Raw genomic sequence first — 55682 nt, 5'->3', positions numbered from 1 at the left:
TTCCTAAGTCATGTGGAAAGGGCCTTTCAGCACTCGACAGCTTGACCGAACTGCCTGCAGTCTCTTGCGGAAAAGTATCACTTTCCACACTTGTTAAGAAAATAACTATTAAATATTCTGTCTCGACAATGAATCTTGTTTTTGTATTTTGATTCTGCTATGATTTTTTCTGTTAGAAAATCTGAAATGGGAATGAGTGCTTCAGAAAAAAACGTTTAAGTTGATCCCAAATTTAGATCTATAGGGAGTGATTGAAGGATTAATCGGATAGCGAATATTTCGGGAAGGATAGGGCATAAAACAAGTTCAATTTTCATGAATTTCTTAGGTGCAAAAAGTTTACAGTTTTTTACATGAGCTCAGAACTAACCCAATGGATTGTTGTTACACAATTCATATCTACACTTACTGCATTCTTCTAAGGACTTTCCGTACATATCCTCAAGATCAGTACATGAATTGCTGTCACCACAATCTCTTTTATATATGTCTCTTCTGGTTGTTGAAACATGATAACGTAAGCACATAGAACCTTTTTCACATCTAACGGTTGTGCTGACTGTGCCTTTCTTGCAGTCGCCGTTGAATTCTTCACTCTCACAACTTCTACACAGGAAGGATGAAGCTATGAAAGTAAAATGGGTATATTTCAATTGAAAATGTCAAAGAATTATTTTGATAGAAATAAAAAAATAAATACTGACTGGGTAGTAGCCTCTAAAAAGCGACTACCTGAGTCTTGTTTTCATTTAAAACCGCCTATTTGACATGGTCAATATTTCTGTTCACACGCCATACTTGACGTCTCATCAATGGTCCGCTCTTGTTGCAGTCACACTTTTTAATTATGGAGTTCTAGTTGAAAAATATCCTCATCATCTACAGCTTTCTTTAAAATGAAAGAAGCTGTCATAACTGTATAAACGTGAAATGCAGAAAGAACTGATTCGTTTAAAAAATCACTGGAGCAGCTTTACACGCCTTTAAAAAGATTTGATAATCTGAAGGATTCTAGTATCTGATTCATTCTAGTATCTGACTGTGACAGGCGTCCAGCATCGCAGATTTCATGTATGGAACTTTTTGAGCTTTACAAAATCGTAGTTGATGAACAAACAGTAATTGATGGAAAAATACTCACAATCTTCAGATCCAATAGTGTCATTATTACATTTGGAACCTTGACAAGTATTGCAGAATTTCAGTGCGGTACCATGGTTTATAACCTGCTGGTTACACCAGTCGCCAGGGGCACATCCTCTACGGTATAAAGGCTTTTGTCCTTTATTTAAGATATATTCTACGTAGCAGTGATCCTCTCCTGCAATGGTGCATGTCTTGACATCCTTTACGTTTCCTTTGCGGCAGTCAGAATCATAATCTGAGCTACTGCAGTATCGACATTCCAAAGAATCGACAAATGAAAAGATTATGTTATTGAAGCTCAAAAAAAAGAATATAAGTGATGCGTATGTCTTCATGGTTGGAAAATTTGTGGTTTCAATGCAAAGGTGGCTCATATTTAAATAGGAAATGATTAGAAAATTAAACAATCGATTTGCATTTATATCTCCGGAGAGATAAACTTGATTTATTGCTTATGGATAATGCTAATTATACATAATTTTTATTCGCGACATTGACTTGAATGAAATGTGTAGGTATTAGATTCTTTTCATGAACGAGAAGAGAAGGTTTATTTTTATTTTGGGGGGATGGTCAAATGAATATTTCTTGTCATTTTGACGAGGTTTTTCAGGCATAATAATAATAATAATAATTTTATTTAATCCTTTGAGACATGGTTCATGTATAGGACAAGTCATTTTACAACAAAAAAAAAAAAGAAAAACAATATATTTCATTCAATAACAGAGCTCAAAAATTCACTTTTGCTGTAGATACATTTCTTCAGCAGAAGCTCCTTGAGTTCCCTCTTAAATCTATAGTATTCTAAATTTTTTAGCCTATTTGGCAGATTATTATAAAGTTTAATTCCACTATACATAGGTGAATTCTCAAATTTTGATGTTCTATGCACAGGAATTGAGATAGTGTTCTTATGCCTTGTATTATATTCATGATATTGAGAGCATTTCATGAGAGACTGAGTATTGTTGTGAATATGTAATAAAGATCTTGAGATATAAATACATGGAAAGCTCATTATTCTATGTTCCAAAAACATTGGCTCGCAGGACTCCTGGGGTTTGAGACCGAAGATCAGTCGAATTATTCTCTTCTAAGCAATAAAAACCTCCCTACCGCCTGCTGATCCTCCCCATAGATTGACGTTGTAATTCATATGTGAGAATGCCATTGAGTAATAAATACTAATCAACACACCTGGCGGAAATATATTTTTTAAACGTTTCAGTGCAAAAAAGGCACTGATGAGCTTTTTGCAGACAGACTCGGTATGACTCTGCCAATTTAAATTTTTGTCAACCTTCAGGCCCAAAAACTTCACACACTCAGAAGATTCTAATCTTTCCAGAGGAAGATCAAGAACCAACTTTTCAACAGATTCGCGTATCTGAAAGTGAACTAGATTTGTTTTATCAACGTTTAGTATCAGAGAATTTTTCCGGCACCAGTCCGAAAAATACTCTACCAACATCTCGCATCTACTCTTTAGTTCCCGTAAGCTTGATGCTGTTATCAAGAAGGACGTGTCATCCGCAAACAATAAGATTCTAAAATCAAACAGGATGATGAAATAAATTTTAATAGAGTCCGGTAAATCATTTACAAATAAAATAAACAAAAGTGGCCCCAACACAGATCCCTGTGGTACACCCATTTGAATAGGATAATCTTTCGAACTTTTTTGATTACTGTAAACAAACATTATTCTATCCGCAAGATAACTTTTAACCCATTCGAGAAAAATTCCCCTGAATCCTAGATGGTATAGTTTTTCCAAGATGAATTCAAAATTCAGACAATCGAACGCCCGGGATTCGTCGAAAAACAACCCTGCCACAAAAAGTCCACTATCCAGGCAGCCATGTACATAGTCCACAAGTTGAATGCCGTGGTCTCAGTTGACCTACCAACTCGAAATCCATGCTGGCAACTTGTTATTGTTGAGAACTTATTGAGGTAATTCATCATTCTTTCCTACACTAGCCTCTCCATCACCTTCGCCAAAGAGCTCAATATAGATATCGGAAGATAATTAGCTACATCGTCAATTGCATTATTCTTTTTATAAATGGGGATAACCTTAGCCGTCTTAAGAACAGAAGAAAACCTTCCGGATGTTATTGAAACATTGATGAGCTGGGCAAGATGCTCTGAGATCTGAGGAGCTATCGCCTTTAAGGCTCACATTGAAATTATATCTCTCGCACAACTAACTTTGTTCTTTAAGTTTCTGATGACGCTCACAACATCATCGGGCAAAACTGGTAAGAAAAAAAAGATTAGCATGGAAAATGGCTCTCGGCTAAATTCATTGAAACTGTCCGAAAAGACAGTATTCGGTATGCTGATCAGTTTCAGAGCATCTTTGCAGCGTTTCCTTTTACATACTATTTAGCCCCCGTCACCGCACCCCCACTTCATTGACGCCTCATTGCACACTTTCGAGGTTAAAAATTCTTCAATTATTTTATTTCAATCTTTTGAAGCAGTCATTTTATTTATTGAATATACATGGTGGGTCTTTGACTCGTATAAATATTTCAACAGTAGATTCTTGAGGTCAGAAGAAACACTTTTTTTACCATTTGTTCCAAATCGGCTCGGTTTGGAAGATACAGGCTGTTGAAAGACCTTAAAAAATGTCATTTTCAGTATCGGTTTTATCGAATGAAATGAATTTCGGGATATAGTTTTCCATTTGTTTGATGAATTTTCTTCGAACAGAAGATATCTCCCATTATGATCATTAAGTAGGTACTATAAAAATACCAAAAATTTGAAAAACCAAACTCTTTTGAAACGAAGTTGGATGCTATCTGATGAATACTTAAAAGTATTATTCATTTTAATCGTATAATGCGCCGTTTCCGTCAAAATTAAAAAGTATTTCTTGTGAAATTTGAGAAATTGGGTACTTTGAAAGATCCACAGATGTCTAGTGTCACAGATTTAGCTAGTTATTCCGAAGGTAATTTTGTTTTTATAGCAGTGGCACAGCTCATTATGAGAACTTTAAATGTCAATATCTTTTCATCAGGGCCGAATCAGAAAAAATGGTATGAGAAAAAAGCATTTCTCTTGAACTCAAAAAAACTACTGACAATATTTGTGTGAGTCTGCGGGCTCCGCGGCTTCCTCAAAGCAAGCGCAATTTTGTCGTAAATCACATGTGTCTAGACTATAGAATAGAGAGAAAGCCGACAAGTGTTTTTATAAGATCGAAGATGGCCATCTGAGGATATTATTCAAATGCTCTATTTTTCCTATCGATTCTACTCATTTGGATATTGAAAGAAAGGAATTCGGTTTTCACAAAATGCGGAACTCTATTGTCACAAAATGCGAATTTGTTTCATGCTATTTTTATTCACCTGTAAAGCAATCATATTAAAAACAGAATTGAATTATACTTACATTTCACGTGAAATACGAGAATGTAATGATATCTAGTTAGCCTAGACCAGTTCCATGCATAAAAAAAATATTGCGTTACCATAGCAACGAACAATAAGAAGTATATGTGTTAAGTTTGAGGCCAAGTAAACGAGATTTACACAATAAATTAAAAGAAGGAAGATGTCCGCCGATATTGCGAAAATCGAAAAATTGGAGTATCGAGCCATCATCAAGTACTTGTATTTAAAAGGGTTAAGAGGTAAGCAGGTTTACGAAGATATGCTTAATACCCTTGGTGATCAATGTCCCTCGTATGAGACCGTGAAAAATTGGACTGCATGCTTCAAAAGGTGTAAATTTTCGATTGAAGATGATGACCGATCGGGAAGGCCAGTTTCTGTGTTAGTCCCCGAAAATATCGATGCAGTTCATGACATGATTTTATCAGACCGTCGAATTGGGCTAAAACGGATATCTGAAAGCACTGAATATTCCATACGAACGCGTTCATCATATAGTTCACGTAAATTTTGACATAAGAAAAATTGCTTCAAAATGGATCCCCAAATGTTTGAATGTTGACCAAAAGCGTGCAAGGGTAGAAGCATCGCGTTCGATCTGTGCTCGATTTGAAAACGATGTAGACTTCTTAAACCGAATTGTTACTATGGATGAGGCTTGGGTACATTTCTACGATCCAGAAACAAAGCAACAATCCATGGAATGGCGACACTCTGGTTCTCCAAGACCTAAGAAGTTTCGTGTCCAAAAATCTGCTGGAAAAGTTCTTGCTTCAGTTTTTTGGGATTGCCATGGAGTATTCATAATTGATTTTTTGGATAATGGTACAACAATAACCGGATGTATTAGACATTTCAGGAAAAAATTGAAGAGAAAAGACGCGGAAAGCTATCCAAAGGTGTTTTGTTTTTGCAGGACAACGCCCCTGCACACAAATCTCATGTTGCCATGCAAAAAATTCGTGATTTAGGATTTGAATTACTAGAACACCCCCCTTATTCTCCAGATTTAATTTCATCCGACTATCATCTCTTTCCCCAACTGAAAAAAGTTTACAAGGTCGTAAATTTTCGACGAGGGGGTAATAAAAGCTGTGGAGGTCTGGTTTGCAGAGCAAGAAGAAACATGTTTTTTTGAAAGGTCTAGAGACGTTGCAGATTCGCTGTAATAAATGTATCCAATTAAGAGGAGAATATGTTGAGTAATAAAATATTTTGACATTGAAATTTTGTTTGGTTCTATAGTAAGCCAAGAATTTTTCAGTTTATCCTCAATACATATATTCAATTTAAGACCCATATTTTTTGTTAATGTGTATTTGAGTATTGTTGCGAATCCATAAACGGTTCACGAAAAATTGAAATTATTCATCAAAACATCGAATTCAAGTCGAATCAATTCAGAAACATAACATCCGTTGATTGATTTGATTTTGAAAGTTTTTGCAGAATTTGTGCGTCATCTGACAAACGGCTACCGACGATTTTCTCATATTTTCTAATTGAACGATTGTCACAAAATTCTACGCAAGTCGGTACTTTACAACTATTTATTTTTTCAATTCATTTGTGTCAGTATTTTTAAAATATCAGAAAAAAAATCTGTCATAATCAAATCATATGAGGAAAATGCAAAATGGGACCTTAACCTACGTCTAGGTACTCTATCTCTCTTCCATTTTAACGGACGTAATTGATTTGAATCACTTATTCTTCATCAAATAGTCCAACCCTAATATCTGTGGTATACTATATGCTCATAAGGTGAGAACGCGTCGATCGCTTATTCGTGTTTCTGCAAGATCTCCGAAGGGCTTAGTGCTTAGTAATTCGAGCACTTTATCGAAAGGCATAGTGCTTAGTAATCCCTAGAAGTAATCTCGAGCACTTTAGTTCTCGGGAGCTCCTTAGGGATTACTAAGCACTATGCCTTTCGATAAAGTGCTAGAATCACTAAGCACTAAGCACTGGTTTCAAAAAGTGCTCGGAAGCACAAAAATACTTCAAGTGCTTTCACAAGCACTAAGCACAATGCTTTGGCAGAACTCTAGCGCAAGCTAACGGCCAGTATCATAATCAAACTATAACCCAGTCAACCAGTTTCAGTCAGGGAAGTTGTTGGGAATTACCACTGTGGAAATGCGACTTCACAATGTTGATTTAAAAAAAGGCCACCAGTACTTACTGGAGAGAGCTTAATGTCCGCAACATCGCATATCGCGTGTAATTACCCAGTACATCACATAGTAGGTGTAAAAAAAGCACCCTAGACAGCAACTTTGCGACTTCTCATTTTGGAGGTTTTTGGAACGATTATTTTGACAGAATAAACTACCAAAGTGTATCCTCTATTGGACTTATATTCATGTTCAATTTGATAATTACCATCGTGGCAATCAATTTGCACTCTATATTCGAGGCGTTCCGAGGAAAAGTTACCCAAGCTACAATTTTTCTGAAATTGAATTAACGGTAAGAACTGCCTGAAAATGAATCAAAATTTTATATACTCGTAAACTCAATTTCAGAGAAAATGTAGCTTGGGCCTCTTCAGCTCTGAACGCCTCATTTGTACCCTGTGTTTACTCTTTACTCTTACCTACATATATTTCGCATTCTGCTCTCATCCTCAAAAGGGAAATTGAACAACTATATGAATTACTGATATCTTTTTATTCAAGATTAATATGTTTCATACAAATCCAAATATATAAAATAAAGAACATAGGTCTTGTTATAAATCTTCATTCGATCTTCATTCCACTTCAGGAACGGCATGGTCCAGCTGAAGAAGAAAAAATCAGAGCTGTATTGATGGTAATAAATTGAGTGTCATGAAAAATCTAACAACAGTAGAAGGTGATTTTTTTCAGCACAGTATCTAAAATAATATTTGAAGTTCTCTCGATGATTCAAATCAATTCCAAGTTTGATTTTGAAGGTTGTGAATGTTACTTATCACCTAAATTCATATGAGGTATGTTGAAAGTTGAACGTAACAAAGGTGCAAAAATGGGGAGGATAAGAGGGCCAAGAAGTGATCATGATGTAGTCATTATTTCAATAAGTTATATAACTACTCACCTTTTACTGCACGTTAATTAATCAATCAACCTCAAGTAACACTTAACTGAAACGAAATTTAATAATAGAACAGCTCGGTTAAAAGAATTATTCTAAAAATTCATTCATAAAGATTTTGTTTGTTCATTCTCTCAACACAACGCAGTCACAGAACTAAACACGTCACACCACGTTTTGCATAGCGGGATTTAGGTTATGAGTTAACCTCGAGACCACGTGCTGGATAAATAGAACATTTCAGACAGTTACTGAAAATTTTTCTCAGAGAAGTCGCTGGGTAGAGTTCATCGAAATTTATTCACAACACATCATTTCATGTTCTAAAAATATCACAGATTCAATATTTCAAAAATATCAACAGAGAGAAGTCGCATAATAGTAGCTATGTTCACCTCATCGGAACATCTCGATATGATGTTACATGCAACCACTAGGGATCAAAAGTTGAGGAATTCGCAAACTTAACAATATGCGGACGTTAATGTCCACAATGTGAAATCTTAAGTACATCCATGAAACTTCTCAAAGAAGCGCTTCAATGCGATATTTTTGGGAACTCCCTGCGACTTACTGTTACATTTCTGGTTGACTGGGTTTGCATCATCAATTGCCGATTTGTAAGCAATTCCAACTGTGTGACATACCATATGGGATAAAACTCTAAGTTTTATGTGTTATTGGAATTCTTTTGATAAAAATGTTGAAAACGCCGAAGGTCTCAATTTTTGAATGCTAGGGAACGTCCTTTCAAAAATATCGTGGAAGATCAAGATGACCATCGAATTCATCAAAACTCAATATATATTTTCACTTTATAAAACCCATATTTGTCAATGTATATTTGAGTTTTTTTGACATAAATCATCAAGGAAGAATTTTGAAATCGGAGAAAAGTGCAATTTAGAACTGCTTGATTAGTCTTATAGTCTGTGACTTAATTGTTTGTTAGTATTGTTGCGAATCCATAAACGGTTCTCGAAAAATTGAAATTATTTATCAAAACATCGAATTGAAGTCGAATCAATTCAGAAACATAACATCCGTTGATTGATTTGATTTTGAAAGTTTTTGCAGAATTTGTGCGTCATCTGCCAAACGGCTTCTACGGATTTTCTCATATCTTCTAATTGAACGATTGTCACAAAATTCCACGCAAGTCGGTACTTTACAATGATTTGTTTTTTTTCCATTCATTTGTGTCGGTATTTTTAAAATGTCAGAAAAAAATTCAGCTATAATGAAATCATATGAGTAAAATGGGACCTTAACCTACGTCTAGGTACTCTATCTCTCTTCCATTTCAACGGACGTAATTGATTTTAATCACTTATTCTTCATCAAATAGTCCAACCCTATATCTGTGGTATACTACATGCTCATAAAGTGACAACGGGTCGATCGCTTATTCCTGTTTCGGCAAGATTTCCGAAGGGCTTTTAGTGCTTAGTAATTCGAGCACTTTATCGAAAGGCATAATGCTTAGTAATCCCTAGAAGTAATCTTTAGAAGTAATCGCGAGCACTTTAGGTCTCGTGAGCTTTTTAGGGATTACTAAGCACTATGCCTTTCGATAAAGTGCTAGAATCACTAAGCACTAAGCACTGGTTTCAAAAAGTGCTCAAAAGGGCTTCAAGTGCTTTCACAAGCACAATGCTTTGGCACAGCTCTAGCGCAATCTAACGGCCAGTATCATAATCGAACTTTAAGTCCCTTCAATTTCAAAACTTCTTCAAACCTACTGAAAATTGCACTGAAGGATGCTTTAAGATTAAAGTGACTTTGAATTTTATTATGACACTGAACGTTAGGAAACTAAATTAATATAAAATGCTCTAATTGATTCGGTACCTATTCAAAAACTTTCATTGAAAAGGAAACCTTTAACCTTCAACGTTTTGAGATGAAAATAATCTTTATTTTCAGGACACCTATGGCTGTAACAAAAAAAGTGGCAGGACAACCAAGGGTGACTCGAAGAGCCATGGAGAGGACCATGCTGGATGTAAGTTTGAGAGACAAGATTCCCAAGAGTGAAATTCGTTGAAAAACCAGAGTAACCGATATCATGAATGAAATAGCAAAAATCATTTGGCTGTGGTGGGTAGCATCCGTGGCAATGATTTAGAGATTGACTTTTGGGAGATCTCGAGACACAGAAAGCAGCGTGATTTTTATAACAATTTTTTAGACAGACATTGATCGGTAATTTTGGATATAGATAAATAAATTTTTTGGGGGAATATATTGGCGCATTCTCCCAATATTCAAAACGCCTAATTACCAGTTTTATCAAATCTGTAAGAACACCACCAATTAGCAGCTGAAGGCTATGCTGAACTAAAGCATATAATACGTTGGCGAATTCATAAGAGATTGTTTTTCAACCTGTCCAAATTCCTGCGATATTTTACTTATTATAGTACCTTCCTTCACAATTCAATAGCCTACTTGGCGCCAAATTCTTTGCTGCTAGTTATTGAATGCTCCATAGACTGGTAAAACTAGTGCAATACGAGTGCATATTTTGATGTCTTTTCAATAATAACAAAAAATCTAAAGCTAGTTCTGCCAATGGAATGGGCAAGTTTCCTAAAACTCCAAAATCGAATTTAAAATTATTTATGGAAACCCTTTTCCATTAGTTAGCCAACACGTAAAAGATTCGCTTCAAAATTCAGAAATTTCAGAAATATACCCTTCGAAACTTCGAATATGTAAAAGCTTGTGACGTAGAATGCCTTTACTGAAGTCTAGTGATTTTTGTTAATTAGACAACAGTGGAACAGATCAAGAAGATATAGAATCCTATATCCACACATTTCAAAAAATTGTTTCTCTAATCTCTGTCTATATATTCTTAAAAACGATGACATTTTGTGTCATATTTTGATATTTCTATGCACTGTTTGTTTTCCTTGTCAAATGTGATCACCAAACTTGATATTTATTAAGTCTATGATGATCATAAAACTTTCATGACCTTTATTGATTCGACGGGCGTTGCCGGATTGTGAAAATAACGTAGAATATTCATAAGAGAGCACTTCTGAAATCAGAATTTTCGTAAGTGAATGCAGACAATACGCAATATGTTAAAATTCTAAAAAAATATATTTCGATATATTTGAGTTATAAGGATTTCAATGACATATATTTTGAAATTTAGGAAAATACCCCATTCACTGAATTAGAGCAATAATTTCAAGATATCCTAATTCTGATTCTGTGAACCAGTGTAGCACTAGTTTCACCAATAAAAAACCCTATGAGATTAATTAACGCCAAAATGATAAATGATTGATAGAATCCCGAATATGATTTAATTTAATTTAAACATTAGAAGGGAAATGGATGTCAAAAGGTTCCATCACACATCATTGATATTCAAGTTGGATTATGCATTTCAATGAGAAACATAAGATTTGCATGAATTATCCTTGTGTTGATTCCAAAACCAATTATTCGTCCAAAAATAATTTGGATCCTCATTATAAGGAAGTGAATAATGATATTCATTTCATACTAACGAAACTCATTATTCATGACTAGAAAATGTAGATAAGTATTATTTCTATGTGTGCAGAATTTATAATTTGGCAATAAATGAAGTTGACGATTTCTGGTCGATGTCCTTTTTATTCTTATTTCCCCACTTATTGATATGATTCATGAGCCTTTGGCACTAAAGACAACATATTGGATTTATGGGTTAATTCAAACAGCTGAACCTTCAAAATATTTATTCTCTGTCAATCTCAACTCTATGTTCTCTAGATAATGTTTATCACCATATATCTATTATACCAATATTGATAACACGCGTTCTAGACTACGACAAAAAATGAAGCCGAATCGTTGGGAGGAATCCACTTGTACGCATGCGCGAATTAGAAGTTCGAATATTGGTTAGGTTGTTTTCATAATTGACGTTGAATGATTGAATGAATTCGAATGATGATTTATCCATGGAGGTACCTCCATGGATTTATCTCAAATTTTGAGAAGAATTTTATGTGAGTCGAATGTTAATGAACATTAAATTCATCAGATGAATCAACGAAAAGAGATCAAACCAAATAAGTGCATAAAAACTATTCAACCAATATTATTATGATTTGTGAAATAATAATTAATTGCCGAAAAGGAATGGTATTGTCTATACTCAGTAAACTCAAGACTGACATAATAACAAGTGCGTTTTATATTACTGTTTCATACCAGTTTCAATTATTGCGTGTACGTGTAAACATCATACTTATCTTACCTCCTGAATTTCCTCTCTTGTAAATCTACTCAATACTCAATAAAAAATATTTTGGGTCAACATTTAATGTAATATGTATATTACATATAAAAGTACAGAATGCTCATTAACAGAGCCATGCTTCAATAGAATCAATACAATACTCAACTTGGCTATTGCCAATATTTCGAAGATGAGAAACTGGTAGATATTAACTACAGTTGAGCTTTATAGATATAGATGTCGATTTAGATGTTTCACTATTTCAATGCTGAAAAAAACAATCATAAATTGAACTAGAAGTATTACCTCAACTCCCAACTGAATTTCAAGACTATAACAGACTTATCTATATACAATGCAGATAATATGCGATAGTGAACAACCTATAAAAATGTATTCACAGTCCTACAATTTTGTTGATTCAACATCACTTTTGTTAATCTCCGCACTCCGCAGGTTTTCTGTGGAAAACACATAATATTTCACTATTGTTATTAATCCGAGCGTCTAGTGCTGCAAAATGATGAAGTTTCATGATTTTTGACTTCTAATTATTAGAAATCAACGATGAAATACAAATTACTAAGTAATGCAAACCTGATTCACATATTGTTAGGTTATGGTCGAAAATATTCGAATGGTTGTGAAGTAAAATCATTTCATTCCTGTCAGTTCATAAAACGATGTATCAGAAAGAGACAGAACTAATCCGGTATTTTTATTCTTAATATTTCTGCACATGCGCAGAAGTCGATTCCGGCCACGGGCTGGCTTCAATTTTCGAAGTCCCATTATCGATATAGAATATAATAGATATATGGTTTATCACCACACACCCTGACAAGTCGGTGTTCCTTAGGCTTAGTTAAGTACTCCTTTTAAGGGGGATTGGTGCAAACGGGCCTAAACGACTTATAATTCAGCTGAATATTTCCACAATCAGAAAGATTTTGAATGAAGAGGATGACAAAGAATTTCCTTCTATTGAGAGACCCAAAAAAGTGGTGGCTATTTGAGAATTTTATGTTTGAGTGACTTAATGCGAAAAGTTTACTACAGGATTTTCGATGAATGTCATCGTAGAATAAGTTCCCGAAAATTGATTTTTCTAATGAAGAGTGATATCGCCTTTACGGCACTGAATAAATCCCAAATGGAGTACGTTCCACCGAAGAAAAGCAGATGCTGACCATGGTTTCGGCCTCATTTGGCCTCATCAGAGCAACATAGCATTTTCCCACAGTGGAGAGCGTTTGGAATTGATGGAACTTTATTCAATGTAGTCATGTTCTACCGGGTATTTTTTACCCAGAGCGCCATCCAACATGAAACGGTATACGATTCAATCCCCTCCAGATAGAAACCAAGACGAAGACAATAGCATATGTCCCATATTTTCCCTAATTCAGTACGCCGATTCGCCTTTGCGAACGTCGGACGCATGATGAATTGATTTTTCTATTTTTCATTTGACTTGTCCTATACATTGTAAATGTCTCAAGGTACCAATAAATACCTAATTATTATTATATCAATGCGTTAAGATGAACAGCCACAAATACGCGCCAGTTGTCCTGCTAATTGTTTATTCATGTGAAATTTTCGTTCAAAGGTGAAGTTCATCTTGATTGAAACTTCCTTTAATTCCTTTTACTCATACTGATGCAAGATGATTTTTGTTGAAGAATTTAACATTCTTGTAATTATCTGTTACTTCCTTCGGGAGATACCCATTCCCAACCACTGCATCATATGCATTACATCTTCGGGTTAATATTTTTGAATTCTACAACTGATGTAAAAAGTATTCAAACTTTAGCCAAAGAAGATAACAAACATTAACTCTCCTCAAGCTAGTGCATATTATGATATTATACTGATCTCTTGTATTTTCCATGCAAATAACTGGATTTGGTATGCCTTCAATCAGTTTGTATGAACTTCAATTATGTTCGTCACATATTTTCCGAAGAGATTCGACATTGTGATAAAATACGTAATAACAGAAACTTTTACGTAGAACGGGCAACATAGCGTTGATTCAAAACCCAAAAATGTTTTGACAAGCGGCATAACCCCACATTTTCGTACTATACAGAGTGAAATGTGTCAAAGTTCCATGTCTTAATAAACTTTTTAGAGTTTTCACTCCCAATCTCTGAAACAAATTTAATTAAAAATTAAATAAACGATTCGGTCCTGCGTAAATTCTTGCACTAATTTGTCAGGAGCAAATCAACTAGAAAAAATTGTTGCCTGACAATGAACTGAAAATAAAGAACGTTGAAATTATAATTTTATGTTGTAACGTTTCGGAGTCTATATCAGACTCCTTCATCAAACGAAAAATCAATTTTCGAAAATCTTTTGTTTGACATTAAAAAAAGTTTATTAAGAAATGCAGAATCCTCCCAGAATAAATTTCAATCGATATCTCAAAGTTCCATGGCCAACCGACTGCTAAAATAAAAGTGAATGGAGCATACATAGTTGTGAAGCACTGACTTAGGTAGAATTTTGTGATAATCGTTTAATTAGAAAATATGAGAAAATCGTCGGTAGCCGTTTGTCAGATGACGCCCAAAATCTGCAAAAACTTTCAAAATCAAATTACCGAATCAACGTATGTTATGTTTCTGAATTGATTCGACTTGAATTCCATGTTTTGATAAATGATTTTAATTTTTCGTGCACTATTCATGAATTCTCAACAATACCAACAAACAATTAAGTCATAGACTAATCAGGCAGTTCGAAATTGCTTCTTTTCTCCGATTTCAAAATTCTTCCTTGATGATTTACGTAAAATAGACTCAAATACATACTAATTACAAATATAAGTTTTAATTTGAAAATATTGAGTTTTGATTCATAAATAAGTGAATAAATTCGCTGGTATTCTTGGTCTTAGACGATTTTTTTAGAAAGGACCCTCCCTAGCAGAAATATTCAAATTGTGACCTTCCGCACCCCAAGAATATGAATATTTCGTTCTGAGTCAACCTGTTTATGAAGAAAATATTTATTAATGTATTCCAAGTGAAATGTAAATTAAAATTCGATTCGTCTTTCAATATGATTGCTCACAGGTGTATGAAATAGCAAGAAACAAATTCGCACTTTGTGAAAACCGAATCAATATCAAAATATTGGAAGGATGGCAAGTATAGCGTATTTGAATATCTGCAGATGACCACCTGCAAACTTATAAAAACACCTGTTGGCTTGAATCTCTATATTGAATAAAAACTGCCACAAACTGACACACGTAATTTACTACAAAATTGAGTTTGCTTTGAGGAAGCCGCTTCAAACAGTGTCCAAGGGAGCTTTTTATATGCCGGAGTAATCAAGGGTTTTCATATTCAAACATTTTTGGTGAAATGAATACATATATGTATTCATTTCACCAAAAATTTATTAAATACTATATTTAAAATGATTATGAAATATATACATATTATGAAGGTACCATAAGGTTTCAGAATATTGAGCCACTATCTGTTCAATATTCTGATCACAAGATTGTTGTGAGAACAGATCCTAAGAATTTTTTTTCAGTTTTTGGCAATTTCTGGCTACTTTTAATTATGGACGTGAATTTCTTGCACATAATTATTGTATATTCAATATTATGAATCATGTGAAAGTGTTCTTATACTGGGTGGGCTTTTTAAAACGAAACAGACGAGATAACGGGCGGAATATATTTATTTCGAAAAAATGCTCGGACACGTCGATTTTTGTTTTGAGGTGGACAACTTTTAAGGTCAAATTCACAACTATCTCGCTTCAACCCTTAGTGTTAGAACACCAACCCCTAAATTTTGAATAGAAAAGATAGAGTGAGTGATACCTCATTTGAAAGGTCTTTTTATTCTGAATTCATCGTATTAATTTTTTCCTCATTCAATGCGTTTGTTTTTGAGATATTCAATTTTGAATTTCGTACAGTACCAGTCATTCCGCTAAGCATGCTATGTGAAATCATCAATTATTTGACTAATTCATTCTGTGTTTACGATGGTAACCATTAATTGTCATTATTAGACAACGAAATAATTATTATTGGTTATTACTTTCTTCAACAATTAAGGTGGTTGTCTTGTCTGTTTCGTTTTAAAAAGCCCATCCTGTATGACCAAGAATGATTTCAACGAAATATAGGTATATTTATTGGATATTGCCATTGAAGAAAATAAGTAGCTATATGCCCTCTCTCACGAACGATCCTTAAACTATATGTGATAGTCTTGAATTATACCTATTGACTAATTGGCTTCACGCTCCTTTATTTTGCAAAAGATTTTCATTTATTTTCACTACCCATCTTTTCGAAAACTTTATTCTAACAGATTTATATCTTCAAATACATTTCTCTCTTTCTATAAAATAGCCAATTTTATGGTGGCATTGCTCAGTCCATGTCTCTATGTCTATGCAATATACACCCAGAAGATATTATTCTTCCTTTGATATTCCCAATATCTACAGTGTTGTATTTTGAATTGTCACTCCTATATCCGTCACGATGAAGCTACATTCCAAAACATATTTTACAACTCTGGATTTGAAATGAAATAATTCCGTGGCCCTTCTGCGCCTTCGTAGGACGCTCATTCTGGAAGATCATCTACGATTTGGCCCTGAAAAATATTCGAGATTAAATGTATTTGTAATCTATCAGCTATACAAGCTGTTCTACAAGCTCTATGACAAACTTTGACAGATGGTAGCTGAGCTTCTTCTGAACATTTTTTTTTCCTATGAACATATATCCGATTCGTTTTTGTTTAGAAGGTACAAGCATTTGAAAAATCATATTTTTATGTTCAAATCATAATAATCAATGGAAATTTTGGGACTATAAAAAATGTTCAAAGTGTCCACCTTCGGCTCAAATGCAAGCTTCACATCAACGAACCAAAAATGCCGTTTCTCGGCGGATTAGATTTGGGTCGTTTCGTATTTGGTTTGCTGCATCTTGAATTCTATCAAGTAATTGTAAATGAGATTAGATTTCAACATGAAAAACAAGCTGCTTCATATTACCTCAAAAATAAAAATCTAAGGGATTTAAATTAGGTGAACGAGATGCCCGTTGTATTGGTCTTCCTTCACCAATACATTTATTCGGGAGATGTTCATTCAGCCAACTGACTACTTGTCCCCCTTTATGTGGTGGTGCACCATCGTGCTGATATCACATATTTCCAACAATTTTGAGCTCTAAGATATCAATTAAGTCAAAAAGGTTGTGCTCCAAAAAATTCGTATACAAATCTGCATTTACACGATCATTTATAACATGAAAACACTGAAACGCTGCTGACATCGTCTTTGTCTAATGACGTATGGATTTTGCAGTGCCCATACATGTTCTAATGAATATGTTATTGTTGATAACATCCTCAGTGAAAGAGGTGTCAAATGTATAATTGAAATAACGTCAATTATCATATCAACAGATATTTTCTGTCGGCCTACAATCAAAACATTAGAAAAAATTTTCAAATGCTTGTAACTCCTAAACGAAAACGAATCGGAAATAAAATTTTCCTTCTGTCAAAGCTTGTCATAGAGCTTGTAGAACACCCTGTATGAATAGAAGGGAAAATATGGAAACTATGTAAACGCATCACGTTCAAACGACTGCACAAAATTAGATAATTCTTTTTTTGTTGTTTTGGCTATTGTTACAACAACAATGGAACGAAATATTTCAGAAAAAATCATACGGATAATAAAAAAAAGGTTTTCCCTATCCATAAAGATAAACATAAAGTGTTAGTGTTCTTCTTTCTTTCAATATGTCTATTTTGACACTGAGTGAATCGAAAGTGAGAATATTATGGTTCGAAAAATATCAATCAAAATAAACACCGATAATATAGATTTTCAACTATCTCAACAATTATTGTAATGTACCTAACTCTGAGTGATTAGTACATAAATTATTGAGTACTATATGTGTATATCGCGATTGTGCTTCACTGCTTTGCATTTAATAATAATATACAGAGAGATTCATAACTATTGATAGGACCAAATGTGCCTTGAAAAGCTATGGCCCATATTTGAAAGTTAATGAATCACCCTATATTTGGAATTTTCAAAGACTCTGTTTCTTCCACAATATAAGTGATACGGTTCATGTAAATAACAAACAGTTTCAAACTAGAATTAATCTAATACAACTGAACCCATCAACATTCCAGAATAGTATGCACACTTCTTTTCATGAAAAGATAAAATAGGTTGATACTTCGAATTTCGACTTTGATATTCAAAAATATTACTTTGATATTACAACATCAACTTCAGAATAAGCCGAATAGAGCCAAAAATTTGAAAAAATTCGTCGGGAAGCACCCGATTCGTTCACCAAACTTAAAAGAATTATTATCACTAGGTATTTGTTTTTTGATACTGGACGATAGACGGTTTTTGCTTCATTTACTTCTACAGGTCTTGGAACAAGTACGACAATCAATGAATAAAATTTCGTATGATATTATAATTATACTTCCAAAGGTAAATAATTGGAAAAAATTAGCGGGTAGATTAACTGAGGTGTACGTTATAATTATTATGTTGAAATATTCCAATTTCACGAAGCGTTATCAACTACGACAATCCAAGACTTTCACGAGACGTAAAGTCACGTCTCGTTGGTCTCGTGGGCATCACTATCCATTGATTCTTTTGAGAGATACCCATTCCCTACCACTGCATTAGATGCATTTCATGCAACCCCTAAAGGGGTTGATTCTTTTGATTCAACAACTGATCTAACGTCTTCAATCCTTAGCCAAAGGCGATTACCAACATTTTCCCAAGCACCTGTATAGTATTTGTCAATAATTCAATTTCCTTCAAAGCAGAAATAAATTTATTTAAAAACTAATCTCTTGTCGATTCCATGCTAATAACGAGATCTGGAATCCCTTCAATCAGTTTGTATAAACGTCTTCTTCTTCTTCTTCCTCCCTATCCTTAAGACCATGTTTTGTTATTTTCTGTTCATCCAGCCTCCTGCGATGTGGACGTCCAACTCTCATACCATCTCTTTGGTGGTCAGCCGGGAGGGCGCTCTGAGTTTAGCTTTTCGTTCTTTGCCCACTTTGCCCATCGATCATTGCTCATTCTTGCCACGTGGTCTCTCCATTTCCTGCGTCTTGACCGCACAAACCGATCAATATCCTGCACTTCCAGTTCTTCTCGTATAACACTGCTTCTTATTTGGTCCCGCAGTGTTATTCCCTTAATTGTTCTTAGGATTTTCATCTCTGTACTTCTAATCAATCTAATCTTTGTTTTGGAGGTTTCAGCACGAGTTTCTGCTGCTTATGTTAATATTGGTCTCATAGCCGTTTTGTATATACGGACTTTACTTTCCGCTGCCATATTATTTCTCTTAAGCATCCAGATATTATATCTGATATCAATCAAATTCACTAGTTTTCTTGTTAATTTTAACCATCTCTGCACATTCTGCCAGGTCCAAGTTCCGAGTCCTTCAGTGTTAAAAAATATTTCATTCGATCATGGGCATATTAATCTAAATATATAATAAAAAATTTTAGGTTCTCTTAGCTGCTCAACTCTATAAGGACGTCAATTCAAATTTTGGCTTACTGGGGAAAGTGTGCGCGGGTAAGTGTGCGCATAGATTCATTATATGGGCATTAGTTCAGTGAGGAATAAATTATGACATTGTTGATTTTCTTGGTTGAGACCATAGATTAAATAGATGGAACATAAGCTATTTTCCAGACTGTTCATTTTTCAAATAATTCCCACTGCTGGTAACCACCAATGAAATGAATTTTCGCTTGTATTCCCCTCTTGATCGCTTCTAAATTTCTAAGACGGCGTGTGTATTTGTAATTGTCAAAATATTATTTCAATCATTCCCGTCGTAATATTTTGGAGAATAAGCAGCGATGTGCCGTAAAAACGTGTGTTTGAAATAAAAGTGCAATTTATACACGAAAGAGGAAAGCGATTTATTAATTCTGGTAAGTTTTTGATATTTTATTCTTGTTTGAGTTCACGACTTTATGAAATCAGGGGAGGGAGTTAGGGGACGCCAGGGTCGTATTTTGTTTGAATCTCATCTAATGATTTGCACCTACATTGGAATGATTAGTTTATACAATAAAATAATTTATTTCAATTTTAGATTTCCCAGAAATGAAACCAGACGACAGCAGTGGAGAGTTGCACTGGGTCTTGAAAACAATTTACACTTCTCTTGTAATTTACACTCCAGACTTCGGTATAATGAGAGTAATCGGTAATCGACTTTTATCGTAAATTTGAAAAAAGATGCCATCCCGAGTGAGGTAAGATAGATTATTTAACTCGCTTTATTGTTTGAATATCGCTTTGTTTGGAATTTTGATTTCTGACTACTTTTATTTTTATGGTAAACTTGAAATTTATAGTAGATTCTCTTTTTCTCATTATATCATGCGTTTTCGTATAAACATTCTTCCTGGTTTCGAGATGAACAGTAGAACGAGATTTTAATTGCTTTAATAATGTTGTAATTATAGCCAATACTGTGCCAAACCTGTCATCAGTACTGGAGTTTTTGAGGAAAATGGAAGGAAAATGAGAACAATATCAAGAAACACGAATGCCAGTTCAGGATTTGCAGAAATGAAAGCGTCTTGTAGTTCGAAGATAAAACAAGTGAGATTCATACCTACCCAGGGTGGTGTCAAAAATTCCTTATAAACTGCTGTGGAAAATAGAACTCGTCTTAGGAATGAAAATCCATAAAAATGAGCAGAGGTCATGTTTTGAACTTTTTTTGGAAATCAAAAAAATTTTCTTTTTTTCTAAATATATTTCAATGACAATGTAAAAACTATGCTACTACTGTTATTATGATTACAATGACCATTCAAATAATGCTCGGATATTCCCATTATTTTTATGAGTTATTAAATGAAAATGTCTGTCATCAGGATACCTCATATTTCGAAGTGAAATTTCTGTTGAAAAATTGTTGCAGGAGACAAGCGGAGAACAGAAATCAAAAAACAGCTAATTGACGTGAGAAAACCGATTTAAGATTACGAGTGAGTCGTCAGTACTTCAAGAAAAAATTTGCTGCCCTACATGCAGTTCCCAAATTATTGGAAATAAATATTCAATATGAAATCTTGGAAAGCCGAGGCAAATACCTAATGAAAAATTTCTTCGCAGACAGCTGCATGCATAAAATACATAAATATGGCAATGGCCTCGAACAATTTGCTTAAAAGTTACATTATTATTCAGTTAAAGCTTACAGTTTCGTAAAAGAACTCTTGATTATTATGCACTTCAACACCAAAAAGCACTTTCGAGGTGGTATAAAAATTTGAGGGGAGGAAGCAGGTTGTTGAAGTATTTGAGTTGCCGAAAAACACTGCTCATTAGTATTAGTTTATATGCAATATGACTTATTTCAATTTAAAACTGCCCGTAAAAAAAAGATTGATGCTTCATCTAGAATTGAGGGATTCTTTTATGAGTTACTGTATACAATAATAAATCATTTCCTATTTCACAATCATTGGTTCATGTTTACAGTATTACATTACTGTTTCATTCCGCAAAATCTGTACGAAAGACTTGAGGATCTCTCCAATGAACAAACTCTTTCAGATTCTCATTATACAAATTCCATAAAATTCAGCTGCTTCCACTTCTATTGATCTGAGAATTAACCATTTTAAAGGGAATTTTTTTCATGAAAGTAATTTTTGGTTTTCAGTATATACTTAGTGAATAAAATTTCAAATAATCTGTATGTAGGTTAGGGTTATATTGACCATTAGTGTATGGTAACGTTGTATTCAAAATAATTTTTTTTTTACATAAGGTGTTTTGGTATTATTAGTTCTACATCCCTTTGATTAGTTGTCATAAGAAAAATACTCGAAATCTTTGCATTGAAGCATATTTCCATTCGATATAAAATTACTGCCGACTACCTGAAATATTCACAGTGTGACTAGTTCTGAATCCGCCCCTGTCCAGTTCCCCCACCCACGAAATCCAAATTCATATTTATGGCAGTATTTTGGGAACGCGTTTTTGTCGAGATGCTCTATCTCCTGTTTTATTAATCTATGGTTGAGACTCGATCAATATTGTCCTATTTGTTCAGAAAAATATGGAGAGTCACCAACAGGGGAATGTATCAAGTGTTGTGTTCACCAAGAATTGTGGCACGAACAATAATGCACTGCTTGTAAAAAGGCGCTTCTGTATTGACAATAAACATGATTTCTCTAATATTGTAACATTTTGATGACATTATTTTGTAATTTGTTTTGATTGTGTGGTTCACTAAGCACTGCGTTCACTTACCCGCAATGAGGGGCATGTGAACGCACTCCGACTTTCTCTATTAAATTCTTTGTTGCGGAAAGAAAACGTTTTTGTTTGTTTGCTTTTTGATGTTTTCTTATAGATTAGAAAATTCTCTATCTTATGAATATGTTTTAATTTTCCTAGCTTCAACATTTGAAACAGGGTATGGCTTGAAAGGCAAAAGTGCGCACAGTTGCCCCGAATGACTCTAATGTTTCCATGAAATCTTTCCATTTATCCGGTGTAATAGAGTTCACTTGTACCTCTTCGCATAACTTCTGTCTTCTGTTCCGCACCACTCTCCAGATCTTCTTCTGTGCTCCATATAGATCGTTCTCCATCTCTGCAGAAAATCTTTCCCAATATTCCTTTTTCAAGTTCTTTATACTTTCATTCACCCTGTTTCTAACTGCTTTGTAGGCCTCATATGCAGCTCCTGTCATTGTGTTTTTGTATTGGAGAAATGCATCTTTCTTTTGTTTAGCCAGCTGTTTTACGTCATCTGTGAACCAAGGTTTAAACTGCTCTCTTCCATTTAGGTTTACCCTTCTGATTCCAATAGCTTCCCTTGCGCTATCAACTATACTAGCCTTGATTTTGCTCCACATAGTGTTCACATCTTCCGCTTCTTTTACATCCATCAATTTCAGCTTTTCTTCTAGTCATTTCCTATACAGCAGTTTTGTGGACTCGTCTTTAAAACCTTCAAAATTGTATTTTTCTATACAGGGTGTCCCGGAAAATGTGGGAAATCTTTCGGATTCAGACAAAACATAAAAAAATAAGATGACAAGTTTCCATAATTTTTTTTCCTAGCGGCCCTCCCTACGAAGATATACGACCTCCTAAATGACGCCACTGGAATTTTTTTTTTTGTTATTGTTGTATAACACACAATAAAACTTTTTTGATCCTTCAATAACTTTCGTATCACACTTTTTTGCAGACAAAAAACTAGACTTCATGTTATTTTTAATAGGAATTAAAAAATTACTCACTTCTTTCATTATTTTTTTTTCGAAAACGGTTCATTTTATCGACACTGAACAAGAGTACCTTTTTTTAGCTTAATGTTCAAGGTCTCCAAATTTGTTTTTTTTAGCACCTTATCATACAGGGTCTTAAAAATGTAAGCATTAAAATGTACAACCCAGTACGCCCCTGGTAGACTGAACAAGCTAATTGAAATTTGAGTGCGATGATATAAGAAGTCCTTACTACTATTAATCATATCAAATTTTCATCAAATTATATCAAGTAGTTTAAAACTTATTCCACTAAAATGGATTTCCTGTGGAGTCATTTAGGAGGTCGTATCTTCGTAGGGAGGGCCGCTAGTAAAAAAAATTATGGGAACTTGTCATCTTAATTTTTTATGTTCTATCTGAATCCGAGAAATTTCCCACATTTTCAAGGACATCCTGTATACACGGGAGGCTTTTCTTAGGTGTATGTGCCTTGCAACGATATTTGCACAGTACGAGACCATGTTCCGTTCCCACGTTCGCAGATTTTAAGGTTCTTACATCAAGGATTTGGCTCGGGTGAACCAACCTGTTGGAGATAATAAAGTCAATCGAAGATTTGTGTTTCCTCGTGTTACCAAAGGTGCATTTCTGGCTCTGCTTATGCTGAAAAATGTATTAGGTCGTTTTGTGCGCATATTGTCATAAGCAGGTCTCCATTGTCGTTCACGACGTCTTCGTTAAATCTCTGCATGACACCAGGAATGGCTGTATTTCCTATTCTAGAGTTGAGATCACCTATTATGAAAATTTTTTCTTCTTTGGTAGAGTACCTAGTACTTCCTATAATTCATCAAAGAAGTGGCATCTTTCTTCCCTGGGCTTGCTTATGTCGGGTGTGTATACACTTATAATGTATATATCTTCTTGCCCAAAATTCAGGGTGATATAAACGTATAAACGTCAATTACATATTCTCGAATTCATAGTTTTCGAAGAAATTTTACATTGTAATGAAATACGTAATTTCAAAGTTTTAATTAGAACGGACAACATAGCGCTGACTTAAAACCCAAAAATGTTTTGACAAGCGTCATAACCTCACTATACAGCATATATGTACTATATTCTTTAGTTTTTGAGTAAGTTGAAAAATACTTTTTTTTCACTTGATTTCAATTTTTTTTCAAATCAGGCACCTAAGATAAAGTGTTAACTTCTGGAATACCTTGACAGTAATCAAAAGCTGCTAAAAGTGTGAAAGGCGATACTTCTAATTTTGATTCTGGTGGTAATGGTAAAGGTATTTTTCATATTCAAGCTGAAAAATAGCAATATGTACTAAAGTTTGGAATATTTCACTACCGTCAAAATTTGCACACTTTATTTTTGATTAAAAAATTAAAGTCCAATTTTGAAGCGCTTCTCATGTACAAATTTTTCAAATTTGTCTTTGTTTCCGTGCAATTCGACGGTGAACGTTTGAAATTCAACAGTTTGGGATTTCATACTGAACAGATATAAGTGCATGGTGACAAACTAGTTTGTTTTGTATAAGTATGTATACATAAGCTTCAGTTTTGTTTATAACAAGTTTCTAGATTAAACCTTACTAATATTTTCTAAGTTTTACCTAAAAGCCCGGTCAAAAACGTGACCTTTTGTGGTAAAAAAATGTTATTTGAAAATAACTAGAAAACGATTGATTTTACAAAAACTTCATACACTCCCCCTTACTACTATTGGGAATAATAATAAAAAACTACAATTTTTTGGTAAACTTTCTCAAATAAAGTACCACAAATGATTTGACGCAGAAATTTATGTTTTTCCTAGATGTTCCCTGTGGATCCGAGGTGTGAACCTCACTTAAATATCCTGTTTAATTGAAATGAATTATTTCAATCGGAAATCCTAGAGAGGGGAAAAAAGACGTTGCAGTGAGTCGTCAAAAACAAACCGAAAGCTCTTCCAAACGGTTCATGAATTATCAATATTTTCAGGGCAGTACTCAGAATATCATGATTTTTCATTCAAGCTCCAAAATCTATATTTTCCACATCCCTTACAGAAATCTCGTTACTGCCATAAGAACTACATAATAATTCATTCTAAGAAATTCAATTTTCACTTTGCTTGGCACACTTGTCACAAGGGAATAGGAATCGGATGAATTCATATTTTATGTCATTTTTACATCATTTGTACCTTAATTCGATAATTATTTTCAAAAGAATTCACAGCTCGACTTTGCATACTTTTAAACACTTTGAAGAAGAGTGGAACAGAATTTGAAATAATTCAGAATCGCGGCAAAGGACAATAAATATTATCATCGAAAGAATAAAAACATCAACCGCATTTCGAAAAAAATGACATAAAATATGAATTCGTCCGGTTCCTATTCCGTTGTGACAAGTATGCCATGCAAAGTGAAAATTGAATTTCTTAGAATGAGTTATGTAGTTTTTCATGGCAGTAACGAGATTTCTGTAAGGGATGTAAAAAATATAGATTTTGGAGCTTGAATGAAAAATCACGATATTCTGAGTACTGCCCTGAAAATATCAATATTTCATGAACTGTTTGGAAGAGCTTTCGGAAGTGAACAAACCCACAAAATTTGATCGAAATCGGACCTTGCATTCCAGGGTTATGGCTATCGCAAATTTAGGCCAATATTCATGATTCACCCCGTATCTCCGAAACTAAAAGCCTTAGAATAGAAAACAAGCAAGTTTTCTGTAAGGCCTGAACGACCTGCATTCACCATTGGGCTATGGCCAACGACTCATGAAACACCCTGTATAATATGAATGAAAATGAAACAACCTGCATCTAAAACTTGTCTTATAGTCTTATATAAATAGTGAAGCTGTATCGTCCAATGATGCGAAGTTCTTCCTGAGTTCTAAAATACATTTCCCAAATTCGAAATTCATATTTAATCGCTCATATCCTGATGAAAAAGGTTTGACACAGAAAATATCCTCATACGCACATAAACCAAAAAGCTCTACATAAATGAAAAATAGGAAGGATTGAAAGAAAGTTCATTAAACTTCGTAAATGCAAATAGATTTAAGATTGATGACATGATTACATTCCATTAGTTTACACATATGCAATTGTCATTTTATTATTGTTACACAATTCATATTTACAGGTTCTGCATTCTTCTAAAGAGTCGCTATATTGGTTCTTCAGATCGGTACATGAACTTTTTTCACCACATCCCCTTGTATAGTCGTTCCTTATGGTGGTTGCAACATAGTATTCGAGACACAGGGAACCTTCTTCACATTCTTCGTATGTCTTCGTGGTTCCCTCCTTGCACTCACCTTTGAGATCTCCACTCTTGCATGATATACATTGGACCGTGGAAGCTGAAAATATTATATATCAGATATATGTTCATAATAAAAATACTGAAGGCCATTTTCGAGTATGAATTGAGTTTATAGAGTTTTATAGGTTCTAGGAGTAGAATGTATAAGAGTTCAAAATGTACAGAATCATCTGGAAACAACTATTTATTGTACTTCGGAAAATGGTTCTGTTGAAATGTCATGTTAGCATTATTGTTACTCTATATCGTAATCAACAGAAGAACAGATTGAGTAACAGATATTCCCGTGATTTTGCTCATCAGCTATATGAGGAGGCTTAGCCTCCCATGACTCCTCTGACTCCTCTGACGAGCCACCCGTGTCATACATCTATAGTTGGGTTGCGTGAATTCTCGCACTAATTTGTCAGGAGCACATCAGATAGAAAAATGGTTGCCTGACAATGAACGAGAAATGGAACTCTAGAATGAAAACTTCGTGAGTCTATATCAGACTCCTTCATCAGAAAAATTCTCGAAAAATCTTCTGAATTGTGGTTTCTCAATTCACGCTAATTTGTATGAAGGAGTCTGATAGATTTACAAAGTTATCATTTTAGAGATTCATTTTTCGTTCATTGTCAGGCAACAATTTCTCTATCTGATTTACTCCTGACAAATTAGTGCAATAATTCACGCAGGTGTAAATCAATTATTTCAATTTCTTAATTGATTTTGTTGTTGTTGAGATGCAGAGTCCTCCCAGACTGATTTTCAATCGATATAAGTTTTTATTCCTCCTCAAAGTAAAATATGATTATGTTTTTTGTGAATTTGAGAAAGCGCTAGAGTGAATATTCTTTTCCTCAAACTTTCTCAAATCAAGCTAGTTTGAAATTCAAAAGAATTTTCCAGAACCATGATGTTCCTACCCTCAAGAATTATCTGAAACTAGCTGGGTCAAAAAGGTGGAAAATTCCAAAATCTTTTTTTTTCATGATTATCAGCTATTACTTTGATAATCGGTAATTATGCAGAGTAGATAGAACCGTGCTAGGTCGGTGAAAAAAATCGTACTCACAGATTCCGGGTCCCAGATTACGAAAATGAAAACGAGAAGTCTGCAATTCTCTTAGTTTACCCAAAAAAAATGGGAAAGTTTCCTTCTGGAACGTGAGGTTAGTGATAGTTAAAGCTTGTTTTCTCCTTTTTTCTTAATCAATACTCATTGGAAATGTTCGATTTAGGTGATCTCAATCATTTCCAGTCAAAAAAAGGCTTCAATTTAGCCGAAAACGATGATTTTATATATTGTTTACATCCGTATAAGTCGTCATTGCCGCCATGATATTTCAACATACGAACTGTCAAACGCTGCAAATAATGCAACGTTGCCAATAGTACATATGTGTAGTTAAATTGAAGAAATTAGTTCGAATATTGATTGGGGAAATGATAATTCAATTGATTTTTACTATACGATATTTTCACTTTTAGCATTGGCTCATTGGCATATCAAATTATTATGGAGCTGTACAACTCCCATAACCACCTAACCTTTCTATTAGGAAAGGTTGGGTTAGGTTTAAGGGTTTTGTCATGGTGTTTTTTCAAGGATCACTTTTGAAAACGCGGTCAAATTCGTAATGGCAAAATGAATCGAGTCTTTTCAAAGTTTCCTACACCAAAAATGTTTCATTATCGAGATATTAATAACATGAACCATTCAGGAATAACGACCAGTACCTATCATAGTCAAACTTCTAAAGTTCCCTTTAACTCTAGTAAAAAAAGACACTAGAGAAAGCATTAAGCAATGTGCAATTTTATTAGTTAACTGGCAGCTTACCATAGGTTAGCATAGGTTGTCTATGCAGCTAACGCATATGGAATAGTGAACAAAGATATGCTCTTCCATAGCCTACTAGAATTAGAGTTAACTTCTAGTAGGCTATGGCTTTTCCTATCCCAACAAGAAATTTGCTGACCAACCAATTTGAAGCTTGGCAACGTTGCATAGGAACAGTTCGTAGCTCGAAACATCATGGCGGCCATGATGGTTCACAACGGATGTAAACAAAGTATAAAATCGTCGTTTGCGACGAATTAAAGGCATTTTTTTGGCAGGATGAACTTGAATGTTGATGGATTTAACATTTCCAACGAGTATTTATTAAAAAAATAGAAGAAAACTAGCTCTAACTATATATAACCTCACCTTCCAGAGGGAAACTTTCCCATTTTTTTTTGGGAAAACTAAGAGGATTGCAGAATTCTCGTTTTCATTTTCGTAATCTGGGACCCGAAATTAGTGAGTACGATTTTTTTCACCGACCTAGCACAGTTCTCTCTACACTGCATAATTACCCTCCTTCTGACGAAAATGATATTTTTTATGAAATATCTTTGAAACGTCACATTTTGAAATAACCATTTCAACCGTTTCCAAAAAAAATTATTTTAACCATTTCGGTCCTAGTGGTTTCACTATGAAACCACCTCTAATAATATTTATTTCATGACTCCCTATGGTTACATCTCAAAACAGTTGCAACAGTGGTACGTCAAAGGCGGCCTCCCATAGAGGGTTGCAAAAGTTCTGCAAAATGTCGCTGTACAACGTGTAAAGTTGGTCTTTGCTTAAGTGACAAAAAAAACCGTTTTCTTGCCTTCCACAAGAAATAATAATATTACTTGTATTATAAGTTGAGTCCTGGTGGTTACATGTAGAAACAACCATTTGAAAAAAATAGCAAATAGATCTTCAATGAAATATATTGTATTTCATGTATTCTCGACCTCAAAATATAAGTTTATTTATAATGAAATTTTCTAATTTGGGCCTGAAAGGTTTAAGCACATAAAAATGAAAAATAAAAATGGGTATTTAAAATTTAAAGCGTTTCATGTGGATTGCACAAGTTGGCAACATCGACTGAAATATGCCTTGATAATAAAGGACAACAAATACATTATCTTGATGAGATAGTCAAAGATGGCTGTCTATGAAGTCTGCGACGAACGAGGAAGGTCGTAAAATTTTATGCGATTTTTATGGCCGGTTTCAGTTGAAGCTCGCCAGTAAGTAGGCGCCTGTAGATCAACAGCTGTTATTTTATAAACAAGCTGATCGGACATTGTTCTTTTCATTGTCTTGTATGCGTTGTTGCCAAATCGTAAACTCCGCACAAAGCGATTTAAATTTTAAAACCCCATATTTGAAAAATGATTTTGAAAAGTTTCCGCGGTGCATGTGAAAAAATCCTGAATGAAATTCATAATTATTCAGTTTGAACTTGCATATGCAGTGATAACCCAAATTGAGGAGAATTTCCCATTAACGACTTTTTTCTGTTTTTTCATTTTTAAAGTGAGCAATCCCTGAAAACAATCATTCCGGAAACGTTTTTGTTATTTGCAGGCAAAGCTAATTTTCCACCTTGGTGATTTCCACCCAGCTGTACCCGCAGAAAGAACTTTCTTCAAAATAAATTTGTCTATGAACTGACAATTTTCTTGAAGAGCAACACGCCTAAACAATTTCTTCACATTACACTGTGCCATCTAAATGATGTGAGGATAAATTGGATGATAGCTACGCGCAAATCAAAATTTGTAATAATTTAACTGGAAATATTTTGGACCTTACAGGGTTGAAAAGATATACATATCTTGAAACCAAGAGGAAACAAATCAGGCGCAATAGAAGATCGGAAATACTCGGAACCATCTGGTATCGCCACACGCTACGTCACACTGTTGCTCATTGGCGAAGCTACCACGAAATGTGAAAAAAATTTTGAAGAATCTTTCCCTGCAGAAATATCCCAAAAAGTGTAGTCTTCCGTTTTCAACATTTTTTTCATGATGATCTCAATAACTCATAAATCATTCAGTTTTTGCCCAAGGTATGACTCACTGCTGAAATTGCCATCAAATCAGCTATCTTAGGATGCAAAGATGGATGTGCCATTTGAAATGGCAATGGAATGGAATAGAATGGCCAATGGAACTATGGAAGGGGTAGTTCGTTTTCGGTATAACAGTCTGAAATTTTTTTATTAAGAAAGTTCAATGTCGAAATCCCCCACATGTAAATTTTCAGTGAGAAATGTTTAGTTTTCTATAAAAGTCCAATGAAAAACCATCGTGGTGAATCACCTTTTATACTGAAAAAGTTGTTGAATCGGATTCAACAGGTCTATTGGCAAAAAAGCCATGCAGTTCAAAATTGGGATATTTCAATCGAATCTAAAAACATGCTTGTGCAGCAGAATATGTGGAATTGCGGAATATATTCAATTAGATAATTCCAAACAGAATTAATTTTACTATCCTTATAAACTGGAAGCAACAACATTTCTCGGGAAATATGCCATATAAGATGGTCACTTCACCATTATATGTTGAGAGTATCACCACTAATAGGAGAGCCGAGTTTATTGAAGGGAGTCCCATCAGGTATCTACTGAATTCATTCTATATTCTATACCTTTATATGAAATCGAAATTAATACTCACAGTCTTTGGATCCAATAGTTTCATTGTTGCAGTTCGATCCTTGACAAGTATTGCAGAATTTCAGTGCGGCACCATGATTAACCCTTTGTTGTTTACACCAGTCGCCAGGGGCACACCCTCTACGATAGAAAGGCTTTTGTCCTTTATTTAATATATATTCTACATAGCAGTGATCCTCCCCCTTGAGGGTGCAGGTCTTTAGATCCTTTACTGTTCCTTCGCGACAATCAGAGGAATATTCTCCGCTGCTACAATACTGGCATTCCAAAGAATACACCAATGAAAAGAAAATATCATTGGTACTCAAAACTATGAAAATTAATGATACGTATGCCTTCATGATTCAAAAATTTCTGAGTTAAATCATGAAGGGTCTTATTTATATACGAATAAAGAAAATTTGGAGAGCAAAAAATCGCTTTGCTATCATATTTTCCAAAAAATAAACTTAATTTATTGCTTATCGACTATGCCAATTATACATAATTATGCAGGGTTATCTAGGAATTAACCTAATTAGAAAGTATATGTACGAGTAGAAGTGCCTTCACCTGAAGAGCTGAACAATGTCGACTAAGTTTATTTTTAGGACATGGTCAAATGAAGATATCTTCTCAGTTTGTACACTTTTTGATAATTTTTTCTTTATTCTTTCCACGTTTTTTTTTCTGTAATCTGGATCACAAGGAATTAAAGTAAAAATAATTATTTGTAAAAACAACTTAGAAGTTATAAATAATTTGTCACAGCAGCAACTTTCCAAATGTTTTGAAACAATGTTGCATTAGAGAAACAAATATATGTAAACAAATTAGAAGGCACAAGGAACACAACTCTCTATGCACTATCAATAATTTTTCGATTTATTTCCTACTCTAATCTTGATAAGTCGGCTGCTTTATTTCATTCGTAGTGTCAACTAAGATGTCTAAAACTCTGGTGTATTCACTGATTCGATTTTGTTTTTAATTTCGTGGGGATATGGGATCAGTTTCGTTTTTTCCACTGTAGGTAGCGCTGTTTAGAATTTGACGAATTTGACAGAGCATTGTCATTTGATATTTGAAAATAATTTCCTACGACGTACGAATATGTTGTATTTATAAGCGATTATTGGTGTGTGAAAATGTATTAGTTTCGAGAAAGGGGTGTAGAACATTCATTTATTCAACATGTCGTTCAGTAGGTTCAGTTTTCCATATGGACAATCAAGAGCTACAGCTAAGAATTCGGTGTTGTTGGAATTTGAAGCAGAACCAAATCAGATGAACGAACATTAGGAACCGATATTGCTAAGTTTTATGGAAACTTCAGCAATATTTCAAAGAAACTGTATTGGAAATATGTAATGTGAATTGTGAGCATGTATTGAGAATCAGAAATACATAAATCTATTCGAGTCTGTTACTTCAAATATTCTTCCTGAGTAGATATAGTGAAAATTTCCTTTCCGTCAACTGAATATACTGGATATTTGACTGTGTTTATTAAAATCATATTGAATTACCCCCCTCACGAATTCAAGTTGTCAAACGGAAATTATCTTGAAGAACAGTAATCACTATCGAACCCTTATTCGATAGTGTTTGTTTTTACAACGAAAATTGAAATGCAAAGCACAAATATTCCTTAACAGCTGACAAAATGCACCAGTTCAAGTTTATATTTTGAACTCGTTGGACGTTGATCGACATTCGATATCAACGCAAAACAAAATAAAACGAGAGAGTATCATTGGACTTCCTTTGGTAGAACAAGGATGGAACGAAGCAAATGACATGGTGGCGCCGCCACGAAACTGATCCCATATCCCCGATTTTCTGAAATGTTGATGCTTGCAAAAAGTGACAAGTGCACACACCAGTGTTTTAGACATCTTAGTGTCAACAAAGGTTTTTGTATTGGAGTGGACAAATAATGAAAAAATATTTGAACTTGAGAGATGATGATGGGTCGTTTGTTATTTCACAAATTATCTCAACTGATCATTCGTCAGTTTTTTTGCTTTTCCATTCAGGAAGAGGAAAACTTATGTCACCTAGTTGGTGTCCTGAACTTAACTCTTATTTTGAATTTCTTTTGATTATAACCGACGGAATCGCTTCAAGCCAGTTTCCTTGAATTTCAGGGAGTAGAACAACCGACAGAAAAGTGCGAAGGAAATACGCAATCGATCTGCGATAAACTAAGATGCAATGCTTTAGGATACGGGCCCAGCTGGAAGCTCATTTCCAAGTTCTGTGAAAGAAATATTTCTTATTGACAGAAAATTTTCAAGTTAGTTCAACAACATAGGGGTGTGAAGCCCACATGGTCGTGGATGAGCGGAGCATTCACCATGATAAGGTATATCTATATAACATGTATAGGACAGGTACATGTCTGAAACTTTTCTCCGATATTGCATTAGCAGACGCACAGTCAAAGCTGGTCAGTCATTCAGTCGTTCTGCTATTTCCTTTCTTCAACAAATGGCTTACCTACTTGTAGTGGAAATCACAATTTTGGCCACGTGTTCGCTGAAAACCCTAAATATCCATCATCGAGTCAGAAGGCACGAGTTGGGCTTTTCGAGAAAGTTAATGTTTGGGTCTTCGAAGTATTTAAGTGCATTAGATTATTTTGGCTCCATTCGTTTATATTCTTGAGAACTTTGTTTGTTCAAAGATCGATTTTATGATATCTATGGAGGTGATGATATTAAACTGCTCTCAAAGATTTGTGAGTGCTGAAGACATCGGTATGCTGTTGTCAGTAAAATTTAACGTTTAAAAAATCATTCGTCGTCAAGTAGGTTATGGAATTTTGTAGGTTGATTTTGTTGTTGATGTGACTGAACTTATATAATTCCTTGAATACCTAACTTAATCCTCACAAAATGTAGCTAAAGATGACATTAACATATACAGTGGGCTTTTTAAAACGAAACAGACGAGACAACCATCTTAATTGTTGAAGAAAGTAATTACCAATAATGATTATTTCGTTGTCTAATGTTGACAATTAAGGGTTACCATCGTAACAACAGAATGAATTAGTCAAATAATTGATGATTTCACATAGCATGGTTAGCGGAATGACTGGTATTGTACCAAATTCAAAATTAAATATCTCGAAAACGAACGCAATAAATGAGAAAAAAATTAATAAGCTGAATTCAGGATAAAAAGGCCTTTCAAATGAGGTATCACTCACCCTATCTTTCCTATTCAAAATTAAGGGGTTGTTGTTCTAACAATAAGGGTTGAAGCGATATAGTTGTGAATTTGACCTCAAAAGTTGTCCACCTCGAAACAAAAATCGACGTGTCCGAGCATTTTTCCGAAATAAATTTATTCCGCCCGTTATCTCGTCTGTTTCGTTTTAAAAAGCCCACCCTGTATATATAGGTATCGTAATTTTGTAAGGAAAATGAAAATAAAAACCACTTTTTAGGAAGAGGTACCAGTTAATTTCACCCAACGTACGAGAAGCATTTTTTTCATTTAGTCAGACCACAATAATCCATACAATCTGAGGAGGTAAAAATTTGAAGTCCACATTTTCTACCTACATAAGGAAAAAGAGATGAATTTTGAATAGATGGCGGTATTATGTTTTTTTTTTTTATAAAAGGGCTCAACCTAAAAATTACAGTGAGAATCTCAATATGTTTATTTCTTCTCTATAAATATTGATTATTCGGTCGATACTGAAAATCCATAACTTAACTAAAGAAACTGAAACAGTGTATATGAAAAAAAAAACAAGAATCACGCTGACAATACTGAGATGTTCCAAAGTGTAGGCTGAAGATCAATGTCCTCTTTGTTGGCTGACTTCCATCCGTCGTATCTGTTTTTGAAAGAAGAAGCTTGCACGACGGAGTTAGGAAGACTGTACTACTCGCTGAAAATTCTGTTGGGAAGGAAATTCTGACGTTGAGTTGAGAATTTCGGAATTCCCTCGCCTCAGTGGACCTCTGAGGTTGTTGTGGTTTAGAGGGAACATACCGAACTTCAATTCTTTTGTATACTGTAAGGGTAGGTAGGTAGTCGACTTTTTTAATTTTCTGATAACATTTCAATTTCAATGGACACAAACTGATGTCATTTTTTCGAAACCGTGTGGCATATGCTAACGGATATTCCAGCCAGATGAGATAAAACCCCAACAAAGGTTCGTGGAGCTTCTGTCATCATATTCTCAACATTGCTGAATAATTCTGGGGTTTTCTTCTTTTGTCGACCACTCCTTTCTTGCATGAACATACCTGTTTCAAGCAAAATAGTGGTTCAGAAAGATTGGTAATAATCTACAGCAACATTGGGGTACTTCCAGGGAAGTCCCTGGAACATTTAAGAATATTTCCACTCTCCCTTCTATTTTCTTTCCATTTTTTCGAATGAGGATTCAATAGTAAATGCTTTTTACACGTCCGTGAAAACCATCTTCATAATTTGCTGATAATTTTAATTATCCAATGAACTTGACAGTACACTAGCATAAGCTAAGAATTACGTTTAGACACGGAATATCAACGTTCAAACTTCCATAGCCTGCATGACGACGAATTTTTGTAAACGCCCATTAGAATGTGATTGTTGGTTGAACTGAGGATTTATTTATACATGTATCAGCGAATGGGTGCGAAAACTGAGCCTTGAGGCAATACGGCATGCAAATCGAATATACGAGGATATATTGAAAAATTCTTAGCCTAATTTAGAACCAAACAAAATTTCAGTGTCAAAATATTTTATTACTCAATATATGCTCCTCTTAATTGGTTACATCTATTACAGTGAACCTGCAACGTCTCTAGACCTTTCCAAAAAAATTTTCTTCTTGCTCTGCAAACCAGACCTCCATAGCTTTTATTACCTCCTCGTGGGAAGAAAATAATAATAATAAATATTAAAAGGTCGTAACTTTTAAATATTTTTTCAGTTGAGGAAAGAGATGATAGTCGAATGGATCCAAATCTGAATGAGGGAGGTGTTTTAGTAATTCAAACCCTAAATCACGATTTTTTTGCATGGCAACATGAGATTTGTGTGTAGGGGTGTTTTCCTGCAAAAACAAAACACCTTTGGATAGCTTTCCGCATCTTTTCTCTTTAATTTTGTCCCGTAGAGTGGTCAGTAATGTGGAATACTAATCTCCGGTTATTGTTCTACCCTTATGCAAAAAATCAATCATGATTACTCCCTGGCAATCCCAAAAAACTGAAGCAAGAACTTTTCTAGCAGATTTTTGGACACGACATTTCTTATATCTTGGAGAACCAGAGTGTCGCCATTACATCGATTGTTGCTTTGTTTCTGGATCGTAGAAATGTACGCAAGTCTCATCCATAGTTACAATTCGGTTTAAGAAGTATACATCGTTTTCAAATCGAGCACAGATCGAACGCGATGCTTCTACCCTTGCACGCTTTTAGTCAACATTCAAACATTTGCTGATCCATTTTGCAGCAATTTTTATCGTGTCCAAATTGACGTGAACTATATGATGAACGCGTTCGTATGAAATATTCACTGCTTCAGATATTCGTTTTAGCCCAATTCGACGGTCTGATAAAATCATGTCATGAACTGCATCCATATTTTCGGGGACTGACACAGAAACTGGCCTTCCCGATCGGTCATCATCTTCATTGGAAAATTTACCTCTTTTGAAGCTTGCAGTCCAATTTTTCACGGTCGCATTCGAAGGACATTGATCACCAAGGGTATTAAGCATATCTTCGAGAATCTGCTCGAAAAGTCCTGTCATTGGCTACAATTCGTATCCTGGCGAAATTGAAAAAAGACGTTCGTTAAGTGCTGCCATCTTCTCGACGAAAGCGGAAACTATTGTAATATTCGTAACTTCTAGTTATCGTTCAAATAACGGGGCAACACCCCACATTCTGGTAGTCTTTCCCCCTTTACGCCTTATACGAATGGCCAGAAAGTCTCGTGGTATAACTCCTCTTAACTATTTCGAGATTCATATGACTAGCGTTCAAAAAAGTTCGTTGTCAAGTAGGCTATCAAAATCTGATGGTTGATGTTCTGTGACAACGTAGGTAATTATCTATTTCCTTGAATCGCTTTATCTTCCTAATTTCATACGTCAGATAATGGGTCTTGAATGAATCAAGGTATTTTGCTTTTTGTACTTTCAATCAGGGCCTTTGTAAGGTGGTAGGCAACGTAGGTACAAAAGATAAAATGGCGGCATTTTGAGCATGTTCAAGAAAAATAATCAACATGTGTAGAAATTCAAAGTACCGAATGAAAATGCAATTCAGTCAGCAACAAGAGGAATACTGTCTTGGCACTGCAGTCTGACTCTGAGTTGCTGAGGACAGTATATTTTTCTAATTTTCATTCGGTCATGTCCTATGGAATTTTGGCATGGGGTAATGGTTCGGATGTTTGGAAAATCTTTTTGGTCCAGAAAAAGGCTATCAGAGCTATGCTTGGTCTAACAGCGAGGACATCTTGTCGAGGACATTTTAAGAGTCAAGGTATACTCACAACTGCTGGGACATACATTTTTAGATGCTTGATTTTTTTGAAAAGCAATTATAATCTATTCAGGGAGTATGAGAACGGCAATAGAACAAGGCGCATTCATCCGTTTCTCTTTCCCAAGTGTTCGCTCACTTTGACACAAAAGAATGTGGAATATATGTGCCTAAAACTATTTGATAAACTTCCGAGGAATTATCAAATTCTCGATGCTAATAAGTTTAAGACTAGAATCAAGAAATTGTTGATAGAATTGGAACCGTACGATGTGAAGGAGTACCTAAATCATAAATTTCAAATCTGAGCGTTTTATATTTGTTCAGTTGCTTCTTATATTGACGTATTTTCTTTTCAATATTGTTTGATTATGGAAATAAATATTATTATTATTATTATTATTATTATTATTATACCTATTAAGGCCCGTTGAGTCATGAACTCAACCTCCATTGGTAGTTTTGGGTGTCGGACTCGTGAAGTTTGTGTAGGTTCTATATTTGTTATCGGAATTTTAATTCGTTAAAATTTTCAAAGTAGGTGTTCATCCTCAATGTCCAGAATTTGTTTTTCGTTGGTACTGCAGAAAATATCAGGTGAGCTTATTTTTCGTATCTTTTTTCTGATTTTTCTCATAGCGTAGAAAACTTTCGTCTTTATACCATAGTTTTATATTAGACTATTTCAGTGAAGATTTCTGAATATTTTATTATTTTCAAATTGTTCGATATTTAAAGATTTTTGAGTATAAAACCATGTCGGAAACCTCAGATAATGAGGGTTCCTACATGGAAGCGACCGATGCTGAAGAATTCAGCGAAGGCGAACACGAGGAGCTTGTAAAGCTCAGAGAAGAAAATGGGCAGTTGAAAGCTCAAATAGTCAAACTGACTGAAACTGTGTCACAGTTGGTCGGTGAGATGCGCCTCTTGAGGGAGGAAATGATCCGCAATAATATGACGAAATCTCCCACTTACGCCGCAATCACAAAGCCGGTAGCGGGTTCCAAAAATAATTCCCTTAAAGGAATTGTTTCACAACACGAAACAAGAAAAAATGATTCAACGCAGGTTGCGAAGGCCCCAAACGCGCCCCCAACTAAACGCGCGCGAAAAGGAAGCTCCTCTTCTGATGAGGGGACTGTCAAGAAGGCAACGGAAGTGCCTAAAAGAGATAAAATTCCACCCATCACGATGATGGGCACCTCAGATTGGGTAGAGATATCTAAAGCTCACTACACAAAAAAGATAAACTACAACCGCGCAACTGTAGTTAAAGACGGTATAAAAATCATCGCGTCAACCGTAGATGATTTTAGAAAAATCACAAAATTCTTCGAGCAGCATGGTGACAGAACTGTTACATCAGCCTCGGATACAGGACGGAACAATGGTGACGACATGGCGCGGAAAAGGAAACGAATATGGAAACGGAAGCAGAGTGTAATAAGATTGGGGAGCTGGAATGTTACATCATGGACCAACAAAGACTACGAAATCATCCTGGAAATAGAAAAGAACAAAATAGACATCTGCGCTCTCTCGGAGACTAAGAAAAAAAGTAAAGGAAATCAAAGATTCCAAAACTACGTGTTTTATAGTGGTGTTGACAAAGGCCTGAGAGCTCGGGGAGGTGTAGGGCTGCTAGTCAATGAAAGATTTGAAAAGGACATAAAAGAAGTAAAATACATAGATCACAACATCATGCAGATGACCGTAGAATTGGCCAACGAAACAACACACTTTATAAGTGTATATGCGCCAGACTCAAGTAAACCTCAAGAAGAACGGGAGGAATTTTTCGACATCTTGCAACACACCTTACAAAGGATTTCCAGTAGGGACAAAGTATTCATTATGGGCGAATTCAACTCAAGGGTCGGGAACTCGGTTGTCCCAGGGGTAATGCACTGTTTCAATGAAGAATACAAGAATGACAACGGAGATATTCTGATACAAACATGTGCCCTCAACGAACTGCGCATCAATAATACATATTTTAACCACAAGGAACAACAGAAGTTTACTTTCGTCAATACGAGAGGTCAGAAATCAGTCATTGATTTTGTGGTTACGAACAGAAAAGTCCACCCCTCTCAGATACTTGATGTACGCGTATTAACTTCAGCGAATGTTGGAACACAACATGGGCTAGTCTTATGTAAGTATCGTACAGCCCACATAGCAAAGAAGAAGAAAGTTGCCAACTATATCACCAAATTCAATGTAGAATCTCTCAAAGATGAAAGCACCAGATATCTCTACCAATGCAGACTATGCGAAAAAATTAATCAAAACCCAATCACAGATTGTGATAATGTAGAAGCTGCATGGGAAAAATTAAAGAATAACATAAAGACCAGTGCTAAGGAAGCTATAGGAGAGAGAACAATAGACACAAATAGGAAGAATAATAACCCATGGTTCACTCCTGAAATCAAAGAATTGGCAAAGGAAAAGAAGAACGCATACATAAAATACATCAATAATAGATCACATGAAGATTACGAAGTCTACAGAGTGGTGAGAAACAGGACAACCAATGCAATTAAAGAACTGAAGAAAAGATACTGGGAAGACTTTTCAGTGGAAATGGAGCATGATCTATACGGAGGTCAGAGGAAGATCTGGAACATGCTGCGGAAGAGGAAGAAACCAGTCAACGAGGAAGTGGTGATAAACGCTATAGACCAGGAAATATGGGTAAAATACTTTGAAAACCTGTACGATACTGGCAATGACGACAATAATGAACTGGAAACCCAGGACCCACCTTCTCCGTATGAAACTGGGGATCAGATTACACTAGAGGAACTACAAAACGCACTGAAAAAGCCGAAGAACCGAAAATCGCCAGGCACGGACCAAATTCCAAATGAACTGCTCAAATATGGGGGGGGTTCAGAAATCGGGAAAGAACTTTTGAAACTATACGGAAAGATAGAACGTACTCAATCAATACCTCAGGAATGGAAGACTAGCATAACGATACCAGTATATAAAAAAGGACCGAAATCGAACCCGAATAGAGGAATAACGTTACTTAGCAGTGCACTGAAACTGTTAACAAAAATACTAGCGAATAAAATCACAGCAAAGGTAGGAATCTCCGAGGAGCAGCAAGGTTTCCGTCCGAATAGATCTACTGTGCATGCAATATTCATACTACGCCAACTGATAGAGAAATCCATAGAGTTCAATAAGCCAATGTTTACATGTTTTGTAGACCTGAAGTAAGATGTCTAAAACTCTGGTGTATTCACTGATTCGATTTTGTTTTTAATTTCTTGGGGATATGGGATCAGTTTAGTTTTTTCCACTGTAGGTAGCGCTGTTTAGAATTTGACAGAGCATTGTCAATTGATATTTGAAAATAATTTCCTACGACGTGCGAATATGTTGTATTTATAAGCGACTATTGGTGTGTGAAAATGTATTAGTTTCGAGAAAGGGGTGTAGAACATTCATTTATTCAACATGTCCTTCAGTAAGTTCAGTTTTCCATATGGACAATCAAGAGCTACAGCTAAGAATTCGGTGTTGTTGGAATTTGAAGCAGAACCAAATCAGAGATGAACGAACATTTGGGACCGATATAGTTAAGTTTTATGGAAACTTCAGCAATATTTCAAAGAAACTGTATTGGAAATACGTAATGTGAATTGTGAACATGTATTGAGAATCAGAAATACATAAATCTATTCGAGTCTGTTACTTCAAATATTCTTCCTGAGTAGATATAGTGAAAATTTCCTTTCCGTCAACTGAATATATTGGTTATTTGACCAATTAACTGTGTTTTATTAAAATCATATTGAATTTTGAATTACCCCCCTCACGAATTCAAGTTGTCAAGCGGAAATTATCTTGAAGAAGAACAGTAAATCCTCATTCGAACCCTTATTCGATAGTGTTGAAATATTGACAGATTTGTTTTTACAACGAAAATTGAATATTCCTTAACAGCTGACAAAATGCACCAGTTCAAGTTCATATTTTGAACTCGTTGGACGTTGATCGACATTCGATATCAACCATAGACATATTAAACACATAATAGATGTGTTTTATAGGTCTATGATATCAACGCAAAACAAAATAAAACGAAAGAGTATCATTGGACTTCGGTAGAACAAGGATAGAACGAAGCAAATGACATGGTGGCGCCGCCACGAAACTGATCCCATATCCCCGATTTTCTGAAATGTTGATGCTTGCAAAAAGTGACAAGTGCACACACCAGTGTTTTAGACATCTTAACCTGAAGCAAGCATTTGACAGAGTGAAGCTCAGGGATGTAATGGATCGTTTAAAACAAAAAGGTGTGAGTAAGTGCCATATAAACCTAGTGAAGGAACTTAACAGTAACAACAAAACGAGGATAAGAACAGAGCATGGCCTTACAAGAGAACTTAAAGTTTTATCCGGCATCAGACAAGGAGATAGTCTCAGTCCGTGCCTTTTCAACATCATAATGGACGAGATAATTGAAAGTGTCAATGAAATTAATGCCGGTTTTAAAATGAACAATCGTCGCCTGAGGGTACTCTGCTATGCGGATGACGCACTCCTGGTGGCTGAAAATGAGGACGACTTACAGCGCCTCCTACATAGATTCAACTTGACGGCGCAAAAACTCAACATGGAAATCTCGTGCGAAAAAACTCAGTCTATGGTAGTATCCAAAGAACCGATACGATGCAAGTTGGTGGTAAATGGGAGTATTGTGAATCAGGTCATGAATGTCAGCTATCTAGGTGTGGAAACATCGAGCAATAGATGTGTAGCGAATGAAGTGGACAGTCAGGTGAAGAAGGCAGCAAGAATATCAGGTTGTTTGCAGGATGTAATATGGAGAAATAAGTATATGTCTACAGAAAGTAAAACGCGAATTTATAAGACCTGTATAAGGCCAATATTGACTTACGCTGCTGAAACAAGAGCAGAAACATCGGAAACAAAGAGGAAAATGAGAACAACTGAAATGAGGATATTGCGGACAATAAGGGGAATAACACTGAGAGACAGAATACGCAATACGGACACTCTGCGGGAGTTAGGAATACGGGATGTTTTTCGATGGGTGAGAACAAGGCGCCGCTATTGGAGGGATCACGTGGATCGAATGGGTCCAGATCGAATTGCAAAGTGGGCCAAAACGCAAAAACCAGGAACAAGGCGACCAGTTGGTAGACCCCCAAAACGTTGGCATGACAGCTGGACATCAGTAACACAAGAAGGCAGATGACAGAAATGACAGGACCCGGTCCTATTTCAAGAAGAAGAAGAAGAAGAAATGCCACATGCGTCTTATGTGGGGAAGAGGGCCATCCAGCTAGCTACGAAGGATATAGTGAGTTCAAGTTGGTGACCAGGACCAGAAAGAAGAATTCCCGAAAATCAGCTGAACAGAAAAAGAAGGTAACAAAAACAACAACTTCTGAACAAAAAATTCAGGAAGTAGCGAAGACCCAACCTACAGAGCAGGAAAAGAAGAAGGAGACTCCAAAACCCGTTCAGAAAAAAGAAGGACAGAAGAAGCTTACAATGAAACAGACTGTGAACAGTCAACAGGAGAAGAAAAAGATATCTGAATCAGCGGATGATTTAGATATCTTCATTTCAACAAGATAATGTTGAAAATTGAGAGGGAAATGGAGAAAAAACTCCAAGCATTATTTAGTAAACTGAATTAATGGACCTTACGGATATTAGGAAGAAATCCCTCAAGATAATCTCGTGGAACATAAACGGGATCAACACTCGGAAAGCCGAGATAGAACAGATAATATCAGAAAGACAACCTGATATTATAGCCCTACAGGAACAAGAATAAACCGGAACAGACGACTGAATTTCATGAATTATGAAACATATAGATGTGACAGAATTACAAACACCGGAGGAGGAGTAGCAATATTGGTGAGAACAGATCTGAAACACTACTTTAAAAATAGATCCGACGAAACACAAGGAAAAACAGAAAAAGTGACGATTGTTGCCGAATTAAATCGGCAAAGAGTCGAAATAACCTCGGCGTATAAGCCACCACAAAACAATTCATTGGAAGAAGAGATAAACAACATGTTGGAAGGATCAAAATCGAAAATCTCCATCGGAGATTTCAACTGTAAATCCCCATTATGGAACAGCATAACAGAGAATAGAAATGGCAAAAAACTCAAGGATTTCGCCGAAAAACAAAATGCCATAGTGATTGGACCAGAGCTACCGACATATCTTGCTTTTGGTAGAGGAATACCAGATGTAATAGATATCGCGATATTGAAAAATATAACTCAAGAATTCTCGATTGAAACTTTGGAAGATGGAACCTCAAACCACAATCCCGTGGAATTGACAATTGGAGAAGAACCAAGAGAAAAACTGCTGGAAATAAGAAAATATACCAATTGGGCTAAATACAGCCATTTAATACAATCGGAAATAACAGAAATTTCAACAATAAGCACTCCAGACGATATGGAATGTGCGGTTGATAAACTGGAAGAGATTATATTGAAAGCTTACGAAAAAAGCACGAGAAGAGTGAAGAGACCAGCACCAAGTCATCCGCATGGCGATATGCCTAAAGAAGTAAAAGATCTTATACAAGAAAATCGAAGACTCAGAAGAATATATAGGATGAATAAAAATGATCTGAATAGAAGGAACCTCAACCGACATAGCCAAGTTCTGAAAAATGTTCTGAAAGATCTAAGAACAAGCAGATGGAACAAAAGGGTTCAAGAACTGAATACAATCGATCATTCTGCATGGAGAATGCAAAAAAGCCTACGAGGAGAAAATACTAAAATTCCACCTCTACACGGAGAAAGGGGAATGGCGTATACCAATACTGATAAGGCAGATGCATTGGCGGACTCGATCGAACGAGAATCGAGAATAAATTACAGGATAGACGACGATAATGAAGATTTGGAAGAACTGGTTGAAGAAAATGATGAAGAAATGGATGAATTACCAGCGGCTGCTGAAATTGACAAACCAACATCGCCAAATGAAATCAGTGAAATAATTAGAAGTTTGAAGAAGAGGAAAGCTCCCGGAAGCGATAAAATAACGAATGTTATGTTAAAGAATTTACCTAGAAAAGGTATAGCCGCTCTAACAAATATCGCGAATTGAATTATGAGGACAGAACACTACCCAGAAAAAAGGAAAACAGCAGAAGTCATAGTATTCAATAAACCATTCAAAGAGAAGAATTTTCCACAAAACTACATACCGATAAGTCTACTGTCGGCGTTAGGAAAAGTAGTAGAAAGAATTATCGCCACGAGGCTAAATGAGGAAACCGAAAATCTGAAACTAATACCACCAGAACAGTTCGGATTCAGAAGAGAGCATTCAACAGAACAACAATTATCAAGGCTCACAGAGTACATAACAGAGGGATTCCAAAATAAACAAGCTACAGGTCTTGTTTCACTAGACGTCGCCAGAGAATTCGACAGAGTATGGCATGAAGGATTAATATATAAGATGAGATGTGCTGGATATTCGATCAAAATATGCAAGTTGATCAGTAATTATCTCAAAAATAGAAGATTTTACGTGAAAGTGGGAGGAGAATGCTCCTCAACAAGAGATATAGAGGCTGGAGTACCCCAAGGATCAGTATTTGGGCCACTTCTGTACAACATATACATCCACGATATTCCGAAAAATCCAAGAACCATGCTAACGTTATATGCTCAGGAGACTAGTGGACTACGACCCAGAGGAAGATAAAAGGAGAATGCGAATTGAAAAATTCAATAAAGTGTTAATCCAATAGAGGATAAACACATAAATCCCAGCACGATAGTGTGCGAGAAGAAAACCGACCAAGAGATGAACCGTTTATAGGCAAATGCCCGGAACCAAAATTCAAGAAGCAGTTGAGGGTTTTTAGTGGGTCTCGAGCTCAGGAGAGTGAGAAACCCCACACTGTTCCCCCTCAGGAGAGGGTGGTTCGTCTGTCTTGCAGATTTTCCCCCTGCTACACCAAAAAAAAAAAAAAAATCACATTCTAGTCATAAATATTCCAGATAGCCTGAAAGATCCGCACTGTTATAGCTCATCAAGGTTTTCGCCTTTCATTTTGCTGACTACTGTTGATTATTTGGTTCTGTTTCTCTTACCTACATTTGAACGATTTTATTTTCAATTTTGCAATCAGAATACATTGAAGGTACGGAGTGGGGTGTGAAAGGTTCGATAAATATTTTTTTTTTCCATATATCTACCTATTCGAGAGAACTGATGTAAAATTCCACAGTTTATTCCAGAATCAATTCATTATATCGTTTAATTAATGTTTATTACAAAATGGGATCTAAATGTCAATTCTACGGGGATATATTGATTTCTACTCAGCCTAGACCAGTTCCATGCATAAAAAAATATTGCGTTATTATAGCAACGAACAATAACTCATTAGAAATGTAAGTGTGACGTTTGAGATCAAAAAAGTAAACCACAGTTACGCAATAAATTAAAAGAAAGAAGATGTTCACCGAAATTGTGAAAATCGAAAAATTGGAGTATCGAGCCATCATCAAGTACCTGTATTTAAAAGGATTAAGGGGTGAGCTGATTTACGAAGATATGCCTGATACCCATGGTGATCAATATCCTTCGAATGGGACCGTGAAAAAATGGAGTGCAAGCTTCAAAAGACGTAAATTTTCCATTGAAGATGATGACTGATCGGCAAGGCCAGTTTTCTGTGTCAGTCCCCGAAAATACCGATGCAGTTCATGACATGATTTTATCAGAAGCGTGCAAAGGCGTCGAGTTTGATCTGTGCTCGATTTGAAAACGATGTAGACTTCGGTATAAACCGAAGTGTTACTATGGAATATGGATGAGACTTGGCTACTGTATCCAATAATTAGGATGAATACATAACTTTTATTTTATAAGATTACATCAATTACAGAAGGTCCAAATTAGAATTAGCTTTTTGACACTCGATCTTATGACAATTGCTATATATTCAAAACATGCGTCCCTAGATCATTTTTTCTTCACTCACACTTAGTTCCCTCCGTTGATCGCAACGGAGTTCCTATCGAGGAACGGGTTTTCTATTCGAATATATAGATTTTGGGCGCGCTCTTATTGTTCAATAAGATAACTGAACATGTTCATTTCTACGATCCAGAAACAAAGCAACAATCGATGGAATGGCGACACTTAGGTCTCCAAGACCTAAGAAGTTTCGTTCAATATCTGCTGGAAATGCTCTTGCTTCAGTTTTTTGGGATCGCCATGGGGTAATCATGATTGATTTTTGGATAAGGGTAGAACAATAACCGGAGATTACTATTCGACATTACTGACCACTCTACGGGAGTAGAGAGTGCTTTTGCTTTCCTGAATTCGTTAATTTTTCCGGTCAATTCAAATGCTCTGGTCACGGCAAACTCAACAGGAATTATTAATTGTTAAACTAACCGAAACTACGCTACACAATCTTATAAGTTTGTCCCTTCACCCATAAATGGCAACTAACAAAGGCATCTGCAAGGGAGGTAATTGTCCCAAGTTACAGGACTGTCCCAAGTCACCCGAATCTACCGGTAGTAAAAATGTAGAGACGAATATCTTTTTTTGAGATCTCCATAATCTACGACTGAACCGACCAAGTATATGATATGACCCATAACAAACGAGATAGCATAGTGCAAAAAAATGGAGTGTAATTCGAAATAACTTTTTTCGCGAACTGCATGATATATACTAGATTCAGCTGATCCATAAGTTCCTTAAGGACTATGATGTCGACCAGAACACATGCTCAGGAAAACACTCACATAAATTCTGATGAACCAATTGCAAATAACAATTTATCAAAAATTCGTATTAAAAGCCTGTACTTTCCAGATACCGCAAAGGATTTCTCCCCCAAGCAAAAGGCACTAAATTATCTAAGAAGTTTCAGCCTCTAGTTGGTTAAAAAATGGTACAGAGATAACCAAAATGGCTGAGCAAGACGCACATCTGCCCGAACTCCTCATATAGGAATTGGAAAAATCAATTGAATTAAACACAGAACAGTACCTACATTTAATGCATCATGGTTATTCAACATATTCTTCATAATTATCCCAAAATAGTTGAAACCACCCAGCGATGAACGATAACAAGCAATTATGTAGGAAATGAAAAAATTTATTAAATTAAACACAGAGCAGTAGGTACATTTGGTTCATCATGAGTATTCAACATATCCTTCATAATTTTCCAAGAATAATTGAAACCACCCAGGGGGGAATACAACATGCAATTACAATTACATTAAGTTTCTACGGAAAGATAATGTGAATGACAATTCTCAGTGAACTTCCACTGACCTAGAATTAACCTTATCCAGAACAGTTGGTTGGTGCATCATGAGTATTCAACATATCCTTCATAATTTTCCAAGAATAATTGAAACCACCCAGTTGGGGACGACAACAAGCAATTACAATTACATTAAGTTTCTACGGAAAGATAATGTGAATGACAATTCTCAGTGAACTTCCACTGACCTAGAATTAACCTTATCCAGAACAGTTTAATCTTTATACTTGAAGAGGATAACAATTGCAAGGTTAAAACAAAAAGCCACATTTTTTGGGCTATTACTTTTATCAATTTTTTGTTGGCATATCTGTAATTCCCCAAGATATGGGAGCAAGTATTAATGGATGTTCTGAAATAATAATCAGAGGTAGAAGTTCTGAGAACCCAAATACAATTTTTGATGGAATGTATGAGTTAAGAAACTCTTGCCAACCTTGCGAATACTCGAAACTCCATTATCTCTGTTTCTGCAATATTGACCAGCCAGTTTTTACTTTGAACACCTCATAACATTTTAATTCTTCGAAGAAGGATAGCATCTCTCAAGCTATATACAAGGTGTACCAAGTTCGAGGGCCTTTTAGGCGTTTCTGGAGAACTGGACTTCTTGAAATCTGAAAATTTGGATCATGATATTGTTCGACATTATCAACTGAGCTGAAATCGAGGCTAAGATATTCTTGAAGCCTAAGCACTTTCAGTTATACAGGGAATGAACGCAAATTTTCCAAAAAAAATTTTTTTTTATTTCTCTTTCCTGATATGATTTGAACAGAAATATATTCGAAATTGAATACTCTTTCATATCAAAAACGAAAAAAAAAGAAAAAAATTTTTTTTTAAATTTATTTCCAATCCTTGTATTACTGAAAGTGCTCACGCTTCGAGAATATTTTAGCTCAGTAGATAATGTCGAACAATATCATAATCCCAATTTTCAGATCAAATAGGTCCAGTTCTCCAGAAACGTCTAATAGACACTCGGTACACCCTTTATAAACATTCACGATGATCTTCTCTTCTAGAAAGATACGTTATCATTTATCATTTCTCAAAATTACGCGGTACTGGTCTGCCACTCGTTGTTCAGAGACATTGAGATTTGGGTAGGCGTTGTAGAATTCCTCATGGAGCCCTCATCCCATAGTTGTTTTTGTTCTACCCTGTTGTGTTGTCCCCTGTTCTTACGAAAGAGGATATGGCGACCGAAAATGAGCAGTATAACTCTGTTTCTCAGAATTACCTGTCCTAAACATTGGCTTCAGCAGAAAATGGCTCTCTGCGTTGTTTAAGTTACTTCTTTGACCTTGTCGTCTCAGGATACCTGTGCCACAAGATAATCTAGTCGAAACCGCAACTATAGTTGCAATGTGACCGTTTCCAGTGCAGCTTTTAAACATCTTCCAACGCAACTCCTACAAAAAGATGGATCACTCGAACAGGACGAAATTTGTATCCGGAGGTGAAATACCCTCCAATTCGTATCTCCGGGGGAGTGTGCCTGAGCGAATGAATCATCGTACAAACATCAATGAAAAGCACATAGCTTTCGTAAGGGAGTAGACAGCTTAGGTGCCAATTATTAAATGGCGGCATTTTGAGCATGGTCAAGAAAAATAATCAATATGTGTAGAACTTCAAAATACCGAAAGAAAATGCAATTCAGTCAGCAACAAGAGGAATACTGAACAACCTATTAAGGCCCTTTGAGTCGTGAACTCAACCTCCAATGATGGTAAAATAACCATCAAAGGTGCCGCATTCACATTCTAGTCATAAATATCCCAGATAGCCTGAAAGATCCGCACAATAGGGAATACTCCTTCTGACGAAAACGATGTATTTTTTATGAAATATCTTTGAAACGTAACATTTTGAAATAACCATTTCAACCGTTTCCCAAACAAAATTATTTTAAGTATGTACTTAAAAATGAAAAATAAAAATAGGTATTTTAAATTTAAAGCGTTTCGTTTCAATTGCACAAGTTGGCAACATCGACTGAAATATGCGTTGATAATGAAGGAAAACAAATACACTATCTGGATGAGATAGAAAGAGATGGCTGTCTATGAAGTCTTGGTCGCTTTCTTGGTTTTGAGCCATGAACTCTGTCGCTTGCCATGTTCCTAGGGGCCCATCTCTGTCATCGCCAGTCAGCATCAGCTCCAGGAATAGATCGATTTGTTGCGAACATTCCAAGACAGATAGGCCAGTGAGCCAGACCTGGTGCATCATTCACCTCCGCTACACCAGTTGTTTTTGTTCTACCGTAGTCCCCTGTTCTTACGAAAGAGGATATGGCGACCGAAAATGAGCAGTATAACTCTGTTTCTCAGAATTACCTATCCTAAACATTGGCTTCAGCAGAAAATGGCTCTCTGCGTTGTTTAAGTTACTTCTTGGACCTTGTCGTCTCAGGATACCTGTGCCACAAGATAATCTAGTCGAAACCGCAACTATAGTTGCAATGTGACCGTTTCCAGTGCAGCTTTTAAACACCTTCCAACGCAACTCCCACAAAAAGATGGATCACTCGAACAGGACGAAATTTGTATCCGGAGGTAAAATACCCTCCAATTCGTATTTCCGGGGGAGTGTGCCTGAGCGAATGAATCATCGTACAAACATCAATGAAAAGCACATAGCTTTTGCAGCATAAAACGTCTGAACCTTGCTAGACAACTCCAAGGCGTACCGCCCTAATCGATAAGGAACTGCAACGAACATCCATTGCAATAGTTGCCTTTTGCCTTAAGCGAGACACGCTTCTCGAAGGTAGCTTGGTAGAAAAAGCGTTTACTTTTTTCTGGAAGGGCTTGCCGGAAGGCAAAATCAGACAACATGGCGTAGGCTTTGCCATTAGAAACGACCTGGCCGCCAAAATAACCGAAAATCCATTAATAAAAATTAATTGAGATGCATACCACCTGCTGATATGAATATCAACAAGTGTTGCGATTTGAATTGAACTAGCCAATTTACCATAGTCAGGGCCCCAAAATGGAGTACGCTTCATCGAAGAAAAGCAGATGCTGATCATGGTATCGGTCTCATTTGACCTTGTCAGAGCAACATAGCTTTATCTCCGTTTGGAATTGATGGACCCTCATTCAATACTGGCAAGCGCTACTGAGTACTATCCCGTAACACAGCGTCTACTGAGTACTATACAGTTACCCGGAGCACCACCCAGTATGAAACGGTGTCCGATTCAATTCCCTCCAGATAGAAACCCTACGAAGACAATAGCATATGTCCCATATTTCCTCTGCCTGACGATGGCAAATTGGCTAGTTCAATTCAGATCGTAACACTTGTTGATATTCATATCAGCGGGTGGTATGCATCTGAATTAATTTTTATTATAAAATGCTAACATTCCCTTCCATTTACATATTATCAAATTGCTCGAATTATGTGCACCATTGATTTTAATTTGAAAAAACTCAAGACATGTACTGGGTATCATAGTTTTAATACTAGACACGAGCAGTGGCGGATTTGCCTGGCCAACTGAGCGAATAAATCATCGTACAAACATCAATGAAAAGCACATAGCTTTTGCAGCATAAAACGTCTGAACCTTGCTAGACAACTCCAAGGCGTACCGCCCTAATCGATAAGGAACTGCAACGAACATCCATTGCAATAGTTGCCTTTTGCCTTAAGCGAGACACGCTTTTCGAAGGTAGCTTGGTAGAAAAAGCGTTTACTTTTTTCTGGAAGGGCTTGCCGGAAGGCCAAATCAGATAACATGGCGTAGGCTTTGCCATTAGAAACGACCTGGCCGCCAAAATAACCGAAAATCCAGTTGGCCTCTCAGGACGTGTAATGACCCTACGCTTTCCTGCAGCAAATAACACGTTGGTGAACATTATTGCAGTATACGCACCCACTTTGAACTCCTCGGACAACATAAAGGACACTTTCTACGAAACACTTCTTGCTACATTAAATAGAATCCCAAAACGGAAACGAATTATTCTCCTTAGAAACTTCAACGCCAGAGTGGGCAGATATCGAGACTCAGAACTGTGGCCAGGAATAATAGGGAAACACGGCACAAACAGCATCAATTCGAATGGAGAACGTCTGTATGGCTCTTTGTGCAGAACACAATCTGTGTATAACGAACACATATTTTATTACGAGACCCAATTCAAGGGGGACCTGGCGCTAACCGCGCCCAGGGCATTGGCATACTCTCGACTATGTAATCATGAGAATAAAAGATCTCAAAGAGGTGTTGGTCACTAAACCCAGAGCAGATCTGGAATGCTGGTCTGAAAGATTCACAGCTGCCATCAAAGATAGTCTAACACAACCGGATTATAACGACGACATTGAGAGTCATTGGCTTCGCTTCAAATTATCTCTTTCAAATACAGCCAAAGAAATACTGGGCACAGAAAGCTTCCGACAATCCCCAGACTGGTTCGACGACATCGAAACTCATATCACACCCCTTTTGGGGGCAAAACACAAAACGATGAAAACAGCAATTAACAAGCCTGACGATGTTGCAGCCCAAAAAAGTCCTATGAACATAAAACGCGCCGAGGTCTGTCAAGAAATAAGAAGAATCAAGGATAGCTGGTGGAGAGAAAAAGCTGTTGAAAAACAAGCCTAATCCGATAACCAGGACTACAGGCGTGTTTTCGAAGCTATTGAAACTGTTTATGGTTCAAGCATAAAAGCTAACTTTCCTCTGAGATATGCTCATGGAGCCATCCTAGCTGATGTTAAAAAAATTTCCGAAAGATGGAAGGAGCATTACTCTCAGGTCTTGAATCAAAATAACGACTCAGATTTATCCATTTTAGACCGGCTCGGAAATCACGTGAGATAAAAAATATGGTCACCTGGTCTCCTAACACTATTCCGCAAGATCTGGGAAGAAGGAGATGTGCCACAAGACTTCAGAGACGTTTTAGTTATCAACCTCTATAAGAACAAAGGCGATACGTCAAATTACAACAATTGCAGGGGAATATTGTTGCTTAGTGTGGCCGGTAAAATTCTCTCGAATATTATGGCTAATCGGCTGATTCCATTCTTGGAGAAGCTATTACCTGAATCCAAGTGCGGCTTTCGACGCAATCGAGGTATGGTGGACATAATTTTTTCACTCCGACAGCTGCAAGAGAAGACACGGGCCTTCACAACAATCAAGGATCTATACAGGCTACATCGATTCAAGTAAGGCCTTCGACTTGGTGAATCGAAGAGCGCTATGGAAAATCATGGGACGCCTTGGAGTTTCCGAAAAATTCTTAGCAGTGTGTGAAAGCCTCCAACGAACAACACCGCTAGAATACAGAATAAAGGCTCTACAACCGACCATTTCTTAACCAACTCTGGAATAGAACAAGACTGCGTGTTAGCGCTTTTTACTGTTCTATATTTTCGCCATAGATGTCTCGATAGTTGCTGACATGAGTATGCCTGTAAGAGGTGTTGGAATAAGATTCAGATTTGATGGAGGCCTGTTTAACCTGAAGCGCCTCAGGCCCTCAGAGCAAAAAAACGTACAAAGTTTATCATGGAACTTCAATATGCAGACGACTGCGCACTAATCGCTAGCAGCTCAGAGGATCTACAGATAATGTTGGACACCTATAAACATATATACGAAGGTTTTCGCCTTAGACACAGATATCAGCCTGGAAGACTGACTCTAGAACAGGTCAAGCAGTTCAAGTACTTGGGATGCTTCATAAATACTAGGGCTAACCTAGACCTAGATACAACCGTATTAATTCGGCATCACGGGCATTTTGGAAGCTAGAGAACAGAGTGTTTCAAAATCACGACATCAATCTGAAGACCAAGACTGCTGTTTACAAAGTAGTGGTCCTCTCAACGCTTCTTCGCGTGAAAGCTGGACGCTCTACAGGCGACATATTAAACAGCTTGAACAAACGCAACAACGCGCAACGTCATCTAAGACGAATAATGCACATCAGATGGTTCCACACAGTTTCAAATGCAGAAGTCTTGCAGCGCGCGAGTTGCATAACTCAAGTATCGAGGGCCCTACTCAGATGGAGCAGAGGATGCAAGGCACAAGACTCCCCATAATAGCTCTGTATGGCGAACTAGGAGGTCAGTATGAGCGGTTTAACCTGGAATCAGTTGATGCCAATCATAAATGGAAACAACTAGCGTTAGGCAGATGACAGTGGAGGTCTTTGGTCCACAGTTATAATGGAGACTCGAGAACAATACAGCGGCGGCCAGATCTGGTTATTGACTATCCATGCCCAGAGTGTGGAAGGATCTGTAGGTCACGTTTGGGTCTCTTCATTCACAGGAGGGCACACAGTCGCAAGTATACCCTTAGGTATACTATATAAAGCGTATAAAGTCTTAACTTTATACGCTTGATCGCACCGACAGTTTTGTTTCTGAGTCTTTTTGTAGATTTATTCTCGGTAACGGGATACATCAATGAATGATGAATCGTTCAATCATATGTGACGTCCTGTAGTCAACGAAACAACGAACTATTCGTCAAGCACGCAGAAATGGAACGTCTCCCTATTAAATATTTCCATGATGCCCGCAGTACTCTGGCGGAGTAGTGTGTCTGATATCCTGACGGAATGCGGTCTGCGTCGATACCTACCTGCAGTCTCTCGGCGAATAGTTGTACTTTCGTTGACTGTAGGTCACGTTGTATTGTTTGGGAGTCATGGATGGATGTAGGATTCTACAGAGTAAGCTAGGATTGGTTCCGTCTTGGTCGGACAGGTGGCGCGTCGTAATGAGGATTGAAAAATATTCCTCATGGTGGGCCTCCTCTCTCGCTTAGGGACGCCATCCTCCGGTTGAGATGTGTCACACTGTATTGTACTGAATACCGAAACCGGTATTTGTATATACAATATATACAAGTATATACAATATACTTTGTATATTGAATAATATAATTGTATATTAAATAATTCCCTGGTGGCTGCGGCACTTGACGGCGGAGTACTCTGTTGTACCAGGTATACAGGTACTGCTTTCTCATTTCGAATAGTAGACATATTTTCACACAGAATCCCATACCTTGATTTCTGAGTTATTAGGATTTTGTATTCTGCATACAATCTGTCACTGAAGACTTCCAAACCTAAATATAATGAACAAATTCTATCTGAGTCAACCAATCCCAACAACAAAACTTTATGCACCCCTGTGAATATTGAATTAGACAGCAAAGGTATCTTGCTTACGATTAATGAACAGCCTATTTCAGCTCCCGATGAAGTTGCTAATGCATTTGGTAGCTATACCTACTTCTCTACTATGAGTACTATGGGTCAATATGGTGATTTAATTTCGAAATATTACACCACCCAAAAACTAGTTAACTCAAATTTCTATTTTTTTCCTGTAGTTCCCTAGAAAAATGTTTCCATAGCCTCTAATTTGAACAATAATATAATATTTCTACTAAAGTGCTAGAATGTATTCTATGGGTTTCTGAGGAGTATTTCTTGATTTGATACACACCTTTCTCTCAAACAGGTCTACGGTGATTAAGCTGGGTGACTCCCATTGACGAATATATTTTCCTAAATTAGGTGTCCCCCAAGGTTCAGTTTTGGGGCCAAGTCTTTTTATTCTTTTTATTAACGAGCTTCCTCAGTACTTATATTGTAGTTTGCTTTGCGATTCTTTTTGCCACATAGGTGACAATTAATAAAGCTCGTAATCTGGACGAACTTGAAGGATATGGGAATCTGTTATT

General features: G+C 36.1%; 3 protein-coding genes across 3 annotated transcripts; 2 read left to right on the top strand and 1 right to left on the bottom strand.

Moving 5' to 3' along the window:
• Window positions 1-26143: 26143 nt before the first annotated feature.
• LOC123309694 lies at window positions 26144-31453 on the bottom strand. Its single transcript, XM_044892920.1, has 2 exons — window positions 31084-31453; window positions 26144-26620 (listed from the first exon to the last, which is right to left on the bottom strand). Exons 1-2 carry the CDS (start codon window positions 31421-31423, stop codon window positions 26349-26351), a joined length of 612 nt encoding a protein of 203 aa, XP_044748855.1. The 5' UTR covers window positions 31424-31453; the 3' UTR covers window positions 26144-26348.
• Window positions 31454-38980: 7527 nt separating this feature from the next.
• On the top strand, window positions 38981-40560 carry LOC123310377. Its single transcript, XM_044893845.1, has 2 exons — window positions 38981-40478; window positions 40547-40560. Exons 1-2 carry the CDS (start codon window positions 38981-38983, stop codon window positions 40558-40560), a joined length of 1512 nt encoding a protein of 503 aa, XP_044749780.1.
• Window positions 40561-42053: 1493 nt separating this feature from the next.
• On the top strand, window positions 42054-42827 carry LOC123310376. The gene has a single exon (XM_044893843.1). The coding sequence runs from the start codon at window positions 42054-42056 to the stop codon at window positions 42825-42827; it is 774 nt and encodes a 257-aa protein (XP_044749778.1).
• The last annotated feature ends 12855 nt before the right edge of the window (window positions 42828-55682 follow it).

Source organism: Coccinella septempunctata, chromosome 3, assembly GCF_907165205.1.
Source record: "Coccinella septempunctata chromosome 3, icCocSept1.1, whole genome shotgun sequence".
Lineage (NCBI taxonomy): Eukaryota > Metazoa > Arthropoda > Insecta > Coleoptera > Coccinellidae > Coccinella > Coccinella septempunctata.
This window is presented reverse-complemented; position numbering and strand designations above follow the sequence as displayed.

Coding starts and splice junctions, on each gene's coding strand:
- LOC123309694 (XM_044892920.1), bottom strand. CDS start 31,423: ATGAAGGCATACGTATCATTAATTTTCATAGTTTTGAGTACCAATGAT. Junction 26,621..31,083: donor AACTATTGGATCCAAAGACT/GTGAGTATTAAT, acceptor TAATATTTTCAG/CTTCCACGGTCCAATGTATA.
- LOC123310377 (XM_044893845.1), top strand. CDS start 38,981: ATGGCGCGGAAAAGGAAACGAATATGGAAACGGAAGCAGAGTGTAATA.
- LOC123310376 (XM_044893843.1), top strand. CDS start 42,054: ATGGACGAGATAATTGAAAGTGTCAATGAAATTAATGCCGGTTTTAAA.